General features: G+C 37.8%; 2 protein-coding genes across 2 annotated transcripts; one reads left to right on the top strand and one right to left on the bottom strand.

Annotated features, from left to right (window-relative positions):
* Positions 1 to 5,665: 5,665 nt before the first annotated feature.
* On the bottom strand, positions 5,666 to 22,119 carry LOC139716848 (fibroblast growth factor receptor 3-like). The gene is made up of 11 exons (XM_071628381.1): positions 21,853 to 22,119; positions 20,452 to 20,585; positions 14,204 to 14,416; positions 12,851 to 13,055; positions 11,470 to 11,592; positions 10,610 to 10,782; positions 9,811 to 9,942; positions 8,861 to 8,928; positions 8,035 to 8,075; positions 7,385 to 7,581; positions 5,666 to 6,057 (listed from the first exon to the last, which is right to left on the bottom strand). The coding sequence occupies exons 1-11, from the start codon at positions 22,082 to 22,084 to the stop codon at positions 5,962 to 5,964; spliced, it is 1,614 nt and encodes a 537-aa protein (XP_071484482.1). The 5' UTR covers positions 22,085 to 22,119; the 3' UTR covers positions 5,666 to 5,961.
* Positions 22,120 to 30,807: 8,688 nt separating this feature from the next.
* LOC139716806 (dehydrogenase/reductase SDR family member 11-like) lies at positions 30,808 to 58,773 on the top strand. The gene is made up of 8 exons (XM_071628337.1): positions 30,808 to 30,826; positions 37,919 to 38,052; positions 38,466 to 38,675; positions 41,387 to 41,481; positions 46,883 to 47,003; positions 47,845 to 47,934; positions 48,750 to 48,815; positions 58,672 to 58,773. Exons 1-8 carry the CDS (start codon positions 30,808 to 30,810, stop codon positions 58,771 to 58,773), a joined length of 837 nt encoding a protein of 278 aa, XP_071484438.1.
* The last annotated feature ends 2,175 nt before the right edge of the window (positions 58,774 to 60,948 follow it).

Consider the following 60,948-nt stretch of genomic DNA (forward strand, 5'->3'; position numbering starts at 1 on the left):
TCTTCAGCCATGCAGCAGCTGCTGTAATGGAATTGTCCTCATTTTTGGGGTCCTGGGCTTTTAATTATTTTTTTTCCAACTAATGTCAGTTATGTCATTATGTGATGGACGGTTCTTCATGTATCTTGCTATGTACAATGTGATTGTTACAGGTATAGTTATCCCTATTTATTGACATTCAGCATCTTGTCTGGTAGGTGAATGTTGCAAAATACTGTTGTCATGCTGACAACGCGCGACGGCAGAGTGACACGAACAACATAAAGTTATCTGAATGTGTTCGGTGTAGCAGTCTTTGTGCATTTGCGACTGTCTGTTATATTATCTATCGTATATACAAGTGGTCAAATATACTCATGATATACATGTATATTACTATATGAGGAAGAGATTGTGGAAAAGACAAGGGTCATACTTTATAAAATGTAAATGACAATCAATAACTGTAGTCAACATCTTATCCTTATATTTTTCACCATTTTCATTACCACCCTCATGATTGCGATCACATAAAAACATAGCAAAACGCTAGCAACAGTCATAACATACCAACAATACTGTATAGATCAGACAATAAGACCAACAGACATTCAAACAGACTTCGCGTATACATACCCAACCAGGATATAGCTACTATGTTTATTTAACAACATCATGGAATGAACACCATCAGTGACGACACACTGTGTAAACAAAGTATACGATCTAAACATCGGAGCGACATTCCGACTTATACAAGTACATGTTACATGTCCTCTACAATATGTACTGAACAATCCCACTAACACTGAATGAGTATAGGTCTCGATTTAAAAGTACTGTTTCTTTGCAGTATAGCTTACATCTACACGTATTAATGACCACCAAAATAGGGTAATGACAATGTTGTTTTTATACGACAACAGTATGATATACTCCATCTCAATCTTTTATGCAGTAAGTGCATGGCTGAATACATAACATGAAACCGTCCCCACTCCTGATATTCGATACAACACTATTTAGATACGCGGACCCAGATTCAACATTAGTAAGACATGATTATACTCTAGACGATAATCTACAAGACTATGTACGGCTAAAATGACACCGACATTCTTGTTGAGTTTTACACTGACTTGCTTGTTCCTATATGTTGGTATATTCAAGCTCACTGAGAAAACCTAACTATAAGAAGTCATATTCTACCGCAAACGTCCACAGTGCTCAGATTTCTTCTTCTTCCTCTTTTTTTTTTTTTTGGGGGGGGGGGGGTTGTTTGTCACCACAGAGAAATTGCATCATCAAGAGTCAAACGCAAGTATGTGAAGTTGCACAAATACGAGATCATGGGGAAATCCCCGTTTGTACATTCAGAGTACAATGATATCATTCCAAACGCCTGTCGTTTATTGTGACTTCGGTGGCGTGATGTTGAACAGGCCACTCTACGACCAGACAAAACCCGCTCTCCTGTCATAACGAATGGAATGCCTAATCGACAATCACGTGAAATTCTTCGTGGATTATCATGTCGACCACAAATAGAATTGTAATGGCACTTACTTGCCAATTCGAAAGTAGTAGAACGCATGGCACTATACATGATTGTGTTTTACCATGGAGGTAGAAAAGAACTGCATGTACTCTCTTTTCTACCTCCATGGTTTTACATTTGTTTTCATGCGCACTGAGCGTCAGAAAGCCCCGGTCCTTAATCGGTACAACAATAATTTCAGAGACAGAGGATAATGGACCTAAGCCAGTGGATTAATTTTATAGACTCCAATGTTGATTAGATCCCTATCGCACGGTATCAACAACGATGGCTAGAAAAGGCACTCTGATTAATCAGTATATCTATGTTGATAGTTTTGCCGGACGCTGCAAGCCAACTAATACAATGTAACAGCGGGAAAAAAGTCATTTATCAACGGGAAGAAAGGGGGAGTCTACTGCTTCGGTAGCTAAGTCATCAAAGCTTTAATAATTGGTGTGCATTGTATATAACTGGCGTGAATACATGACAACATACATCGTGGAACGTTGTGGTGGTAAACGCATCAAAGACTAATTTTGAAAATAATACAGTCATGTAGATTTGACATGTTTGCTTGTGTAAAAGAAAAATGGAAGCTTGGTATATCAAATGTTTGAAAAACCCTGTTGCTGTCTCTTTTTACTTCACATTTACTAAAAAATGAACATACATTATGGGGTTTCTTGAAATTTGTACATTGTACCGTATGTCCCCCCCCCCCCCGAAAAAAAAACAAAAACAACGGGACCCCACGCAATGGTATCTTTAAAAATATTGAATCAATCTAAATTCAGGGTATGAAACTATAACTCATTGCCCACATCTTACAGAAAACCCCATTCGATTTGCTTCAGTGGTCAAAGAGTAATGAGGAATTTTGTAGGGGATGTCAGGAATCTCTTCCCTCCAAGTTTTGTCTACTGTATTCACACACAAAATCATCGAAGTGCTAAACTTGGAAGAATCAGACTCATGACATGCTTTACAACAATCCACATTTCTCTGTGACCGCTTCACCAAATCGAATAGGGTTTTCTGCAAAATAGAGCTAAAATGTTATATTTTAAGACCCTGAAGTAGCGTTTAGACAATGTAATCATATTGGGTGTTATCAATGTGAAAATCTGATTGTAATTTTTTTGGGGACATACTGTATATATGGTGAGGAGAATAGTTCATCATGGAATACCATCAACAAGAGATCGTGACGTTGCATGCACATGCACATTATTCATAGAACATTGTTAGCTGTTCACAGTATTTTGGGAATCCCACATGATTGAAAGACATCAATATTAACATCATTTTAGAAAACATTGAAACATGACAACAAGTAATGCTTACGAAAAGACATATAGAAAGACAATTTTTTTTTTCATTAAGAGCAGACAAAGTATTACATCAGATTGAGTTGCAAGAAGATATATTGTAATGTAAAGTCTTAAAATTCATACACCTGAGTCACATGGAAGAATGATCACAAATTAAAGGCACATCGATTGTTTCAAAGACAGTAATTTGTTGGAAGACTTCACTTAGTAAGATGACATTTCTGTCAGAAGACATTATTTTGTCAAGGCACTGCTCAGTGAGAAGACATTTTGTCAGAGGATATAATTTTGTACGAAGACAAATGATTTGTCAGAGGTCACATTTTTTTTTGTCTGTCAGATAACATTCCCTTTCATCACCAGACATTATGTCAAAATATGTCTCTCAGGGCTGCCAACATTGTACATCAAAATCAAAGAGATATCAAAGAGTAATCAGGAAGACACTTATTGTCTCTTACTTGCACCTCAGAAGGTGCAATGACTCTAAAATCAAAGAGAGCTATATACTCTCTGGCCAGAACATGAAGAAATAATCAAGATTTCAGGAAGCCCACTACAGAATCAGCCACACTTATTGACAGCTCTGTATATATATATATATATTTTTTTTTTTTTTTTTTCTAAAGGAGAAATGAATGGAGTGGAAGTTGTTTTGTCAGAAGACATTATTTTGACAGAAGATATTGTTTTGTCTGAAGACGTCTACCTCATTGTGCAATGATATTATCTTTGACAACAGACGTTTGTGAAAAGCCACATGGGTTTATTATCATAACCACATGAGAGCATTTACAAACAGGACGACTCTAGATCAGTAAATCACCTTACCCTGATTGCTTTCTTATCAGTTCATCAGTACAGTCACTTGCACTTATTTTCACCAAATGATTGCGCAGACTGTAACTGCCAGGACAGTTCTTGCTGCATGTAACTGCATACATGTATCAAAGGGATTGTACAGTTTTGGTTGAGACCTAATTTCAGGTTTCTAACAGTGAGGGAACACATTAAAAACAATGCAAATTGTTAGAGTTCAGACAAATTTCAACTCTGAGTGATGTAGATGTTAAGAAGATCTACACTGATTTCATTTTGTACACACTATAAATGTCACCACTTTTCATTTTCCTCAAATATTTGAGCAAACAGAACTCATCACTGAGGATGCAAAAAACATAAGTCTCATCATGATATACCAAGAACAGGTCTGTAGAAAATTCTTCTCTGGAGAAAAATTACAACTGGTAAACTTTTGTTTACACTCTCAATGGAGAGCAACTCAATACCTGTGTAATGTAGAGCTGCCAATTTGTCTGACTCTTTTTAAAACTTTTACAGTTCATCATTTCTTGGTGCATCTGAATTGTACCTCCAAAGATTCCCTCATGTTCTTCTCTGATTTTTTTTGTTGCTGTTTTCATGCAAAGAAACTGAATTCAGGATGGAATCTTCCTTAAGATCAGCAGGGAATACCATCAGTCATGGGGAAGAGTTTATAACGTTGTGCCACTCCTAAATTCTCTCTCTCTAGGAGCGGACATCAAATTGAATGTTTTTTTTTCTTTAATATCATGAGAATAATTGCACTGATGATATAGGACTTATCTGTCAAAGATATATAAATTCAATAAAAAAAAAAACTTCCTTTCTTCTTGAATAATATAATGATGATGTTAACTTCAAGAGTAGCAGCTCTTTGTCACTGTGAAAACATTCATATCTATGAGTTGTTGATTATACATGATGTATGATAATAGTCTTACATACTCAAAAAGCTGCATCACTTTAGTGATCCCTCGTATTTATCCCCAAGGTGAATTATCCTTCGAGTTTATGTCAGGTTTAAATGTGTACACACACAAACACACTGCTATAGCTTCCAACCATTTGAACATTGAGAATTAAAGGTTTCTGGGACGAACACTGTACTAGGGCTTTTTACAGCTCAGTCGGTAGAGCACCGGGCTAGCATCCGGAGGTCTCGGGTTCGAATCCCGATGGAATCCCATTTTCTTTGCTCATTTTTACTAATAATAGTCTACATTGTGACTTTCTAACTTACATTTACAGAAAAGATTCAATAATCTGTGAAAAAGACTTCCATTGGATTCTTTTACCCTTTGAGGTATTAAACCTGCATAGGCTGGTATCTAAATATAATCGACGCAACAGTAGCCTTCTTTTCAATCCCTCCTTTTTGCACTTCACAGCCAATACACATTTTTCTTGCATCATGCAATTCTTATGAAATCAGGTCAAACCAGGAGAATTCCACGTTGGTGCAACTCCTATGTGGACAAATGAAGCACTTTGAAAGCTCAGATATATTTAAATCATCCCCCTTTCCCTGTCTCTAATGAGTTTTCCGCTTGGAATTTTGCAGCTATTACATTCTTTCTTCTCACATATATTCTGGATCATTATAACAGGGATATGCAATAAGCACAGTTTGATACAATTTGATTAACCCAATACCGCATACCCTGATAAAAAAAAAAATGATTACACTACAACCTTGAGAATGTAGTTACTGACAATGAAAATGAAAGGGATACACAAATTAACCAATACCTCAATATAAAACCCTGGTAGATATTCTATTGTGTGTATTTTTTTTTTAATTAACTTTACCTGTTCTTTTTGAGCCTTTTATTTGAATGCATATAAAAGTGCATATATGGGTAATAGCTCATTGAACTCAATCCCTTAAATAAGTCAAAATATGACATATAAATCACCATAAACTACTGAGTAAATTACAGTTGAGTTGTTATCCTTCAAATGCAGACCACACCCTAATACCTAGCTCCTTTCTGCCAAGAGGGGGCGCTGTTGGGTGTAATCAGCAAGAAACAAGGGTGTGTTAAGTATGATATCATTCACTATGAATTATAATTCAATAGTTTTACCTTGTTGGCAAATGTACAAATATTGATAAGCAAACTTCTGGCATATCAAAAAAAAAAGAAAAATAAGAAGAATACGAGAAAGGCAAATAAGAGGGCAAATTAATAAAGTTGATATCACATAAGTATCAAAAGTTTACCCAAAGTTTGAGTTACAGTAATGACCCTCTGGCATTCCGAGGAAAGGAGGGAGGGGGGAGGTTTACACAAATGAGTCTGTGAGGCCAGAGCTAGGCTGGAGCTGTAGTCGGATGGGTGCGTACATCTGGAACGGGTATTCCTTCAGGTTGATGTGGGGCTGTCAGTGAAAACAGGGTGCACAGATAAGTCAAGTGAACGATAAGTGTCTGTGTCTCAGAGAGAAAAATGCTGCATTGTATCTTTTTCTCCCCTCATTGTACATATAAAAAGTCTGATCACAAAACAGGTTAAACACTATTACTAAACACCAATGCTCACTCATTAATATAGATTCTATTTGAAGCAGTTAAAAAATGCAATTTCCTTTCTTCCTAATACGGAAAATTTCTATCGATTTGGGACAGATATATCACAGCAATGTTTAAGCTTCAATCAACCTTTATATCTAACTGGCTTGCTCTCTAGCCGAGTGATTCTTGTCACACCTCTGTCATCTGTCATGGGATGCTCTGGGATCACTGGAGCATAGATAGGTGACAATGTCCCTATTAAGAGCAGGATTATGGGTCGTCTTCCTGATCCCATGCTCCTACACTCCAGTGATCTCAAACCATCACCAGATAGGCAGCAAAGCTGAGAAGGAATCGTTTACCCTTGAGAAAGTCCACAATAGTCATAAGCGGGTCCAAAAGGGGGTGCCTCCCCCCCCCCAGCACCCCCTATTTCTTTATCTTAAAACAAAAGAAATAAAAAAATGAAAGGGGGCGTGGGCGCACCCTTTAATTTTTGAAGAAACCATCTTTGTCAGCCAATAATAATGGCAGCAGAAAATTACTCCGAGGTCTTTTTTTTTTTTGCTTGTCGGCCGATGAAACCTGGAAGTAGCACCAGAAATACTTTTGGTGCCGCCCCAACCCCCCCCCCCCCCCCCCCCCTCTTTTCGGAATTCCTAAATCCACCCCTGATAGTGGACGAAGGCTAGCCAGTCAGATATACAGGCTGGTTAAAGTTAGATTTGTTATTTTCATGTTTTCCATCTGTTTGAGATCCCAACCACTGAATGGCATTTTACTAGTATACTTATCCACTGCATACAGCTAATGAGTGTGTCTTGTATTGAATCTATGAGCATTTACTGTAAAACCAGAAATTTCCACTTGCATGAAACTCTCATGAATTTCGTGAGGAGCCAAAATTCGAGAAAGTAAACTGCATGTGAAAGTTTTTGTCTACACAATGCACTGAATGCCATTACAATTCTGGTAAATACTAGTATACACAATTTCTCCTAATATTTTGATATTGATGATGAGGTCTTTTAAGTCTCCTGGTGAAAAAAAAAATTGGATTGCTTTACCGAACACATGAATGCTAGAAGGGGATTAAACTAAGGAAGATTTGAACTCATTAATCATCACTGTGCTGAAGAAAAGAAAATGCTATGCTGATCTCATGATTCCGAATGCATGAGCCCGCAAACTCACCACTCCACTTTTCTTCAGGGCCTTCATGTCCTTGAAGATGCGGTCAAAGGTCGGTCTGCTCTCTGGCCGCCGGTGCCAGCAGCGCAGCATGATGTCGTAGAGCTCCGGGGAGCAATGCTTGGGCCACTCCAAACGATTGTGGTCCCGCAGTTCCTGGATTACGTCAACCTCTCGCTTGTTGGAGTACGGCACGCCCCCTATAGACAAAACACACACAGACAGTGACTGCGAATTTCGTAAACAGCTATGATGACGACTGCATTAATTATAATGATAACAGTACTTTTAAGTTTCATATTTGTTCTCTATATGTACTCATGTTAAAAGCTGCCTTGGCTCGTGACTTTCTTTTAGAGAAAATCTCATGCATCATGAATATTGAAGACAAGGGAGTTATTGAGAGTGCCTTTTAAATGTATAATCTTTTCAGCATTACAATGCTGTAATTGAACATTTAACTTGCTTACTTTTTAGCTGAAGTTATTAAAAGCAAAAGACCCTTTACAAACCCAGCCTCAGATGCTAAAGTCAACTGGACACTTTGGAAAGTACTAAAGAGGAAGGGAGTATGTCTATATAAATGAAGCAATGAATGAAAGAATCAATTTGAAATCACTCGCAAGTACAAAAACCTGCACAACAGCACTTACCCAATGTAACAATTTCCCAGAGAACAACTCCATATGACCATCTGTGGGCAGAAAAATAATACAGGAAAGAAACTGCTCTAAAGACACCTGTTACCAAAAAGATACATGTTAAAGACACCTGTTGAGGTGATACGTCTCCCCAGTTTCAATACCTTGGTCAGGAAACAACAAGTGTATTGTACAGGCCAAGGAGCTAAGGGCACAAACTGGGACAAGTAGAGATTATTACCTCCGCCAAAGAGGTTATGTTTTTGTTGGTAGTGGTTTGTTTGTTTGTTTGTTTGTCTGTTATCAAAAAGTTGTGAAAGGATTTGGATGAAACTTACAGGGAAAGTTGATAATACCACAAGGAACAGATGATTAAATTTTGGTAGTGATCCAGACCACAGTCTGAATCGAGGAATGTTTTTAAAAACTTTTTTGAAGGTTTCTCATAGGCAAATGGGGCCAACAAACAATGGAGTTTAAGCTGCACGTATTTGAGGTGCATGCATACGCACACTGAGTGCATGCTCAAGGCGCAGTGTGCAGCAAGCTGATGAGGTCGCACAATGTGTGTGCTTCTATACTCCTTTGTAGTATACACGTCATTGGGAAATATTGGTACATTGGACAACTTTCAGCATGCGTGTATGGGTGGAAATGAGCTGCATGGCTGAGGTCTGTGCTCTCCGAGTGCTTTTCTAGTTTTTTAGATACTCCATTTATCACAAATTCTACTAATATTTCTGCATTCACACCCTGAAATATGTTTGGGCAATCCTTCCTTTCAGCAAGACTAAGCTAAAATGGAGGGGGGGGGGGGGGGTAAGGGGTGGATACTCACATGTCACTTTTCATTGAGTACTGGCCTTCAATCAAGGCTTCATAGGCCATCCATCTCTTAAGGCCTCTCTGTAAAGAGAAGCAGAGCATAAAGCGTGTGCAACAATAGATCACACAAGTCTTGTCATTGAAAACATTCTCTTTGTGGGATTTAGTGCAGACTTATCTCTCTGACTGCAGAAAGATCACAAGCTCTACCTCAAATCATTTTCATTCTAATGCAACAATGGCTTGTTAACCTTGTCATTTTCCACCAACAATGTGATTGCACAAATGCACATTTTGAGATTTGGGTAGTAGGAGGATTGGTATTTTAAGAGTTTTATCTAGAATGAGCTAACTCCAACTTTGTCAAGTTGAGATATTTGCATTTAGAGCTGCTAAAAACAAAGAATATAATAAGAAAATATGGGCCATTCTTAATCATGACTTGAAGAATTTTCCTTGTTATGTTACAAGTGAGGTATCACTGGAAAGGTTTTATTTTGCTCTATCTGATGATGGACTTATTTTATGTTTGGAAATCGATTGCAATAAATCTCTTTATTTGTCCAAATGTGAATAGTTTTTTTCTTCTTACAATATCTTTGTTGTATTTCATTAATTCATCCCATGCATTTCTTGTCATGATAAAGGACAAAGAAAGCAAAACAACAGGAGAGGTACACAAATGCCCCACATAAAAAATACACAACGAAGTCAAGCACAACTTGATTTGTAGCACGTCATAGAATTTCTGAACAGAGTTTCCTAGGCAGGAATTTACTGTTACTCTGCATTTATTGTTGGTTGCTACGCAGGGCAAGCCTCTTGCAGGCTTTGCGATCATTGTGGCAATCTTTTGTGAACAAAGCCTGCATAGAAATTGAATACACTACAGAAATGGTCTATTTCAACATATGGATGTCATACGGACAAAATTTAATGAATGAAATGGATGTGAAAACTCACGTTTCTGGGTTCCTGGAATGGAATGACAACATGGGGCTTGTGAACCTCTGTGGCCATGCTGAAGTCACACAGCTTTGCCTTGTTGTTGAAGGTGATGAGGACATTCTTGGCACATAGGTTCATGTAGATGTACTGAGTATCAAAAGTGAGACAGATAGTATGGTTTTAAACACACACACATGCAAACTTGAGAAGAAAATGGTATTACACATACATCAGCAACAAATTCTCAATTCCTTTTTTTAAAATAATTGAAACTGAGAGGAAATGTCCGCTTTTCAAACTCTTAACCCATTGAGGACGGACTGATTTTGCTACAACACGCATTTTCCATAGACACCTGCGCAAGTATACTCGGGACTCATCCTCAACAGGTTAATAATTTTTCTGAGGAAAGAAAATCAAGTTTAATTATGTGAGTTTTCATAAGGAAGAAAAATTTCAAAGTCTTGTTCTACTGGTTGGGCTTCCAAAAGTGTTTCTTGCTTGAAGTTAACAATCACCACTGATTCATCCTGGCCCCTGGTCGATCTGACAATTTGTAAGAGTTTACTTGAAATTTGAGTTAACTCTATTCTTGTGAACTTTAGATATTGGCAGTTACAGCTGCTAAAGAACATAGAAAATGATTAGAAAATATGGCATATCTTTAGTCATAAATTAAAGAATATTTCTTGTTATGTAACAAGTGAAATATCCCTGGAAATGTTTTACTCTGCTCTATCTGATGATGGGTTTACTTTGAAATGTTTACAAATGACGCTTAACCCATTTTGCCATCAAACTCTTCACCACTTACCCTGAGAGCTGCAATGTGCCTCATCCCCTGAGCAATGTCACAGGCGAAGCTGAGGAGCTCCTCCTGGGGTAAGGGGTCCACGGGGGCCTGGTCTCTCTTCTTGCTCCGACAGCGCCGGAGAATCCTCAGCATGTCGCCCCTGGCAATGTACTCCGTAACCAGGCACGTTTGGACTTTTTTTTAGAAAAGATTGTATCAATAGATTGATGATAATGACCATTATTCAAGAACTGCAGAGAACAATGATTTCTTTAAATGAGGATGGATTTCAAACTTTTTGTAAAATTTTGTTGTATATTCCCCACCCGGTCAGCCCAATGTGAACAACTGATTCTGTCTCAGATGAATAATACTACCTTTCTGATTCTTTAGAACACATAAAAACAAACAGTTGCAAAATACCTGATGAATATCTATAAATTGTCCATGCATACGATTTAATGATAATAATAATCTTTCTCTCACACTTCTGTTTTCAAACCAATCAAGCCATCCTGTATTTCTGGTATTGGGCTGGAATACTAGGTGAAATCAAGCAAATCACATACCTTGTAACCATCATTATCAAAAAAATATATATTATCATTCAGTTATATGATTCACTTACATAATTGAGTTGTATTTATCTCTGAATTTCAGTACATTGTGCCAGATGTATGAAGCTAAACTTCTTTTTCTCTCTACATATGCTGTAGATTTTGAGCTCTGCGACCAGTTATCCAAAAAAAGCCTAGAACCTCTCCCCCCCCCCACACCTCCCCCCCCCCCCCAAAAAAAAAAAAAATATATATATATATATATACCAAAGAGATAGAAGAGAGAGAGAGAGAGAAAGAGAATGCTGATCTTTATAAACTGACCTGTTTGTTCCAGGACACGGTTGCACTGGCCCAGGAGTGTCATGATGTTTGGATGCTTGCCCAAGTTGGCCATGACCTGGAACTCGTTCCGTAGCTCAGTGAGGGATTCATGGTCCTTTTCATCTGAGAAAATATGAGCAGATGAAATCTATTCAAATTTATAAAATGGCTTCAAGAATGTACCCAATCAGAAGTGCTAAAATAAGTCACGCGTCCACTCCTTATTCTTACTAACATGCACGGGCGTGCAACGAAAAAGCATAACAGCACGGCGTGTTATCCTATGGCACATTACCAAAAAAGCATAACGTTGACCTCACAATGCATACTTTAGCATTGCACACCCCATCAGTTATTATGTATGATATGGATAATCGAACTCTCATAATCACCGACTGTATTTCTGTAAATGACTTCTAATTCATGTAATGGTGTTTGGAACGAACATAATCAGATATCTTGGCTTTTGAGCAAGTTCTACATGTAGCTGACTGGTATTGACCCATAAAGGTACATGAAAACTTCATTCTCTTATTTTTACCCATTTGAAAAAAGAAAAAGAAAAATAATGCACAGGTTTAAATTTGGGACGTTAGTGGAGATGCAGCTCACTCTCAGGTATTTACAATGTTGTGTAACATGCACTCGGCTTCGCTTCGTGCACGTGTCACCATTGTAAATACCCACGAGTGCACTGCATCTCCACTAATGTACTTTCATCTGTGCATTATTTATATGACATCAAGGACATGAAGCAGTGGTCTCTCTTTGCAAGCCCTTTGTTTTCTAAATGCACAGTGACTGTGACAAGACTAGCATGTGATGCAGGCTGCCGTACACCCTGGGTACCATCATACTCCCGGTTTCGGCAACGTGTAGTGCCATCGCGTGTTTGTAAGATATACAGTTACATCCCAAATCATATTTTAGAGGTCAAGCTAAACACAAGAGACAATTCTTTTTTTCACTAGAATTCATTTCTGCTTTAGAATTTCAGGAATGATAACCTTCGACAAAACATATTGCAGTATTTTGGTGCCTCAAGGATATATTTTTTGTGTGAAAAAAAAAGAGTATTTTTTTCTTTTCTAGCAATAGACATTATGCAGTCACACAATTTGGGAAAAACAGTATTTTTCATGAAACCTGTAGCATTTTTTAGGAAAAAAAAAACAGTACCAAACACTGCAAAACACAAACCAGCACGCATACAATTTTGTATCTGAATTTGAATTTGTAATTGTGATTTGAATGTGTAAATTTGGTTTGGTTACAAATGTCCAAATAAATCATTATTGAAATGACTTTTTCTCACCACAACGATCATTCAAGTGAATAATTTCATCTCCAAGTGTGACCCCTTGGTGACAGGAAGACCCACCTTTGAGGAGCTTGACAGCGACCCTCTTCTTCCCGAGGTCATCCCCCTCATCCAGCTCTCCCTCGCAGACGTAGGCAAACTCGCCGCTGTAGAGGAGCTTGCCCAGCTCTAGCTGGTCCTCCTTGATGATCCACTTCTCATCCAGGTGGCTGACCCGGTCCTTGGTCTGTCCGTTGGAGATCAGGTAGATCTTGGATGCCTTCCTCTGTCGACATTAAATTAACGCAATATGCAGGATAAGCTGATAACCTAGTTGAGAGACTGCGTCAGCAACTTGCCATCAAAGTGAAAAGAGATCTTCTGCCTAAATCCTCAAGCCTAATGTAGACACATATTCTCTTACAAATTCATTTTTCAGATCTCTTTTAACAAGGTGTACAATGTATCTATAGATCTTGATATAAAGAGTTTGATTTCAAAATGGGCTAAGTGCCATTTTTAAACATTTCAAAGTAAGTCCATCATCAGATAGAGCAAAATAAACTTTTCCAGTGATACCTCACATGTAACATAACAAGGAATATTCTTGAAGGCATGAGTAAAAATATCCTGTATTTTCTTACCATTCTCTTTGTGCTTTACCAGCTTCAATCCCAAATATCTTGACTTAACATGAATGGAAATACTGCATAATAATTCAAGGGCCAAAGACAAGTTCTTATGTTCACATCTTCAGAGACTCCAACTCTCCCGCTGAAAACCCATTTTTGCAAAATCTCCCATTCTCCCGCTGGAGATTTGATTTCTCCCGCCCTGGCTCTGTGTCTCCCGGTGGAAAGGATTTCTTACTTATTGCTATTGTATGTTAAAAAAATAAGCCTTAGATAGCACCAGAAAACATCTAGGCCCCTAGGAACTTTGTGCTTCGCACACATCAACTTGGAGTCTCCCATTTGCTAGGGGTTTCGGGCGGGAAAATCTCCAGATCAGAAGGTGCTTGGGGTTGGAGTCTCTGCATCTTTTTATAATTAGATACAATTTGTAAGGTGAGTGGCATATACCAGTATTGTATCTATAGATTGTGCGACACAGATATTTGCTCACATTGCAGAAGCCCTACTACTACTACTACTACTACTACTACTACTACTACTACTACTACTACTACTACTACTACTACTACTACTACTACTACTACTACACACAAACACAAACCATTAACAAACAGTGAACAAACACTCTCTTGACACATGTTTACATTATAATGAAATACAGCACAGTAGTAGTAAACCTAAAATTTGCCAATCCTGCACAAACGATTCATGGAATTGACACATGTTCCCAAAGTTTCACATCTCATTAAACAAGGCATATGATCTATCTATAGATTGTCAAATGTAGATATTCACTCACGTTGTAGAAGTCGTAGTACACGTCCCCATTCCCCTGCTTGAACTTCCCTCTGAACTCATTTGCAGATGAGGAGGAGAAGGAGCAGATGGGCTCCTTGTGGATATGTCGCCAGGTAGTCCACCAGAGTAGGAGGCAGGTGAACCCTAGGAAGACCAGCGGGATCACGCTCACGCAGGCGATGGCTATCACCGTGCCCATTGACAATGGTTTGGGCTGCATGAGAAGAAGAGAACAGAAAGAGGCATGATTTTAGATGAGAGAGAAGGAGAGAGAGAGAGAGAGAGAGAGATGGAAATATACATACATTAATAAATACATACGCATAAATATGTACAAAGATAGTTGTGAAATTGTTAGATAGATTGAGGGACCAATAAATAGACAGAGAGAAAGACAGACAGGAAGGGAGAGATGGAGACGACAGATGAAGAGAGGGGATGGATGGATAGATGGAGAAAGAGAAAAGAAGAAATAGACAGATATAGGTATATGGGTATATATAGATGGAATGAGTGAGAGAGGGGAAAAAGAGAGATATGAATAGATAGCAAGTTGGATAAGAGACAGATAGATTAAATGATTGATAGAAAGATAGTAAGAGAGAAGGACAGATGGCAGGGAGAGATGGAGATGATAGAGAGAGAGAAAAGAAGAGATAGAAATATATGTATAGGTATATCAGCATAGATAGATGGATTGAGTGACGGAGGGAGAGAGAGAGAGAGAGTGGTATGAATAAAGAGTGAGTTTGGTAAGAGACAGATAGATGAATGGATTGATAGAAAGATAGTAAGAGAGAAAGACAGATGACAGGGAGAGAAAAATAGATGGAGATAGAGAAATGATGAGATAGAAAGATATAGGTATATGGGTACAGATAGATGGATAAGTGAGAGAGGAAGAGAGAGAGAGATGTGAATAAAGAGTTAGTTGGGCAAGAGATTGATAGAAAGATAGTAAGAGAGAAAGACAGATGGCAGGGAGAGATGGAGATGAGAGAGAGAGAGGGAAGAGATAGATAGATGGAGAAAGAGAAGGGAAGAGATAGACATGTAGATAGATGGATAAAGAGATTGAGAAGAAATATGTAAATAGATAGTTGGTAAATACATGTATATGAATACAAATGGATGGATAGAAGGATAGAGAAGAGAGATACATAGGGAGACAGATGGAGAAAGACAAAAGGAGAGACAGACAGATTTAGGTAGATAGAAGATGTAGAGAGATAGATGACAAACATAAAATATCAATAACAGAAAGATGGGAAGAGTTACAGGAAGGCAGTTCAAGGGAAGAAGGAGACAGACATATTGAAATAGAAGAGAAAAATATGAGAGAGAGAGATACATTTGTTGTATATAATTGGCAAGGTGTGAGTCAAATATATGATACTTTCAAGAGTACAGATATTAGCAAATTTATACAAATTCATCACTGTAAAATTACAAAATGTCAAAAGGGATTTCCCCTAAAGTGGAAGGTGTGAATCAAATAACTCTAAAAGTGGAACCAGAAAATCACATCCTCCAGCACAGTCAGACATGCATCCACTGAGCAACCTCTCATACATTAACCCTTTGAGGATGGGCTGATTTTGCTTCCACACCGATTTCCAATAGACATGTGCCCGAGTATACTCCGGACTTGTCCTCAACATCACACCAGCAGAAAACCTCAAAAATACTTCTGTGATCACATAATGATGTCATGTACATGCAAATCAACGCTTCTCGTGGGCACTTAACGGACAAACTTGCAATGCCTTTTCTCAGACAAAAATATCCATCAAACTCTGTGTCGTGGCCCTTTATTTTCTCAGATATACATGTCCTAAACAGGGAAGTATCTTAAAATGTTCATATTAAATAAGTGGTTTTAAATGCGAGTCTGTGTTTGCCACTGAACTACAATGTACCCTAAGGGATATGTTAACTCTTTATGTGCCACGTTCGCACGTCCGACTCAGTCGACGGCGTGCCAACTTCGCATATTCTGCTCAACAAACAAAGCCGCCGAAACCAATCGACAAATCGCTAATCCCCCGGTACAATGAAAGCGTTTCTCGCGCCTTTGTTCTTCTCACTTACGGCTTGCAGTCTATGTGGTGGTTAACTATCAAGCGGTATTCCTAACTAGATTTGCGTTTACATTCTAAGTTTCTGTCATGGTTTTATGTGCAAAATTCATGCCTTCACAGTAATGTAGCAACTGGTCATTTAAAAGAAATATTGAAAATAGATTTGTCATACAATGTATAATCGAAGCAAAGTTTGGCATTCCTCTAACACTTTGCTCATTATTATGTACAGCTTAACAGAAATTTGTAGAAGTTATACAAATTGGAAACACAGAATTCTTTCTGAAAGCATGACTACCTTCGTGTCTCAGAATAACGGGGCACACAGGGGGTTTCCACCATGGCACACAAAGAGTTAACAGTGTCACATGAAAATCTTAAAGCTACCTGTTATGAAATCTCAACATCCTCGTGCAACACTTTTTCCAGCTTTTATTCACTTCTGTACGAGTTCACTATTTAAATCTGTACAAAAGGAATACTATGGCCAGGCATCTGAGGCATTCTGTCATACGGAATATTCCCTAACTCAGGTCCATCATGACTATACACAAATGCTAACATGCAAAGCTCTATTTTGTGACACAGTAGCATTTCATGAAAATATAAACATTAATGTTTGATCAAATAGGATACACTATTGTTATAATATTCATGCATGTATACACCACTGCACAGGCATACATAGAATATAAGCACATATAAATGTACACAGAAAAAAAGCACAAAATGAATTGCATTTCTATGGTGCGTCATATTGGCTTTTCTAAGCGCACTGGTGCTATTCATACAAAAAGACTAGAAAACACAGTAACATTAACAAAACCAGCATATTAACAGTACCAAAAGAAGAAGAAGAAAGAAAATACATATATGATACAGTGATACAATAATACTTAATAACTGACTGTGTGCACCTCCGGGAAAAAAAAAAAATTACAACTGATTAAACAGGTGAGTTTTGAGAAGAATATGATACATACATACAGATCACGTATTGCACAGCAGACACACACACATGTAATGCAGTGATGCAAATTATGATTCAAGAGTGCTTATGAAGCATCCTTTGTTCACTATTAAATGAAGCTCAGGAAAAGAAAACACTAACATATGGTCAATGCTAATTTCCTGATACAGATGTATCAAAAAATATGATCACTTGATATGCTGTATACAGATTTGGTAATCCATTCCTAATGATTTATGACATATTTTCTTCATTCCCATTAAAAATTCATATTGATCCTCTTTTTGAATCAGCTAATCACTAAGAAATCTCATAAAATAATTAATCCTACAAAAAAAATAGGATTAACAAGCTTACCATGATGATAACAGTATAAAATGCCAGTCCAAAACAGTCAAATTTCCAAAATCCAGTTAAGCAGCGGTACAAGAACTCATCAATCAAATATACTCGTAATGAGGATGTGACGATTGCAAAATGGCCTGGTTTAGTTTGATGAATCTCATTAATACCATCACTACTGATATGATGACAATAACACAATTCCTGCTGTGTATTGAATACCATACATCATCATACACAAACTCTTGTACATGATGCACTGTGTGTGTTCTCTGTTTGACACACTCCGCTTTTTATGATACAAAAGGACCTCGGACACTGCTAACACACTTGCAATTGTGTTTTCCTTTTGAAAAGATACATACACACACACACGACATCAAACAAAAACACACTGTATGAAGGAAAGATGGAGGAACGATTGGACAATTCACTTCCCTGCAAGCAAACATGGCTACATAAAAGATTATCTCTTGGCTTAAAGAATAGAAGACATTTAAGGTAAGTCAACATTTGTTACGATGGGCTTGCTTAGCCTTTCTATTAAACTACAATAGCAAGGTATCTGGCAATACAATTTTTTTTTACCACTTGATGAGTTGGCCTAAAAGTGATTTGTATATGTTTGTGCTCAAATGAAATTAGTATTTTTTTTTACCCATGTTTAGAAGATCATGAACAATAAGAAGCATGTCCATGAAAGTAACTAAAATTAATATGAACTCGACATGTCAACAACAAATGCATTTTTCCTGATTAGAAATTGTTTTCTAAGTCAGAACATGCTTGGATGTTGAATATAACGTAAAACAAACATGTGAAGAGGGTACAATTTCTCATTTATATGTAAGTTTCCATCATTTGTGCAAATGTGCAAGAGAAACTCTGAGTCTAAAAAACTAAATTGAAGTGCATCTTATTTTACATCCAGAGATGACAAGCTTACATACTTTTTTCTTATGTGTCTAGGGGACTTTAGGTGTCAATAAATCTTTATTTATATTTATATTTATCTCTATCTTTATTGTATTTTGAAAGAGAATTGTATTTGTAGTATATGTATATATGTAATGAGGCTCAATTTTTTGGATAGACTGTTTAATGTGAATGATTATTGTATCGTACTGTTTTGTTTCGTTTGTATATTTACATCAAGAACACACAATTCAGCCTCTGGGCTGCAATGTATTTTCCTTTTGATAAAATAAACCAATATCTATCTATCTATCTATCTATCTATCTATCTATCCATCCATCTATCTATCTATCTATCTATCTTATGCCATGACATCAACCACTGAAGACTAGTCATGAGTATACTTGCGCAGATATCTATGGGCAATGTGAGCAAAATCAATTTGTTCGAGATGGGTTAATGATATTAACCCATCCAAAACAAGCTGATTTTGTATGCATCCACACTGACAATAAATATGTCGCCAGTTAGATAATGGCAAAAGAAAGGATAATGACTACTTATACTGCCTGTCCTGATTGAAAAGATAATGCTATTACTCTGTTTATTTATCCATCATGAAGCTAGCAACATCTTACTGGAGGAATAATCTGCCTTGGAGTCTCAAGAGTCAACAGAATTGTGACAATCTGAATCACACATGCAGCTAAATCCTCTAAAGTCCACAATGTATTATTTACACCAAGGTTATACATTGTATTGTATGCCTTCTTTTGAGGTGTCACAGGATCATGCAAGAAAAAAGCACAACATTTCATTGCAATGCGCACATTAAGTATCATTTCATTACTTTTAACATCTTTTTTTATTTTTGATGGGAGAGGGCAAGAACATTTTGATGCTCATGGACAAGCAAACTTTGGATGTAGAGATTAGAGCCACTCAACCAAACAACTGAAACAGTTAGCCCCCCCCCCCCACCTCTTCCCTCCCCCTCCCCCACCCCCATATTGCATGGCACTGTAGGTAAAACATTTGAACAGAGCAAAGAACACTTTGCTCCCCAGAAGAGTCCTTTGTTTTCCAGCCTACAGCATCATAAACTAAAGGGAAGCGGATCAGCTTCACAACATTAAAGGACAAGTTCACCTTCATAAACATAAGGATTGAGAGAATGCAGCAATATTAGTAGAACACATCAGTGAAAGTTTGAGGAAAATTGGACATTCGATGCAAAAGTTATGAATTTTTACAAATTTTTGTGTTGGCACCGCTGGATGAGGAGACTACTATAGCTTATGAGTCATATGCATACAACAGTATAAAGAAAATGTAAAGAAAATTCAACATATTTTCACTTTTTTCACATGATACAAGAGCACTTGACTTGCCTCTTTCTAAGGGCAGGGGGAATAATATTACCCATAACATATGTCGGTAACGAGTCAAGGGAATGTGTACTTTTTTCAAAAGATTAAATTTTGTGAAATTCTCTTTATATTTTCCTTATATTGTTGTACGCATGTGACATCTAAGTTATTCATACACTGCAGTAGTCTTCTCATCCAGCGGTTACTGCAGAAAAACTTCAAAAATTCATAACTTTTGAACGGATTGTCCGATTTTCCTCAAACTTTCAATGATGCGTTCTACTAATATTGCTACATTCTCTCAATCCTTATGTTTATGAAGGTGAACTTGTCCTTTAACCCTGGTATTCTATCACAGACAATTAATGACAAATAACTGTTTAAACTCGACTGATCAGAAGTGAGATTGACTCAATTACAACAAGACACTTAACTTATGAAATATAGAGAATAACCACCGGAGTTTATAGCATGATGCACAGTCATCTTTTTTTACCCCATCAACTGGAGTGGGTCAAGCATGGGGAGCACTGTTTCAAAAAGCGGTGCAAACACTAATGTGTTACTCACCGGTGGTGGGGGAGCGGGTGTGGTCACATTGAAGACCGTGCAGTTGAACTGGTTCCCCACCAGAGGGGTACAGATTTCATTCTCCTGGCAGGGGTTCGTCAGGCAGGGATCCATGTAGGTCTGGCAGCGTGAGCCTGCAAGTGTGGATGTCGAATGTTGTTGAGCAACGAGAAAAAGAGATGGGACTCTATCAGGTAGACGTTCTCTATTAAATCCCTAAGATCACATGACTCCTCAACAACAAAGGGTTTCACACAAAGATCTTCTTTCATGAGGAGATTTCTTCTCATGAGAAGCAAACCATCATCAATGGATTGTCATTGTGTGATTACAAGTCTCAAATCACTGAATACAAAGCTTCCTCTCATGTGTACCCTACATCTATTCTAAAACCTTTTTTCCCCTATAATGTTCTGAAATCTTCTCAGCCTTATGACAGGATCTACAGGGTTCCACTAATCAATGCATCAAGATGGCACACAAAACTGCATTTGTATTCATGCCACCTCTGAAGCAACAAGGGTGCATTTATCAGAGCTTGTGATAATACTTGCCAGTTCTCGGCATCATCTTGGAAAAGGACAATTGGAAAACATCCACCAGGAAAAATAATTTTCCCTATTTTTTTCATTCCCCACTTATGCCCTTCCAGGAGACAAAAACTAGTGCCAAAACCCAGGATACACTTAAAGACAGTGTACTTACAGATGTATGAGTTGGAAATGTATCAAAAGGTTTGGTCATGCATCAAAAAGTATCTCACACATGTGATAAAAACAGAAATAAACCTTGCAACTCCCCTTATCCTCCCCCCTTCTCTAAGACTGACCTCTGATGGTAGGTCAACCATCCCCCCATTAAAAAAACAACAACAGCAAAATCTTTGAATTCTGTCCATCCCATTAAGAAGACAGCATATACAATGGGAAAAATGTAGGGCTAGCTCAACCCAATTACAATAGTTGGTCAAATACCATTCCTTTGGTGGACAGTTAAGTCTGTTCCTAAAGGAGAATATTGTTACCAGATTCCCTAAAGTAAAATACATGTATGTATGTATGTAGAGATGCCAGAAATTTAAAGCACCCACACATATACAAAATGTACTGGAATCAAGCATCCCTCCACTGCAATTCAAGTGTTCAGCAGAAAAAAAACCACAATGTTCTCACTCATCACAAATTCAAAATTGTCTCATTACACAGTCTGCCAAACCATTACCTTAACGTAAAGAATGAAATTGCTACGTACATGTAGGATTACTAGGATTCTAAGATTTTCTAGGAGCCCTAGACACCAGTAGACTATTGTCCAAAGCGGTGAAGGAAATACACATTGTACTTGCTAACACCACTACCTACTCCTGATCAAAAATAAATGATTAATGATCAACATCCTTACCACTATAGCCTCCTAGACAATCACATTCAAAACCCAGGGCAGTATCGCGCAGTATGCAGTCGCCGTTCCCGTTGCAGGGGTCGTACAAGCATGCCCTCAAGTCGGCATCCGCATCGCCCGCATTGCCCGCCTCCTGCGTGATACGCAAAAGTGCTCCGTCCGTGGTGTTCGCCCAAGTCGCCTCTGTCCCGTTGTCGTAGATTGTCACCACTTCCGTTATCATTTCCATCATGGCAGCAGTGGTAAGCACCGAGGAAGCATTTTCAGCAGATGCTGTGGGGGCAAAAAATATAATTGGACAAAGAATTCAAGTGACAAGAATCTCACCTCGGTCACACTTCACAGTGAAAACTAGCCATCTTTTTTTTTTTCTCAATACCTTGAATGGTGTAAAAGCTCAGAAACTATGTATGTGTTAAAACATTGCTAATTTGCATAGCTAATCTATCAACCAAACAAGTCTCCATTTTGTGGTTTGACCTTGTTGTCCTCATTATCTTGTTTGTTTTTTTTTTACTTTTCTTTGCCAGTATTTGATATGGTAGCATTGAAAAAAAATCTCTTTAAATTTAAGGTCTTTGTTGTTCACACATATCATTTGTTGTTGTTTGGAAAAATTTCCCAAACCCTCTTAAATGCTAAATATGTATCTAATTCATAAATCTGGCAACACATTTCAGATCAATTTAAGTTTCCATTTCTCTCTCATATTGACAAATGTTGGTATTTTTTTCTGTTCTGTTCAAATTCCAGATTTTCATGAAATAACTTATGCTATGAAATTCAGAGGACTTACAGGTTTAAAAGACAAACTGTGCACTACAGCTAATTATTCAGTCAGTCTATAATGAATAAACACCTAACAAACCAAATTCATTCTATGCTGAAGAATAGTGTATATGTATCTTCTCCATGAACACACAGTCTGATGGAGATACACAATAGTATTATGAGACAAATTTTTGACACTTCATGCCTGGCTGATGGAATGCATATTGAAGGGAACTTACTTTGCCATTCCTTTTGGTTTTATTCAGGTTCTCCTTTTTATATTTTCACAGAAATATTAATACATTAATCATGTTGCCTTTGTACTGTGTTGTAAAATGTAGACATACTTTTGTATTGCTCTATCAGAAAATGAGATCGAATTTAAATTAAATTGAATTGAAATGAATTGAAAGAGGTAATTAACACAAACCAACATACACATACACATGTGCACACACACCACAAAACATATTAAACATCCAAACACACAAATTTAAGTAACTTCAAAATGGCATATAACATCAATACACAAAATTTTGACGACAAAATACTCTGAATATACATACATGTACATGTATATAATATAAAATCTGTAAGGACTTTTGCAAGCAGAATATCACCATCAAATCTATGGTGCTTGGGGTTAACCTCTTCAACACCAAATGAAAGTCTATGACAGATGATCATTATGATATATTCAGGAAAAGGTAATGAAAGATTTAATCAATTCGGTTTCCGAAAGCAAACATTCAGGTAATAAGAAGTGTAAATCCATTCTTGCGGGGACAAGTATATTGATTGATAACAGATGGTACCATAGGAATTTTACCTCGAAAAGGTCAGACAAAATGACAAACAATGCTGTATATTGACACTCCCTGTGTGTGTGGAGTAGCCCATATATTGTACAAGGCAAATATGTAAACAGTTCACATTATGAAATGAAAAAGCACCTGGTACACCAATGCTATCTTGGCATGTGACCAGTTATAGCAATCAACTGTTTTCTGTCTTAACATATCTTTGAATGATTTTGGCAAATGCTTGCGAGTGTGTTTCTGCCTTTAAACGAATCTGAATTTTGTCATTTGAAAATGAAAATGAAAATGAAAAATTTGGTATGAGACCAGCTAATCGGCCTATCAAATGATAAAGTACGGTACCATTTTTACTCTTAAGAACTGAGATGAACAATCATGTTTAAGCCAACATGCTGTATGATTTTCTGACTACTTTGGAAATATTCTGATTAAAGGGATGGTATGGCCTATAGTTTTGGTGGAAATGGGGGATTCAGATTTTAAATTTTTTCCAAGATGATTAGAAACTACTTATGAAATATCAAAGAGCAAACAATTCCAAGAGGAATTCCAACTTCATTTGATATAAATTGGTTTTGAAATGGGAGAGATATCCAAAAACAAAGTAAAACAAAGTGGTCCTATTTAAAGGTGGGTCCCACCATTTATTAGGACGTCTTTGCTTTTGGATAATCTCAGCCATTTTAAAAACAATTTTTATCACATAAACTTTGAATTCCTCTTACAATTGTACAGCTGTATGCTTTTTCATACTTCATAAGAGGTTTCTCATTACCTCACGAAAAAAAAAGCTGGAAATCAATTGTTCAAATTCTGTTTTTATGATCAACGCTGTATAATAAGTGCTGCACACCTTTCTCTATGTAGCAGAGTGAATGACAACCACAAAATTAGAAATAATGTAAAAAGTGTGGCATAGTACTGTACATGTATATGTTGTACATGTATGTACACTTGGAATTTTTTTATTTTTGAACAAGAACAGATAAGCAACTTAAAACAAGAAATTCAGCTTAATTTGACCATTCCATGGTGATTATAGTAAGCAGTATGTCTAATGAAATATTATCCAATACTTGTCTCATTATCGATTTTCAGACACTGTATATTGAAGCATGCAAGATAGTATTACAGTTTCTATCATGAAAAATCACACATCATTGCCATACATGTATATCCAGAATACAATGCATTCTAAACTGAAACCCATCATATCTTTCCTCACAGCTAAACACAACTTGATCAATAACATACTTTCAGAGAAGTTTGAACTTCGAACTTTTATTGAAAAATCTACTTTTTTGTGACCCTGTATATATATCATGTACAGTGTAAGTTGCTATATTTTTCTTAAAATATTCAACCAATAGTCAAATCAGGGAATAATTTTCAAACTCAGATTTGATTAGCAATTTTAGCTGATGAAAAATATCTTCAATGATATCCTGTACACTTGTATGTAAGAAAACTGTTACACAAAAGTGAGTTTGTGTAGCAGTGGTGTAAAAATGCATAGCAAATTGAGATGCGATACCAGGAAAATTATTCCCTGGTCAAATGCATAAACTATACCACTATGTTCTTCTCAGTAGGAATACCTCGATCACCAGTTGTACTGATCAATGATAAACAATAAAATTCAAGTGGTCTTTCATGACTTTTCAGAGGTTTGAAATCTCTAAATGTCCAACATTTACTAAGGTGTGTAATACTCTCTTGGACACTGTTTGCGCATAACTACATTGTACATTGTCCACAAAGCAATGACTATACAGGATATACACGTACAGTATATATATGTACAGAGTATCTTTGTGCCCTCTAATAACAACATTCATAAAGATTGGCCAAAATAGCTGAATATCACAATAATCCCTGTTTGAAAAGTGATTATCCAGGCTATGAAATTTCATCGCACGTTATCATTTTTACAACTAAGGTTCATAATCTCATTCTTGTACTGTGCAGTTCATTCACTTGGTGTCGTATTTCATTTCATGTACAATGTGTATCTTGTGTATAAAAATGGCTAAATATTTTTGCAAAACTGCATACCACCATAGGTCATTCACACTGAAGTTGTTTTATCCTGCCATATTAATGTGTAGTCAAACCTGTTCTTCACACAGTTCTAATGTCCTCATCGAAATTTCATATCTAGGCCTACTGCAGGGGTGGATCCAGGACTTCCATAAAGAGGGGGCACCCTTACAAAATTAAAGGGGGGCACCCCCCCCCCCCCATTTGATTTTTTATTTCTTTTGTTTTAACAAAAAAAATAATAATATAGGGGCCATGCACTCGGTTGTCCCCGCCTGAATTTGCCACTGCACTAGGTTTTGAGAGTCAATGGATTCATGTTTCATCCGATGTCACCTATGTTGTATATTCTCCCATGATAAAATAGAAAACTAGAAAAGCACTCTGAGAGTGCAGACCTCTGCCAAGCAGATACTTTCCACCCATGATCTTGCTCTTCCAAAAAGAGATTTTTTTTTTTCTCCTCTCTACCACTGGGGAAAAGCTCTTTGGGCTCCTCCATAGAGATTAGTGATTTCCATCTATAGGACCTACAACATGTGTAAACACATGCTGAAAAATTGCCCGATTTCCCAATATAGAAGCCTTTGTTACATCATAAACCCTCAGCTGTATGGCGCACCTCGCCCCAGCAGAAACTAGAGCATGCACTTTAGTGCGCGCAGGCAAACCTCAAATACGCGCAGCCTGAACTCCCAAGTTCATTGACCCTACAGGCGTACCTGCCAAATTTTATATAAAAAATCCTTTATAAATTCCCCCAAAATTATCGGATCATTACCAAAAGTTCATCATTTGTTACTTGTGTCATTCTAAACCTTTCCTGCAAGTTTCATTCCAATCCGTTCACTACTTTTTGAGTTATTTTGCACACGGACAAACAAATGAACTAACTAACAAACGAACACACAAACCAACGGTAACGAAACATAACCTCCTCCCTTGGCGGAAGTAATGAATATCACATTCACGAGGCACAGTATACCACAAAAGACTCATTCTGTCGTGGTCTGTAATCAAAACTACACCTTACTCATTCAGTCAAGACAAAAAGACATGTAGACTTACAAGGAGGAACTTCTGAAAGGGCAATGACCAGAATGCAATCTCTTTTAACCCTTTAAAATGTGGTGCATTAATTTTCTGTCCAACCATATTTGTGTGAAAAGTCTGCACATTTGACTCACTTGCACTGTAGACAGTGTCTATGCAATCCCACATCTACAATTTTGCAGTTGATACAAGAGTTTAGACTGTGTGAGAAACAAACAAATTCATCAACCATCTACAACCAGCCACTTCCGTTAATCAGTTTAAGATTTTGCTTAATGAAAGACTTATCTTTTTAGTAGATACAGTAGTTCTTTGGAATAGTCCAGTTGTGGGTCGGTCGATGGAGGTGCACACTGATTTTGATTTTCATTATTTATCATAATTATACACTGTATCTATTTTTTTTGTTGGTATGTTTGTACTTGTATTTTGGTATTTTTGTATTATTCTGGTATAGATATTAATTTTTCCGGTAAACTGTGCACCTAGAAACATCGGTATTAAGCGCCTTATAAATGTATTGTATTAACGTATTATTATTATTATTACAATGTAAGATATATATACTCACATTATATTCAGGTTCAAGGATAGATAAGATAAGGGCAATGTCATCTATTCATGTTTCTTTAATACTACCCAGCATAATTAGCTCAGAGCAGAATTGTACTGGCACATGTATACAGTATAGTGCCAACACTTCCGCTGCTATACCTTGACAAAATAACATTAAAAAGTGCTGAAAGTACATTGTACCAGCAGGGATAAGGACACACATTGTAATATTGCAGGTGGTCACATGAAGTAAGATTTACTCAAGAGGTAATTTTGTGTTTGAGATGCCACAGAAAAGCACACGCGTGTATGTAGACTTGGATCCCAGAACATAATAATCATCAATATAAATGTTAATTTCTACCATTTCTACCATTATCTAAGCTTGTATCCCATTGCACAGACTATTAGCAGCACGCTCTTAAAATTCCCTAGTATTAAAGTGTGCAAGTATATATTTTTTATTTTGTACATGTTCAGAACTTGTGTCTGGTGGAATTAAGTATGCACACAATCTAATAATATAATCTAAATTGTCATCAAGAAAAAAATTTAATGTGAAATCTGTGTCCTAAAGGTCAGTGAATACTAGTGAATTATAATCGAATCAATACCACAAAGTAATGTTTTGTAAATGTTCACCAAACACCAAAAAGTAATAATCTAAGTAAGTAACATATCACTTTTAGGGCCTACCTGTATGAACATTTAAAGGACAAGTCCACCTTCATAGACATGTGGGTTGAGTGAATGCAGCAATATTAGTAGAACACATCAGTGAGAGTTTGAGCAAAATCGCACAATCTGTCAAAAAGTTATGAATATTTGAAGTCTCTGCTCAGTCACGGCTGGATGAAAAGACTACTATAGCTTGTGATGTCACATGAGTACAACGACATAAAGAAGGAATAAAGAAAATTCAACATATTTCCATTTTTCTCGCATAACAAAAGAACACTCCACTTCTCTCTTTCAGAAGGCAGGGGGAATAATATTACACTTAACATACGTCAGTAGCAATTCGAAGAAATGTGCACTTTATTCAAAAAGTAAAGTTTTGTGAAATTCTCTTTTTATTTTCCTTATATAGTTGTACGCATATGACATCATACACTGTAGTAGTCTTCTCTTCCAGCAGTGACTGCGCAGATACTTAAAATATTCGTAACTTTTGAACGGATTGTCCAATTTTCCTCAAACTCTTACTGATGTGTTCTACTAATATTGCTGCATTCTCTCAATCCTTATGTATATGAAGGTGGACTTGTCCTTTAATTCATGCCCAATATTTTTGAAGCAAAATAGGGCCTACATCACAGTCAAACTGTCACAGTCACAGGTAACCAACTGCTGCATATGGCCATATATCATAATGACCATTAAAAAAAATCCCCCAGCAGAGAGTAAAGACATGTTTTCTAGACCCTGCCTATGGCAACCATCTGTCTATAGCCAATTAGCCATTCTTTATTTCCCTTGGGTAGCCACCAAAGACAGGTTTGACTTACTATTACAATGTATTATTAAACAATTATTCAAGATTTATTGAATATGCTTCAAGATTATAATTGATTTGATGATGATGGTGATAATAATAATAATAATAATGATAATTATGAGAATGATAATAATACCATATATATATATAAATATATATATATATAATATTTTACTAATATTACAGTATGTTATGAGGGCATATGTACTGTAAAAGTTTTATCAACTCTAGCTGTCCAAATGATATTTGGTTGTGTACTATTATTTTAAAAAAGGCATTCTGACAAATGCCCTTCTAATCTTAAAGGTAGGGAATCCCATTTGCATGCCTTAAATGAAGAGTTGTATAAACACAGTGGTATGTTGAAGAGAGTATCATTTTAGAAACTCCCATGAAGTATTGAAAGTGGAAGGTAACATTTAGTACATTTTTATTGACCGTTAAATTTTGAATTGAATTCTTTTCGGGGCTCACCGTAAATTCCAGTACATTGCTAGGCTACCTTTGCAGACCCATGCACTGCATGTGTGTCCATCATGTATATTTTGTGAATAAAGTTCATCAAAATTTACAAACATTTCTATATACATTCTTGCCACACACTCTATATGTTATTACATCAGTTCTTATACTTTTAGATTTGTGTTTATAGATAAAAAATACAGAAGACTGCAACAAAAGGGCTTAAGTGTGGCTGACACACAGAACTACTGAGTAGTTGAGTTTTGTGCATTATTCAAATTGTAGATAACTGTTGACTTCCAAATTTCTAAGCAGTGGCCAAAACAAGTCCCCTGAGGTTCATATTTAATGTTTTGCTGCATTTTGGGAGTTCTGTAAAAGGTATCCCCTACCTTTAAAGGATCCCAACTTTCTTCTTGCTACTCTTTTTTACACATTAAGAATTCATATCACTTACCCCTACCTCTTCCAACCATGACTTTATCAAAAGCACATTATAATGTCTCACACACACACACACACACACACACACAAAACAGGTTCCTCGTTCACATTGTGTTTGCTACAACTTTTGTAAACATTTTTCCAATAACATGTTTCAAAAGACAGGTCATACAAATGGAAGAAAAATGAGCATAAAGTCATTTATGATGAAGCTTAAACAACTTCTGTTAGTGAAGAAATATTTTGATAGAGTGTTCCCATAAGATATGACATTTAAATGTAATGAAGTATAGTCAGTTCACACTGTAGGCCTATGTATACAGCATAGGCCCACCCCATCATATTTCAGTGGTGGATCCAGAGGGGGGAGCACCGGGCATGCACCCTCTTTATTTTTTATTTTTCAAACAAAAGAAAAAAAATATAGGGGGCACATGCACCTCTTTCATTTTGTAAAGGTGCCTCCCCTTTTATATGGAATTCATGGATCTACCTGTATTTGACTATAAACATTGATAAACAACACATCTACAGGAATGAATGTATGGCAGCTAAAATACACTAGCCACAACATTAACTGTACTGTGTCTGATTTCTCACCAATCTCAGCTAGTGAATGAATGGTTCACAAAAACATGACTAAAACCAGGGAGGTGGGTTCTTCCACCTCCCTGCTAAATCTTGCAAAATTTAGACAAGCATTTAACTCCAACACTATAGGAATGTATGTACAAGGAGTTTTCATTGGCAGAATATTATAGAGTATTCACTAAGTAAGAAAGTATACGGACCACTTTAAAGCTATGTGAGGTGAACTTATACAGTTTAGCCTTTAGACAATCGTGGAGTAAGACGAATTGTGATTAAACTTTTCTATTAGTTTGGGTACTTACACAAAATCGGGACGGTGCACACAACTGCTATCAGCAGTAAAAACTGCCAGGAAAGAGAACGTCTCGAAGTCATCGTCATAAAACTTGGGACATCCGCAGCATTTCGATAGTTTGTCGACCGGTTTCCGTTCCGTTCTACGCAGTGTTTGTTTCCTCTAACACCCGTGAAGACGGATTTCTGTGAAATACCATGCAATCGAAGAAATGAAAAACAGAATCTTCACGCAAAACACAACACTACCATTGCCCTCTACTGCAGTGTATCCCTCAGCATATAAAACTGTCACTTGCGAACTGCTGTGCAAGTTCCTGTGCCGTACATAAACAAACGACCCTACGGCACGTTCGTGTAACAGGTGCTATGCACAGCAAAGGGGAAAACTTTTCTCTCGGTTGCAGTGCCGAATTCTCCGCCCCAATGCACTCAGGTGACTTGTGTGCAAAGAATAAGGTGTACCAAACCGACGGCTCGTGGCATAGGGGCAGATCAATAATACGTTTGCCCGTTTGAAAACATATGAACAGATGACTACAGAAAAGGAGTATATAGCTTTTTGTAGAACATGTGTTACAACGTCTACACTGTTTGTAGATAAGAAACAAAGAAACGAGAAGACAGGGGCGTCACCAGCTTTTTTTCAAGGGGGGTGCGTTTTGACACTAAATGTTTACGAGATTTTTTGGACAGACATTTGGAATATAGGAAGCTCTCAATCCCTAGACTTTTACTGTTTTTTGAGGGAAACCAAGCGGGGAAAGGGCACCGGCGTAGCTAGGATTTCATCTTGGGGGGGGGGGGGGGGGGGGGGGTTAGTATGCGAGGGAGCGAGCAAGGGTAGGGGGAGGGTATGGAAGTGCCGGAGGGGGTTGTACCCCCTATAAATGGATTATGGAATGACGGCGTGAAACGACAAATTACTGGCAGCGATATCAGGAGAATGGCATAACGACTACATGCGAGCGAGGGGAGCGAGCGAGCTTGAAAATTTTGACATTTTACAGTCCCAAAACTGCCGATTGTAGCCATATTTTTTTTTTTTTTTGCTTTGTAAATTAAAGGGGGGGCGCACCGGGCGCAACTGCTGGCAATAACTGGCAGCAACATCAGGTGAATTGCATAATAATTAAATGCGAGCGAGCAAAGAGAGCGAGTTTGGAAATTTTGACATTTTACAGTCCCAAAACTGCCATTTGGAGCCATATTTTTTGCTTTGGAAATAAAGGAGGGGTGGGGGGCGCAACGGGCGCATCTGCCGGTAATTACTGGTAGCAACATCAGGAGAATTGCACAACAATTCAATGCGAGCGAGCGAGCGAGCGAGCGAGCTTGAAAATTTTGATATTTTAATGTCCCAAAACTGCCGTTTGTAGCCATATTTGTTTGCTTTGGAAATTAAGGGGGGGCGCACCGGGCGCAACTGCTGGCAATTACTGGCAGCAACATCAGGTGAATGGCATAGCAATTAAATGCGAGCGAGCGAAGAGAGCGAGCTTGAAAATTTTGACATTTTACAGTCCAAAAACTGCTATTTGGAGCCATATTTTTTCTCTTTGGAAATAAAGGAGGGGGGGGGGGGCGCACCGGGCGCAACTGCCGGCAATTACTGGCAGCAACATCAGGAGAATCGCGTAACAACTAAATGCGAGCGAGCGAGCGAGCGAGCTTGAATATTTTTGACATTTTACAGTAAAAAACAAACAAACTGCCGTTTGTAGCATATTTCTTCGCTTTAGAATTTAAGGGGCGCATCGGGCGCAACTGCTGGCAAATACTGGCAGCAATATCAGGAGAGCATAATGATTATATTCGAGCGAGGGGAGCGAGCGAGCTTGAAAATTTTGACATTTTACAGTCCCAAAACTGCCGATTGTAGCCATATTTTTTTTTTTTATTGCTTTGTAAATTAAAGGGGGGCGCACCGGGCGCAACTGCTGGCAATTACTGGCAGCAACATCAGGTGAATTGCATAACAATTAAATGCGAGCGAGCGAAGAGAGCGAGCTTGAAAATTTTGCCATTTTACAGTCCCCAAACTGCCGTTCTTAGTCATGTTTTTTCGCTTTGGAAACTATATTGGGGGGGGGGGGGGGGCGCACCAGGCGCAACTGCCGGCAATTACTGGCAGCAACTTCAGGAGAATGGCATTACCACTAAATGCAAGCGAGAGGAGCGTTTGCAGCTATTTTATTTCTTTTTTTTTTCGCTTTGGAAATTAAAGGGGGGACGCCCGGTGCGCCCCTCTCCTGGATCCGCCACTGGTAGTCAAGGGTGTGGGTTTATGTTCATGACTGGGGGAGGTATGACCAGCGAGGTGGCGTCGAAGTGACCAAGCGGGGAAAGGATGTCCAAAATCTGCACTTTAGAGCATCCCCTTAACTAATTGTGCGTGTTTGTTTGTGTGTGTGTATTATATACATGGTACAAGTTAGGAATTAGCCCAGGTCAAGTCTTTTTATTGGCAATGCAAGACATTTTTATAAAGACTAGTATGTACAGCAACACTGCAAAATCAATTATCTAGCTTTGATATAACGAAGCGTAAGGTACAAAGGTGTACATTCTACATCACATTGCGCAACATTGTAGCGACTCTTCGTTCGGATGTACTGAGTACACTGCGCACATCCTGCTTGTTATGCAGAATGCCAACCAGGAATCACAATCTTTTGTCGGGTCCGGGCTTTTTGAACAATGTTTCACACCATATACCTATTTAATTATGGCTAAAAGAAATCATAGAAAAATATCTTATTTCTGGATCATCCTTTCATTCAGAAGCAGTTTACTAACACTTGAACTGCTATTTCGGTAAATCTTTTTTTTTCTTTTACCAGCGGATTGGGAGGGGGGCGCACCCCCCCCCCCCCCATAGTTACGCCACTGCTTTTGGGTGAAATAATTGGACAGATTTCTTGAATTCTAACAAAAAAGCAAGAAAATCTTTTCATCGCAGGAATTATGATTATGTGGGGTGGGACAAATGGTGCGCTTGCCTTCCGATATTTTTATGGGGGCAACTACTTTTGTTTTCTTTCAAAAGCAAGAAAATCTTCTCATTTCGGGAATTATTAATTATGGGGGGGGGGGGCAAAACTAAAATATGCTTGCCTCTCCATTTTTTTGAATATTTTTTTTAATGAGGCTAAGGCTCGCTCTTGGGCTGGCAATATGGATTGGTCAGAAGTAACGTACATAGACCCTACATACTTGTAAGTAGCACACGTACATGCAAACATGTATAAGTGCTCCGTATCGTATGGATGTACAGTACGGTCGAGAAATATAAACACTAATAGATATGTATAAAATCAGTGCTGCCAGAACCAGGGGTGCGAATTGTTTTTGCTGACGATTTCATTTGTGTGTGTGTGTGTGTGTGTGTGTGTGTGTGTGTGTGTGTGTCCCTGGTGCAAAACATTTAAAAAAATAGAAAAGAATGATTATTTAGCGTCCGGCGTTGAGGTCGCTCGCAGACTGATTTTTTTTTTTTTTTTTAAGGATCTGAAGGGGGGTGCGTTCGCACCCAACGCACCCCCCCTGGTGACGCCCATGGAAGATGAGGTTAACGTTGAAGTAGGGTACGGACGTCGAAGATGGCACCCATTACCGGCGGCGGCGCCGCGCGAAGCGGCCGGTCCTACATCACCCAGCTGTTGGGCATTCCATAGAGGATAGCAAATTATAGGTATGATAATTAGGAACCCATTAAGACGAATACAAGAAATGGCTTACGACTTTAGTTTGGATAAACTTTTGCATAGGCCATTTTTCCTGTAGGCGATCGTATTGTTCATTTTTATGACTGATATCGATGTCGAAGTGTTGTCAGAGTAAATGACGGTTTCGTCGGTTTTTATAAAAGGGAAATACAAACAGTATGAAGTAATGGGCAAAAGAGAAAAAAATCCTTTATAGAGGTCGATTATTTTGATGTTGTATGAACTAATTAGATAGAATGTGACAAGAACAACGAGCAGGTTTTTTTCAGTTTAATTGACATTTCATTCGTTAAAAAAAAAAAAAAAATCGGTAACAAAATAAAAGTGCTTTACACAATGATTATTTTATCATTTTGTAGAACATAATAAAAGCATCATGAAGTATAATAACCTAAAGAAATTCTACCATAAGAAAAAAAAAACCAACACCACCTGTATTCGATTTGGGATAAAGGTTAAAAACAATTCTGAGTGTCTCTTTTGCAATAAAGACATGTATTCAAATAACTGAAGACATTTGAATAATATTTCCTTGTTAAACTTTAAAACAAAGAAGAGTGAAAATGTTCACTCTTTTCTGTTATTCACTCCTTCAAGAGTGAACATTTTCACTCTTCTTTTTTAGAGAGTAGATATACTTTGCACAATTCTGGTACAATGTACATAGCTTTGTACAATGTACATAGCTTTAGTCTCCAAGACGTCTTCTCTGATGTCAAATGGTTGTGGAGACGTCTCAGCGAGGTCTTTGCATTGGTAGGTATAACCATGGTGCTCCGCAAGATCACGAAGACGTCTCGAGACGTTTTTGCAACTAAGAAGATGTCGCGGAAACGTCTCCGAAACCAGCTTGAGACTGAAAAAAAAAATCGAAAAAAAATCGTTCTACCACGACTTCTTGGAGACCCTGAGAGTCTCCAGTGGAGAGTCTCCATTAGAGAGGCGGAAACGGGTGCACGTCAAGAGTCCGACACACATACATCTCAGGTGCTGGACACTCGGTGAATAAGGCCTACGAGCTCGACATAAAGTAAAATGTGTCCAAGAGTTAAACAATCCACCAGCTCGACCCTACGCCCATGATCTCTATCGAAACTATGGGCAAACAAGGCAAGGCCCACGACTCAGATATTATGAAAAAAAAAAAGCCCACGAAACAAACCTGCGTACAAAGTAAGGTGGACTTTTGGACCTTGTTTGCCGAGTGTATGGCTCATGGGCCTTATTTGCCTATAAAGTATCGAGCTCACGGGCCTTATCTACCTGAAATCGAGCTGGTGACCCTTGTTTGCGTAGTTTCGAGTTCTTTTTTTCAAGTCATCAGTTTGTTCGTGTAGAACTTTACCTGTATAGGGCCGTCACTGTATGTTGATTACAATGGAAGGATTTCGTAAGCAAGAAATAACAAGAATTCCAAGTTTTGTAAGCTGAAATACAAAAATTTTCGGCTCGCTTTCTGCGCTCGCTCGCCAAAATTTATCAAAAAAAACAAAAAAAAAAACAAGAACAAACGTGATGATGACGCGGACAAAATGACAATGTATATTGTGTTCAATTCTCAATTCTCTTTGTATTTAGCAGGCAAAATGTTAGACGGAGCAGCGGCTGCAATTTCTTTCGTTCGGAAGCGATCGCCGATTGGATCGAAAGAGGGCGCCAACGGTTTCGAACATGGGGGGGGGGGGGGGGGGGACGCAATGCAAAAAAAAAAATCAAACAAGATAAGAACAAAACATAATGATGACGCGGAAATATACATATTTCGGCTCACTAGCTTGTACTAATTTAGAGTATTTTTTCAAGTCCTCAGTTTGTTGGTATAAATCGTTATCTGTAGGGCCGCCACTTTATCTTGCTCAGAATAATTTATTGTAAGATTAATAACCAAAGAAATGACAAGAATTCCATGTTTTGTTAGCTTAAATACAAAACATTTCGGCTCGCTCGCTGCGCTCGCTTGCCAAAGTTTAGCACATTTGAATCCCCCTCAAAAGACCCCTTTTAAGTGCTTGACAAAGCATAATCATGTGGATTTTTTTTAAAGTCCCTACCGGGATGGGGTTGGGGTTGAACACTTTTTTTTCAGAAATTAGGGGCGCAATTTTCGCGCTTGCCCCGGGCGCCGTTTTCCCTAGATACGCCACTGATGGAAGTACACAGGTGTACCATTTTACTTCATCTTGTCAAGTCGACTTGATATTCATATCATGTCGATATGTCAGGATATGATTGTCACTCGCACCATGTTGACTCATCAACTTTAACAACTTGACATGCCGACATACATTATCTCGCCAAGTCTACGTAAACAAGTATAGGCCCTACATGTCGACATGGCTACATAGATTATCTTTGCCAAGTCAGCTTCCCCAATTAAAAGTGTAGAGGTTATCGACATAAAGCGATTGTACATTCCTGGGCCTGCGGACGCCATATAGTAAAGTGTCATTCGACTAGACATCATTAAACTTATGTGTCGCCATGTCGACATACACTTCGTGAGATACTTGGTAAGACTGTTTGTCTTTCAGGCTCCAGATGTAGGCTTATTTTGAGAGCTGGATCTCATTTTTTAATTTTTCATTCTAAATCTATTCAACATGGTTCCTGTATCTGTCTTTGAATGTACCCCGTGAGTCCGTATTTTCCACGTTGTCATGCCAAACGGTTGCCTTATATACACAAGAATTGTTTCCATGCATCTTCCTCTCAGCGCTAGCGGGCATTGGTCTTTTTGACGGCAGTTGAATTTGGGTTTTGGTTCCGTGTCACATGGCTGGATTGACTGGTAACTCTTTGAATGTGGGATTTCAAGACTACAACCATGTTTTTCATCCAGCGGTAACTCATTTTTACCGTGTTCCCAATGAATACTGGGTTCAATTTGTGTCCTTTGGGGGCAGTGTTTGCTGATGAGCTTCAGAGATCTACCCCACATTATGTCTTGGTCGCTGCATTGTATGGTGGGTTAAACCACGTGATATTTCTACTCCTGTTTTTTCTGCCTCGATGAGAGGGTCATTATCATTCCGAAACAAAAACGTGCTCAACAAAAGACCCGAACTTCTATCAAAATGTAGACACAGGAACAGGCAAACCATCCATGTGTCAAGCCGATCCACCGAGCCACATAAACACAGACAGTCGACAGAAGAACATCACTTGGAAAATCAGTCTGCCTGAAGATCGCCACAGCGTGAAACCGCCGCAACGGTAGCGGACAAGACGCCAAAGCACAGGTACGCCTATGCTCTGCTTTACAGCATCGAGCACTTTTCAACAATCCTCAACAAACTATAATATTCCCGACGGACATATATCCAACAGATATATATATATATATATATATATATATATATATATATATATATATATATATATATATATATATATATATATATATATATATATATATATATATATACATAGAGAGAGAGAGAGAGAGAGAGAGAGAGAGAGAGAGAGACGGGGATGGGGAGGGAGAGCGAGTCATAAGTATTATGGTATTATGCCTGTGTATGTATGTAGGCGTACTCCCATAAGAAGCCATTATCATGTACAAGGGCGGATCTAGGAATTCCGTAAAGAGGGGGGCGTCTTTACAAAATTAAAGGGGACGCACGCAACCCATTTTTTCTGTTTCTTTCTTTCGTTTTTACAAAAAATAATAAAAAGGGGGGGGGGGCCGAAGCGCTCCCCCTGGATCAGCCACTGATGTAGATGTGATTTGTGTTAACATCCTACTTTAACTGCCCTGGCAGGTCCCTGTGAAGTAAAGTCCCACAACACTCTTTTAAAAGTCATCACAGCCATGGAGAGATGGGTGGGAAAAGTCGCCTTGGTGACAGGTGCTTCAGTGGGCATCGGAGCAGCAACAGCTAGAGCTCTTGTCAGGCAGGGTATGACAGTCGTTGGATGTGCCCGCAATGTGGAGAAGATCAAGGTTTGACATTTGATCTTGAATATAGCTAATCACCTCAACAACCATAAATCCATCAGCAGCAACAACAACAACAACAACAACAACAACAGCAGCAGCAGCAACATCAATAAGAATTTGATACCAGAACATCGTTGGACATTATATATTTGGTTGAATCTGACCTCCACAAATTTGTTAAAAGTTCTAACTTAAAGATGATTCGTAAAGATGGGAAGATCCTCATTATCAAAGTAAAATACTCGGTACGTGATAGAAACGAATACAAAAGAGGAAAAAATCCCTGCAGAACAGTGCAAAAATTATCAAAATCGGTAAGAAATAAGAAAATTATGACAACGCGTGAGAAAATGAAGACAATTAAAAAGGTGATGAAAGTCGAACAGGCAACACTGTTATTGTTTTGATATAAACAGGCGATCCAGACAGAACTGAAGACGGAGTCAGCCACAGGCCGGCTGCATGCTATCCAATGTGACCTCACCAAGAGGGATCAGATCTCTGCCATGTTTAGGGAGATCAGGCGGGAACACAAGCTTGTTCATGTTTGCATCAACAACGCTGGTCTGAGTTTTGATGGCTCACTCATCAATGGAAATCCCGCGGATTGGCAGAACATGATGGATGTATGTATATCTCTCCTGATGGGTGCACGTCACGAGACCGACACCCACGAGTCATACAGCCTACGAGCTATACAGCCCACGAGTCATACAGCCCATGAGTTCGACACTAAAGCAAACAAAGCCCACGAGACCGACACATTAAACCCCGTGTTGTATCTGTCGAACTCGTGGGCTGTTTTTATACCTAGTGTCGGTCTCATTGGCTTTATTTGCCTAGTGTCGAACTAATGGGCCGTAGGACTCATGGGCTGTATGACTCACGAACCTGTTTTCAATGTCGAACTCGTGGAATGTATGACTCGTGGGGGTCGGTCTTGTGGGATGACCCCCTCCTAATGACCCCCAGTGCTCTGCTGTTTCTATTGCTGTTTTATGTGCTCTCTAGTTGTTTGTCTATTTCCTTTTAATCCAAAGTAAACTTTGCATTTATTTATTCTTTTTAGGAATGTAGACCCATTTCTACAAATCTGCTTCAAAACATCTAATCTCTATATTGTATACCCAACATATTGTTCTTATTTTTAGAGGTGGCATGTATCCTAACTTCAAGAGCTATCAGCAAAATCAATCCCACAAGTTAGTGAAGTATAGCATGCAGGATGATTTTGAATTTTCCTAGGGGGTATAGATGATTTTTATACAAAATGTATCTTTGCATGCTTTTAAATGAGCATGAATAAACGAGGGGGGTTGGAATATTGAGACCATTGCTTTATTGATATGTCCAGCGCTTAAATTAACAGCAACAAAAATGTCTTCGTTCAGTCTGTCATAATTGTAAAGTATTGCTACATTTTCACCTTCTGTATGTAATCAATCAGAGATCAAAATAAGAGACATTTCCTTTCTGGCTGCTGCCTACCATACCATTTCTTTTTACATTGCTTAAAGGCACAATTTTACCATTTGCAGATGAAAGAAAAACCCAGCATCTGCGCTTCAAAATATTTAAAAAATGTGAGTTCGGGATAAAAACAATCGATGTAAAAAATTAACCAGTATTATCGATGTTAATAATGGAAGTCTGTCGGGTTCAACAATAGACGTCAGTGACGCTGGAGGTGGGAGCGGAGCCCAAAGGCGGACGCGCAGACGCGGCCACATGTTGGGCACACAACAGCAGAAGTAGGGTCAGGCCGTGTCACACCTTTCCAGGCAAGCCTTGCGTGCGACTTGCGAAGAAAAATTCTTACTACCCGCAGATGACCCGGACATGATAGTACCTAGCACGTATCTCACCCATAATCGCCCGGAGGTGCGCACGCAAATCTTTTTACCCGCAACCATGTTAAGGCCCTGTCACACCTTTCCGGGCAAGCTACGCGGGCTTGTTGCATGAGGGGATTTGCCAGCATGTAGGACAATTCCCGAGGGCGAACAATTTAATCATTTGGGCGAGTTTTGCATGATTCTTACTTGCTGGACGCGTACGTGTTACTTAAGTTCAACATGGGGGTAATCTGTGTGATCTGCTTGTCAGGTGCGTTGGGGGGCTGACAACTCAGTGGAGGAATTCTTCTGAAGGAGTATTTATTTAATCCTGGCCGCAGCCGGCTCTCAACCAACCCGCAGAAAGGCAGTAACTGACCCTCAACATGCACGCGGCTTAACTGCCTAGGTGACTTGCGGCAGTTAGGGGCCTCCTCTTATACTCTGGTCTGCGTGGACCTCTGCTGGCAATCCCCGCGAGTAACCCAGAAAAAGTTTTGAGCATGCTCAAAACTTGGCTGCGCGTAAATCAGACTTGCGTGCGCAAATACGGGAGACTACGTGCTAGGTACTGTCATTGTGCAGGCCATCTGCGGGGACCTCCGGGTAGCAAAAATTTTTCCCCGCAAGTCACAAGCAAGGCTTGCCAAAAAAGGTATGACGGGCCGTTGAGCATGCTCAAACATGTTCCGGGTGAGTCGCGGGGATTGCCCGTAGATGTCCACGCAGAACACCAGTAGAAGGGCCGTAGAGGTCACATCTCGCAGGCAACTCCCACGCAACTAGCCCGTAACTAGAACGCGAGTAGAACGTAAGTAGCACACGTCCAGCAGGTAAGACGCACGCGAAACTTGCGCAAATCCTTGTCCGCCCGCAGAAAATTACCCTGCGTGCTTGAAAATCCATGCACGCAACAAGCCCGCGGAGCTTGCCCGGAAAGGTGTGACAGGACCTTAACGCTTGCGTGGGTTTGTGTTTGCCCATTGAAATGAAACCAGAATGGAGCATTGTAGGTACTATGGATGTTCTGTTTACCCATTCACTTTATTTGAAGTGTCACAGTTAAAGGCAATGAGGATTGAGTGAAAGCAGCACCATTAGTAGAACACATCAGTGGAAGTTTGAGGAAAATCGGACAATCGATGCAAAAGTTATATGGATTCCACGAAATTCATTTTTCATGCAAAATTACACATTACATCAACTTGATACTGAGTTAGGGGTAGCAATTATCCCCCTGCTGTCTGAAAGCGGTTCGTCAAATGCTCTTTCATTATGCTAGAAATGTGAATTTGTGTGGAATTTTCTGTATTATTTTCTTTATATTGTTGTCCACACATACGTCATAATCTCTAGCAGTCTCCTCATCCAGTGGTTCCAACACCAAAACTTTAAAAATTCATAACTATTAAATGTTGCTGCTTTCACTCAATCCACAATGCTATTTGGGTTTGGGTTTCCTGTAATCCAACCCTGATTGTTCTTATACCACATTCATTCAGGTCAACGTCATGGCTCTCTGCATCTGTACTCAAGAATCAATAAAGATGATGAAAACTAACGGGTTCGATGATGGGCACATAATACACATTAGCAGGTAAAAGTCTTGCTTCGTATTGTCAACAATTGAACTTTTTTTTTTGTGGTGATCTTGATGAAAACAGACAAATATAAAATATATACTTTAGTCGATTTAAGAGAATAGAAAGTACTTAATGTGCTAACCTGAGAAACATCAGCTATGTTAGTTCTTGTTATTTAAAATCTATTAAGAGATAATATGTATCTAATCTAGTACAATTATAGTAATGGTTAAAAAAGATGATAGATTACATACATTATGCTCAGCCTTCACCCTTAGTTTTTTTTTCTATTAACTTTTTTATGCGCCAAGCTGGCAACCCCCAGTGTGTCACATTGTTCTGAGACTGCAGCGCAGACATGGGCTGGGAAAACATTATTTTTCATTTCCATATAACTTTTCATATTTCGTTTTGTTTTGATTGACATGCAATGGGCAAATAACGCTGTGGGGGAAAATTCCGAGCGTTGCTTTGATGTAGAATAACTGTTGGCGATTACTAGTAAACGTCTCTGTCTATTTTAAAGATAATTGAGAAAAAAAAACATTCATCAGTTGATTCAAGACAGCATATGATTTACTCTTAAGAAACAGAAATGAATCTGTGCTGGATCACTTACTAAAAGAAGACATGTATCTAATCTGTTCCTTTACTTTTAGTAACGATTTGAAAAGTAGTAGAGTATACCTCACACAAGATGTTGCACGTTACACTTTACACCATTGCTTTTATTTTCTAATAATCTAATCTCCACAAGTTTACGAACAATACATGAGTACAAAAGAAACATGAACTAACCTAGTTTTCAGAGACACATAAACTATTTTAACATTCTTGTTCGGCACTCAATAAGTTGAAAACAAACACGGTCTTTCTTGACGTCATTTCTATGAAATTATACATATTTACACTATAGATTAAATCATACATATTCTATATTTTCCTCAGTATACATGATTATAAAACAGATATCACATAATTTTCCCCTAATTAAATCCACATTAACACAGTGGAAAAATGGGATATAATCTCTAAAATCCCGAACTGATCGTCATCAATAACTGTAACTAATATCCTACAAGACTAGAACCTTATGAAAGAATTGAAATATATAATATAATCTATATATGGAGATATATATATATATATATATATATATATATATGGGTCAGAATTTTGAACGATGTACAATTGAGCCAAAACAAGGCAAAATTTAAAAAGTAGGAAATTTTCCAAATTATTCATCTTACCTGAAAGAGTATAACTCAAGCTTTAATATGAACCCAATTATACTAGGATTTTCCCAGAGGAACAAGTTTTTATTCACCGCTGAAGTTTACCATGTCCAGAGCAGCGAACGTCCGTGAGGAATAGTACAGCACATACACTTGAATACCATTTAACATAGTTTGCAAAGATCTGATTCAGTTCAAAATCCTAACAAAATATCTTAAGGGACATGTGTACGTGCTTGCAGAATATTAAGCTTGTACTTTTAACCTGTACGTAATGGTAGACAACTGATGATTTAAGTAAATTCGTCGTTTCTGTTGAAATATTGCTCTTCCGCTAAACACTTTCTCCACTTTGCGCACATTTTACAGAAACTCAATATTTTGACCTCTTATTTCACTATCCCATACTTCAATCCCCACTCCCAAATGATAACATACCTTTTTAAGATGTATCTGATCTTGGCAGTCTCTATAACCCAACGAACATAGCATAGTTTTCATCACGGAGGTTCGCATGTAGCTCACGGACGTTCGGAACAAACAAGATGCAGCTCTCTTGAGTTGGAAACGCATTCTACTCACAACAAACAGCAATTTCATGTCGAGAACAAACTCCTCTGCAAAATCCTGAACAGATATTACCAATTCTCAATTATATAAGCTTGTTTATCTTCTCATACTGAGGAATCAAAGAAAACAATTTTTCCATCTCTCGTAAATGAACGTACAAACGTACGTGTAATCTCAGTGACGTAGTCCATCCTTGAGAACGAATATATTTATCAAAATTTCGTTATCATGAAGTAAAGATTCAGGTCCTAAATGTGTTATCTAAAGTCTACAATACACAATTTGCTTATAACGAACATAGTCACAGCTAAAATTATGACAAAGAATTAACATAGAAAGACAAAAGAAATGTGCTCCGTTATAGAAATACGAAGTTTGGCTGGGGAGGGCAAACGAAGACGTTGGGAAGAAATCCCTCTATGTTTGCTCCTTGTGTTACACACAGTTACCGAGGAGAATTTGTATTATCATATTAGTCAGAAATGATAATAGGTTCGATACTGCGAAGTTTCGTCATAACAAGACACAATAAGTCCATATTACTTGGATGGATGTTTGTGACTTCGATATTATACAATATGTTTTTTTATAACAAACATTTTGTAGCGCGTCATTTCGGAGGCTCGTTGTTCATACAGTTTGTCAATACGAAAATTGATAGAGCTCGAATAATTATGAAGCTTTTTTATTAGGTAAATGATAGGAATCTCCGAAGGTTAATCGAAAGGTTTATTAATTGGAACATGAAAAATCATGTTCGCTTATCCAAATGTGGAGAAACAAGTTAACAACTAAAATCCTCCAAATTTCAAAACCTCATAATAACCGTTTTCACCTAAACGAATATCAGGCCCTTTCCACTTTTAGAAGAACGGACCTAAGATAATGATCCTTAATATTTATTTTTCGGAATAACAAACTTTCGGAATAAGAAAATTTTTAATAACAAACCTCCTTAATTAACTACAAACCTTTTTTTTTCATTTTCGGAATAACAAACCTTTGGACATTGGAGTAACGAATCTTAGGAAGAGCGAACGTATCAAAGTGCAACCTTAAACCTATTCTTAATCATTACTTTTTTTAACATGTGTTTTCAAAGTAAGCACAAAAGCACAAACAAATTGACGATCTCTCTGTCTCTTAGATGTAAAATGAAAAAAAAAATCTTGGAAAGAATTACAAATGAACATTGCTTTTCATTGAAGAGTATAAAACAACACCATGTGATGATAAGCGGAGAATTTGTTCGTTTTCATCAGACAATAATTGTATACTGCATTATTTTTGTTCGCTTGTGACGGCATTTCGATGAATGAAAAACATAAACAAACAAACAAACAAAAACTTCTCCAGAGGAATTTGGTACAACGGGAGTGCACTGGCAATTCTTTTCTCTGTGTGTTGGAGCTCGATCCCTTCTCTGTTTCTCAGTCATTTTTATTCAACTGCTTCCACGTCCTTTTGAAACTTTTCCATTTTTTATTCAACACATGCCCATTACAGACTTCTTCCGTCATTATCCTGCATGTGATTACGTAGCACTTTTCGGATTTGTTTTGCTTTGTTTTGTTTTGTTTCTGTTTTCTGTTTGGTTGCAGCATGTCCAGGCTACTGAGGGAATGAGAGAAAAATCGTCATGAAGAGAAAAATAAGAATGAATTAAGGCATTTAATATCATGACAATTACAGCGAACGTCCGTTATGGAGGCCAAAACTGGATGTGTTCTGTTTGAGACGGCAGCTACCATACTCAAAAGATAAACACTTGGCGCACCTGTCACTAAGAAGTGGCACTGTTCTTCTTTCTCCTACTATGTAATCCATTGACTTATTCTACCAACGAACATCCGTGACCAAAACGTTTTCCTTTTGTTATTACAAGTAAATTGAGTGCTGAACATTATTCACTTTTGGGTATGAGCGGCTCGGTGATTTGGTAATATTTTCAACTAACATCAACTTTATGTGCAGTGATATATTTGTAATTATCAGCAATTTCCTTTCTCGGACAGAACGTCCGTGAGTGAAACTTTCAGAACCTGTAACAGTACAAATTGTCTCCAGATCCCCATTAGAAAGAAATTTAAATGCACAGAAATTACAGATTACGCAAAATTCCATTTTCCTATAACTTTGTTTTCAGTGTTTAGCTGTTTTTGTATAATTAGAGGGAAAACAAGCGTAAAATTGTGAGTAAATTTTCAACTGTTTCTTCATCATGATCACATAACGCCTTAAAAATTCTGAAACTACTGCCCTAAACTCATTGTTTACTTCGTAAAACTTTATTTGTGGCTATTGGAGCTAAAAGTTTTAAAGAATACAGGACACTTTCGGGACAAGTTATCCCTATCGAAGGGATTGCATACGTCACGGACGTTCGCTGGAATTGTCACGGACGTTCGTTCTACTGATAGGGTCATGTTCCCCGACGGATAACTAATCGGCAGAGAGTACCTAGCCTTCCTAACTCTTTCAAAAATTTGAAATGGTATTGTCAATGCAAATTATAAGAAACTTGACATCCTTACAACATATGTATTGCTCAGAGGGGGATCAGGAGGTGAATTTTCAGAGAAAATATTAATTATTTGCTTGGTTTTCGGTGAATTGCATGGTCCAAAAACTGCGGACAAGCCTCAGTCCGCTCCAAAAATAACATACAGCTCCTCGGCTAGAGAGCCAAAGGTAAAATGCACCTTCGTCATCAAAGTAGGATGGTGTCCCACTCGAAAACGTTTTAATCATCACGGACGTTCTTTTTTTCTCGGAGGTTCGTCTAAAAAGATAATTTCGGTTCCTATTTGACAAAGGATGGACAGAAACTCAAAACAAACATATTATCGTGTGGCTAGATCTTAGTTGATTACGACTCAGAACAATATCACCAATAGCGTTTAATGGGATACGATCTTTATTAGAAAATAGCGGAAGCACGTCCGTGACGAAAACTGAGTATAATTTTGCATAAAAGAATATTACGTCCCATGTACAGCCAGCAGACGTACATTTTTTGCAGGATATGTTCATTAGGTGGAACACCAAATTTTCGTATACATTACAGTTGGGACAACAAAGTAGAATTTGCAGCAGCGATAGAAATAAAAGCACCACGGACGTTCGTCTGTTTAGGACTTTGATATTTCAATTGTTCTCTGTGATTTTATACGTGCTCATAAAGTTCTTATAATTTTGTGGTTCATACCCATGATATGTCAGATCCAGAACATGGTCAGATATTAGATGCCACGTACGCTTAAAAATGCACATCATTAGTTTGAAAAACAAAAATTATTGTGAAAATAGCGTTTTTACCGTATTTTTACGCTTTAAGTCCTTGTCAAATGAAAAATATCATGCAAAAGTCAACCAAACCATATATTTCCTGAAAGGAAATTTACCAATCTTTGAGATGACATGAAAAAATCTGGTTTCTTAGATCACCCTGGCGTGTTCTAAGGGAAAGAATGTCATAAGGTGCGAAAATTGGCAATTGTACATCGTTCAAAATTCTCACCCATATATATATATATATATATCTATAACGTATGGAATTGACCAAACGTTTGTTTAGGACCTACCACTCTCTCTTCTGGGTTTTACTCAGTATGTCAGGTCACAGAGTGTCCGGCCATCGATTCTACTCTGGCACCAAGTTCATGGTGAGGGCGTTGACGGAAGCCCTTCGAAGAGATCTGCGAGAAATGAACAGCAACATTCGTGTCACTGTAAGTCGTTGCATGCATCTTGTGTGCCTCTGCAGAGCTATACATTGTATCCCCATTATTACTAAAGACTTTTTTTCTTGATGAAAGGATTCCGGCTCATGGACAATTTCAGTGGCTTTGTGAAATGGGGATTTAGAGACGGTTAAACATACATTGTACTTGTTGTTACGTGATGTCATTTTTTTTTATGCCTCCGCCACGAAGTGTCGCCGGAGGTATTATGTTTTCGCGTTGTCCGTCCTTCCGTCCGTAATCAATTTTGTGGACAGCGCAACTAAAAAATCGTTCGAGGTATCCTAATGAAACTTGGCATGCATATGTATGAGTGGGCGAAGTTGTGCCTATCAACTTTTGGGTGCACATGCACATGACTTTCAATCATTAAAGAACGATGCTGGCACCTTGTTATTTGTATGTGGCAAGATACTTGTGCCTCAAATTGATGCCTTTGTTATTAGAAATGGTGAATATTCCTAAAATTAGAGTGTAAGGCAGATAGAAACGGTGAAGTATATTATAAGTCTCAAGTTGTTGCAGACTGCCTTCAAACATTAAGAACTACACAGTACTTTTGATTATAATTGATTTTGGCTTATCATGTAAGCAAAGGACACACTTCTTTTTTTTATTTAGCCATACAGTGAGATCACGGTCTGCTACTTTGTGAAATTTTGATTTCCAATGTGAACCCCGAGCTTAATTAATCTGGCATGCCATTATTTCAACATTTCTGGTTTGTTTTGAAGTCAGTGTCAACACTGTAGAATGTCAAATGTATTTCTGTATGTCTGTAAGCTGTAATTGTCATGTGATGTCTTGTTTCTTTTTTCCTTTCATACAGGAGATTTCACCAGGTGTTGTGGAAACCGAATTCCAGCAACGACTCATGAGAGAAGACTCCGCAACCCATGACTTCTATAAGAAGAATCCGGTAAATGCTTTATGTTCTTTCTCCATATCCGAAGTGTCCAAAAATATCCGAAATAGTTATATTCTCTGCCGGCAGCAGCGAATACATTATTCATGTCAATGTAATTACAGTACAATATACATTAGCATTATTCTTTAACTCTGAAAAAAAAAAACCCAACTAAATCCAGTTAGATTGTTCTTCGGTATCAGGGGGCATTTTATGAAGCGTTTTTTCCGACAAATTTGTCACGTTTGTCGGACAAATTTTCTCTTGGCCAATCAGTTGATTTCAGAAGCTTGCAACGGTTTGTCAGAAAAAATATCTGCCAAATGCCTCATGAAATGCCCCCCCCCCCCCGATTAGAAACGTTTGTTTGTTTGTTTGTTTGTTTGTTTGTTTGCAGGCTTGTTTATTTGTATGTTTTTACCCGAATTATGTGTTAATGTAGATGATAAAGTTCACAACATCAGAATATTTCTGCTGTCCTCCACATGAGTGTGTGCGCGTGTCAGTGTGAGAGAGGGTCGTCCGAACAGGAGAGGCTCTTAATTCTGAGAGGGCATAAAATGTTATACATATTCAGTTCAGATATGATTATAATTGTCAAAGAGAACGGAACCAAAATAACAGAGTATATAGGTCACTGCAAACCAGTGGAAACTTTCAAATTTGAAACAGTTTGTGCATTAAAGATAGGTCCTTCAACTTCCTACACTTTGATAATGGTTTGGGGGGGTTTACACAGTCGACTCCCGTTATAACGAAGTCTTCGGGACAAAGTTGAACTGTGATCTTCCACAGGGCACGTAATTTTTTGTTTGCGTCCTTTTCAGACGATGCAAGCTGAGGACATTGCCGACGAAGTGATTCACGTCTTGCAGCGACCTCCCAATGTGGAGGTTAGTGATACCAAGGATAGAATTCCTCTTGAATTCACTGATGTGTTTGCAAATTTTCTTCCCTCTATGTTCAATTTGGTTATAACAAATTGTGGTAAGATTGACCAAACATGACTTCGAAAGTTTTAGATAACGATGAGGGAGGAAATATAAAAAGGTATCTGACTTATCAGAGAAGAGAGAAATTAGCTTCACAGATTGCAAAAAAAGTATAAGACTCAGTTTGAATTTCTTTTCTCCACTTGTACAAAACAAATCATTAAGATAATAAATGAACAACAGGGCTCTCATCAAAATGTAAGAGTAATGGCAAGGTCGAAAAAATTATAATGAGTATATGTAAAAGTATATTATAATAAATAAGATAATAATAAATATATGTAAAAGTATATTATAATAAATAAAATGATAATAAAATTAAACCTACGTGGATATCAGAACATGTTTAGTATTTTGAATGACAATACCTTTCAATCACATACATTCAGATAAGGGGATGATGTTCATCACCTCATTACCATTATTCCCCTATTCACTTATCTCCCCCCCCCCCTTAAAAAAAAAAAAAAAAATCGTCATTTTCTTTTAACATGAATTCATGAAGAAAACAACATATATACGTTTATCAGACCAGGGCCCCATTTACTAAAAGTTGATATGATAGCAACTCTCCCTGGAATGACAATTGTCATGGCAACAACAAGAATCCAGCTTCCTGACTGGCTGTTGCTATTGGAAGTTGTCATTCCAGCAAGAGTTGCCATTCTAACATCCTTTATGAAACGGGGCCCAGGTGTCTTAGAAATGATTACTCTCGGAATGGAAGGGGCATAAATAGTCAAATAGTTGTCGGAAAGAATGATTTTACAAAAGGTTTAGGATGTATGAATCAGTGGTTGCCAAGTGATGTTCTCCCTTGTGTGTATAATACAAATTGGTAACTTTCCTGAAACATTTGGTGACACGACATTAGCTCCTGCGACAATTGCTCCAGTCTTATATTCTCCAAGGACTTAAGGTTTGGGTTAGGGTCGTGATAGGGTTTTAGGTGTAGTTTGATTTGAGGATTAGAATTAGGTTAAGGATTGTGAGTATAATTTATGTTTGTTTGTTTGTTTGTTTGGGTGGGTGGTTATATTTCTGCATTTTTCATCATGTCGATTCAAAATAAAATCATAAATAGTATTTTTCAAAACATTTTCAGTACAAAATAACATCAATAACATTTTTTCAACATTACGGACGAGAGAATATGCAGTGCAAACGTAACTTACAAATCTGTTATCAACGATGATAAACGACGCCAGACATGCCAGATAAAAGGGAATGTTTATAAGGAGAAAAATGCTTCAGACCGCATATCGTAAGTGTGTGCTTGAAATGATAGTGGCCTGAGAAAGTGGTAGTAGGAGACAAAAGGAATCGAGTGAGGGTGGGCGTGTTGTGCCTGAATTTGTGCAAGGTTTGGCTTCGCTAGCAGATATTTTATGGGAGCAATTATTGTTGCAGGACCAAATATATATCATAAAACCGAAACATTCACTGATCTGTGGGCATGACCCCATTCTTCTCATTCAAGCGTACTCGGTTGTAGATTGGAGTTTCACCGCTGGTAACTCTTTACACTTTATAAACACAGCTCCCAAGCACATTTGTATACTTTCAAAAAGGAGTACTTTTCAGCAATCTTGATGTCTGTCAACCATGGCGCTCTGCTGTCAGGACAATAGAACTGCAAGATGATAATAAATGCCGACACGGAAAAGGCATTGAACACAAAGGTCAGAGGAAAGTGCAGTCATTGCAGAAGCCGCTTTAATTATATGATCGAGTGTCTTTGTATGTGGTCGCTTTATATTCAGTCAGAGGACACAGCTCATCGGATTGTTGATTTTATGGACGACAGGAAGCTAAAAAATGTGGCTAATTTTTATACTTTTATTTTTTTTCTTTTTACACTGTGTGAACTTTGTTGAATTCATTGTGTCTGAGTTTCAGGCGCAGAGGTATCCTTGTCTTTCAAATCCAACAAAAAGTTTACTGACGAGACTTACGGCAAGAGGTCATGATTTTGAAAGACGATATCTCGTCAAGAGGCCAGATTTTGAATGACGAGATCTCGTCGTTCAAAATTTGATTTCTGCCATAGACGACTCTCAGGGTTTGATTAATGTACCGCATCAAACTTTGGTGTTCCTGTATGATAGCCCACCACAATCACAATGATGAAATAAAATGATAGAAAATCAAACGCTAGAGAAAAATGGTTGTTGAAGTTAAGATTCTATTTAGTTGCACTGATCCACTCTTTATTGTGTCAGGAACTAAAAGAACATTTAAAACATCGTGTGAACGCTGATGAAAGAATTATCACGTCGTCCAAGACATGGCACTTAAATACCATTCTATCCATGATTTTTATCGAATCGTCAAAGCTGTAATATTGTGTTTCAATTTACTTGGACCGCTTTACATTCATTTGTGTGAACTTGACCGTAACGGCTGAATATTGTTAAAATCTCTGTAAGCTTTCCAGGCACACGGGCACATACACAGGTTTGGGTTTTAAACAAATACAAATACATTCCAAAGATTACTATATATATTGCACAGTAGAGATGTGATTGATTCAAAACATCAGGGTGGGTTAATGGGGAAGTGATCTCTAATGTCAGAAAAAAATCTAACGGTTTCAAAGGGTGATTAGCAATTTGAGAACATGATTGTTATCATTTGAAGTAAAGGGTTTACTAGTGTGTCTTGTTGGTTTCTTGTCAATGGGAGAAAGGACTATGAGGACATGAAATCTGAGAAATCGTAAACTAAGATGCTAAATCATGTTGTACTCCTGAAACCAATGATAGCTCGGTCACAGTAATGGTTCACATTTTAGTATTTTTTTTTCTTATTTGGCACCATTACATCATCTGGTCTTATCTTCTATTCGTTCTCCGCTTCTTTTTCACAAACACTGATTACTCGGGGCTTACAGCTAAACAAGCTTGCTTTCATGTAGGTCCCGCCATACTTTTCTTTCATCAACCCTATGTCGATTTCGATTTTGACCAGTTATCATTACATATAATTACTGTGTTATCACCATGTATATTGTTTGTGTTTTGCACATTGTTTACAAGGTGAAAGAACTTGTTTGATTTCTGTTATAATGTCCATAAATGAGAAGTATGGAAATAAATGAATTGAATTGAATTGAATTGAATTTGCACAGTAGGGGTCAAGGCTTTTACGCTATATTATGATAAAGCATTTCCAGTTAATGAAATAAACCATGATAAATAAAAAAAAAACACCTTTCTTTCCTTAAGTTCTAAATTTCATTAGATATCTTGCACGTGAATCAGCACTAAAAGAATAAGGGGATATGAAGTACTCCTATATTACGATATACCTAGGATCTTGAATTGATTTCACCGGCAAAGGATTGTAAGGAACGTAATGCTATATGCTAATAGATCACACATACACATTATGTTGGTATTTTTGAGAGATATATGTCCTGCACCCCTCTTCGCCTAAGAATGATAACAACAGGGTGATGATACATAATTAAGGCTTTGCATTATCATTATTGCAACTATTATAATTATATAGAAAGCTAGGTACTATACCCTACCTTTTCCTTGTTTTTCCAGGTTCTATAAAATCAAACTTGGGTATAAAGTCGGAGTGTGAGTAAGCCATACATCTGTTAAGCTGAATACTGGACAATATGATTTACATCTTTTTTTCCCAAGAAGAGTGATAATGTACACAATTTTTTTATGCTTCTTTATACATTAATCATGTTTACAAAATATATATATGTATATGATTACAAGTCTAATCTAAGCTCAGCAAAAAAAAGAAGAAGAAGAAAGTAAACACTTTTTCGAGTTAATCTTTCTCATAGACTATTTGGCGAATAATGGTGTTTTATATATACCATATTAAAGATAATTTAATTTGCTATGAACCCAGTAGGTCAATAAAAAGGGAAACTTTACGCATGAGTGAATACATTCATTGATTCATTTTTCTCTTCCAAGACACAAAAGTTAACATTGCAAAAATGGACAAGTTGTTATTCAAACGTGTATGCTCTTCCACATAATCACGAGAATAAAAGACAACTTCTACACAATGAAAATGCAAATTAATTTGCAACAAATCAACCTATGATCTCTACAATGTCTCTGTAACCCTCCAAAGATAAAGAAAGGCAAAAAATAATGGATGAAACTGAAGAATCTTCTGTCAAATCCATAGTCAAAAGATATAAGAGAAAAAGCAATGGTAACAAAAAAGGTTAAATTTAAAACATTATTCCAAATTAAGAAAATTTGAAATGATATTTGGTTCTTAAATTTGTCTCATGCATTCATAAATTCCTTAATCGAAAGGTAAAATGAAGAAATTCTGTCGATTTTATCACCTTTGCGGCTTACTCCCTATGTCTTTTTAAAGTTTGAATTGATAGAAAGATAATTCTTATGTTCCACATTCAGTTTCCCAACTATGTTCTTATTTTCGAATATAAAGAGAAAAGAGGGAACAGAAATTTATTTCTGCCATTTCATTCATGTCTCTCATTGCGTTAAATTGGTCTTTTGTTATCATTGCTATCTTGGAGGGCATTTGCAAATGAATTTCAATATGTCAATTTTGCAACTTATACCTTTTTGCCTTGGAGGACAAAAATGAATGTGTTCACTTATGCGTAAAGTTTCCATTTGTATAAACCTACTAGGTTAATAGCCAATTAAATAATCTTTAAAATTTTATATGACACAAGAATTTTTATCAAAATCTTCTATGAAAAATATTAACCGGAAAAGGTGTTTACTTTCTCTTTTTGCTGCGTGTATTTGATTTCCCGTATTATAGGAAAGAGAACCTGAAAATGAGATTATATCCTGTAAAGAAATGGTCGTCCATGTCTTGAGTAGTCTTGTCAGTTGAGCTATCACACAGTTTTTGTCGAGCCCACCGGAGGTGAGGGGAGACTAAGGGATCGCCTGCGGCGTCCGTCCGTCCGTCGTCTGTCCATAACGCTACAAAAACTTCAATAACTCTTTACTCTGGGCTTCAATTGCAATCAAACTTCGAGGGAAGAGGGGTCATACAAAGTTTCACATTGGTTCAAGGTCAAAGCGCACGGGCAGGGGTCAATGAACTTTAGGACCCAATGTTAAGTTTTTATGGCGCGTTTCTATTATGGGTCATAGCTTTTGATCCATAACTCCATTTGTGACCAAACTTGGATGGTAGATGTCCCTTGGGGAGTGGATGATCGCCACGAGGTCAAAGGTCACAAGCAGGGGTCAACGAACTTTTAGAGCCCAATGTTAAGTTTTTATGGCGCGTTTCTATTATGGGTCATAACTTTTGATCCGTAGGTCCGTTTGTGAATAAACTTGGATGGTAGATGTCCCTTGGGGAGTGGATGATCACCAAAGGTCAAAGGTCACAAACAGGGGTCAACGAACTTTTAGAGCCCAATGTTAAGTTTTTATGGCGCGTTTCTATCATGGGTCATAACTTTTGATCCATAACTCCATTTGTGACTAAACTTGGATGGTAGATGTCCCTTGGGGAGTGGATGATCACCAAAGGTCAAAGGTCACAAACAGGGGTCAACGAACTTTTAGAGCCCAATGTTATGTTTTTATGGCGCGTTTCTATTGTGGGTCATAACTTTTGATCCATAGGTCCGTTTGAGACCAAACTTGAATGGTAGATGTCCATGGGGAGTGGATAGTCACCACAAGGGCGAGACACAATTTGGCACTTGCCTTGTTCTCGTAAGCAAGCTAAAGGAATTTCGGTCAGTGACTTACAAAACAAGAATCAAAACTAACTAGAAATGTCGCTAAGGCGACTGGTATGCCTCCGCCATAATGCATGATTCTCCTAATAGGTCTATATTACATGTGGACAATGGTGATTACATTTTCACAAAACTGGTAAAATATTAAAATGACAAGTTAGTCACAAATGTGTTGAATGTTCACCTTCCTTGACCTAGGTTTAATTGGATGAATAAGAGAGCGTGTATTTGGGGATTTAAGGACTTTAACTTGACTTTGCCCATTCATAACTTTATGCATTGAGTAATTTTCAAGGTATGGAGAAAAAGTGCAATTTCTGTATTTTCGTCTGGCCTTTGACCCTAAAATTCATAGGATAATCACTATTAGGCAGATTATGCATAAATATGTAGAAAGTATCAAGATAACTTGCGCCACTTTTGAGATATGGAGGAAAAAGTTAGTTCGGCACTTTCCCTTGATCTTTGACCTTTTGACCTCTGTGGCAAAAAAAAAAAAGTTTCCAGAGAATCTCTATTAGGTTATACATGCATACACCAAGTGTAAAAAAAAATCCTGCTGGCATTGCATAAATATGAGGGAAATAATAACATGTTGAAGTGTTGCCCTTGACCTTTGACCCCATGAACCCTACATTCTCTAGATAATCACTGCCAGTCAGAACACGTATATATACTATGTTCCATGAAGATACCTTGAACAATTTCCAAGTTACGGAGAAAAAAGTGAAGTTTTAATATTGTTACTTGACCTTTTGACCTTTGACCTTTGACCTCATGACCCCAAACTTTCACCAGAGAATCTTAATTGGGTAATACATGTATACACTACGTTTTAAGAGAATATCTTCATAGCATAGATATGGTGGAAATAGTGAAATTATAAGTATTTGACCTTGACCTTTTGACCTTTGACCTTGAGCATGTGCAATCAAAAGTTGATAGGCACAACTTCACCCCCTAATACACGTACATGCCAAGTTTCATTACGATACCTCAAAAGGTTTTTTAGTTACGCTGTCCACAAAATTCATTACGGACGGAAGGACGGACGGAAGGACGGACGGAAGGACGGACGGAAGGACGGACGGACGGACAACCCGAAAACGTAATGCCTCCGGCATCACTTCGTGGCGGAGGCATAAAAACATGAAAGGGAAGTAACAAAATACATCGTTTAACCAATGTTAGTTATTCCGAGACACACCCAATCCATATCCCTATGGATGTTCGTCAATCCAAAATGATGTAATGTCCGTTATATTCCGAAGGATTGTTAATCCGGAAATGAAAAGACGGTGGCTACTAACTAACCGTCGGAATTACGAATTCCTTTTCGGATTAACGGAATGTAAAATCTTAAGCTCTCTAAAGTGTGTCAAGAAGAGTTGATATGGATGGAGGAGAGATTGCGTGGAATAAAACTGGAATTCAAACCTTTTTCATGGTTACTATGCGTAAATTTTTGGTTGCATTTATGCCATCAGTTTCCGCGCTCGAAGTTCAATTGTCTGGTTTGCATCAAGCTTTGACTCTGTCATTAATCTCATAACTATGCCTCAACACACACACACACACACACACACACACACACACACACACACACACAAACACACACACGCACACAAATAATGATAAAATATTTAACAATAACAATAATGACAATGATGACATTGATATTGATGATGATAAAAATAATGATAATGATAACGATAACGATAATGATAATGATAATGATAACGATAATGATAATAATAATGATAACGATAATGATAATGATAACTAACAGATTTTAATTCCCTCTCCCCTCTCTCACTATCTCTTTTTTTTTTTTCTTGTTTTATGCTTAGATTCATGATATCCTGATGCGTCCCACCATGCAGGATAATTAACTTAACTGAGGAGAAACACAAAAAGCACGTTATTAACCGCCACAGTTTCCACTCGAAACACAGCTCCGTCAATGCTTCTCGGATGATTGCCATGAAACAAAAGGAAGAAGTTGCAAAGGACAGTGTGATGCCAAGATAATCAGAATCCTATATCTAACATAAACGTATTGTATTTCCGAAGTTGTGCAAGACGAATACATATCTATCACAACTGAGTGGAAGTGCATTTCTAACTAAAAGGGAATGAAATATGTTAAGGGTTTCTGGCATGAGGCAGTATAGCTCAGTTACACCGCAGTCCTTTTTGTTGCTGCTATTCACTGCTCTTTCCTTACTTCGTGGCATTTTGGTTTTCAATCTAACTGCTACTGGTAATCATATTTCACAACAGGTAAGTAATCACACCTGCCTATATTATATACAGCATCATTTAAGATGAAATTGTATGTCAATTATTAAGTTGGTTGAAGGAGGTGCTCTGCGGTGCGTATGGACGGGGGGTTCCGGGCCTATTCGTGAAAGTTTGAGACTTGGTCATGACATCGGGTTTTTTCACAGTTTATTACATTTAAACTGAGATTTAAAAAATGATTAAATTACTATTATGTTGGACAAGTTTGAACCCTTTTTTATCATAATATGCCTTTTTCAATTTACATGAATGCTACAATCCACTTCATTAATAACTTGTATTTCTATGTTTGTTTATGCCTCTGTTGGTTTATTTATGTTTTGTAGTTTATGTTTTCATTGTTATATTGTCGCTTGTCATGCTTGTACTTACTGTATGTTCTCATTCAGCCGTTGTCTCCACCCGTTTATCGCGTCCCGCTCTGCGTTATAATAAATGGCAATCCCATACGGTAGATGGTGCTCCATGTTTAACAGCCAGGTAGTTAACTGGGACCTCTTCCGTTCATTACGTTCATAAATGCCTTAAAATGCTTCCAACAAGTCCAATAGTCTATCTTTTCTATGTTGTGCGAACGAATCAAACCAAACGCCTAATTAAGGTGTGTATGATTTAATGTTATTAACCATGTCTTCATGCATTACAACATTTTGCTGGTATATAAAAGAATGTAATACAGATTCATCAATATAGGGAATAGGATGTAGTATAGGAATAGGTGGTAGGACATTAGGAACAGATTAGGATAGGATTATATAGGATTAGGATTGGGGTACAATAATCCCATATTGTGCCTGTATGATCTTATAACTAGGCCTATATATATTTTTTAAATACCAAATACAAAATAAACATTAGACGTCCTTAAAAGGTTTTTTGGACGTTCTAGACGGATATGAAAGGTTCTCTAAACGTTCTGGAACGGGTCATAAGACTTTTTTCTACGTTCTTAAAACGTTTTTTTTTTAACGTTCGAGACAGTTTTCAAAGGTTTTCTGGACGTCCGCAGAACGTCCACAGAACGTTTTGAATGTTCTTAAAAGGTCTTACTGACGTCTATAACGTCCAAAAGGTTTTCTGCAGGTCCTTAAAAATGAAAGGTTTTTTATTGGTTTTAAAAAATATTCTTATAACGTCTATTTGAAACGTTTTAAATACGTCGAAAACCTTCCACAAAAAGGTGTTCTGAAAATGTTTTGACAAAACGTCCAAATAATGAACTTGGAAAGTTTTCTTTTCTCACGAATGTTTTATCCTCCGAAAACGGATTGTTATCCTCATCATCTTGGCCAAATCATGTACAAACTCAGCAATTACTCATAACCTATACCATTTTCACTAGCATGCTTGCGAGAAACTGCTCCTTCCTAAAGGCTGTGTCACACCCCACTCGGGCTTGTTGCGAGGAGAGATTTTCCAGCACGCAGGAGAATATTTCCCCGGGCGGACAAGGATGGTACCTGACAGTACCTCATATCTAGCGCGTATCTTGCCTGTAGTTACCCGGAGGTGCTCACGCAGTCCCATTTAACCGAAGCCAGGTTTTGGGCATGACCAAAACTTTTTCCGGGTGAGTCACGGGGATGCCCGGAGAGGTCCGCGCAGAATGCCAGTAGGAGGCCCTTAGCGGCAGCACCTCGCAAGCAACTCCCGTGCAGGTACCTCGCAGTCCCCGTATGCAGTCAAGATAATGACTTTCTGTGGGACTTCTGGCCATTCCTTCAGAGGAATTCCTTCACTGAGTTGTCAGCACCCACCGTCGACTGGTTCACAGGTCACACAATATACCCGAAAGTAGGATTTAAGCAGAACGCGTCCAGTAAGTAAGGCACATGCTCTGACTCGCCCAAATCCTTGTCCGTCCTCTAAATATTGTCCGGTATGCTGGAAAATACACACACACAACAAGCCCGCGTTCCATAGCACGCCCGGAAAGGTGTTAGTGACAGGGCCTTAATATGGTTGCGGGTAAAAAGATTTGCATGCGCACCTCCGGGTGACTACGAGTGAGATACGTGCTAGCAACTGTCATCTGCGGGTCATCTGCGGGGACTTCCGGGTAGTAAAAATTGTTCTTCACAATCGCACGCAAGGCTTGCTGCCCGGAAAGGTGTGACACGGCCTTTAGATGCCCAACTCGCGCGTCACGTTAACGGTTAATGACTTTCATTTGCCCGTAACTATAGAACTATAAATGATTCACTCAATCTAAGTTGTAATTTGTAATTTGTTGTAATTGTTGTAATTTTTTTTAAGTTGTATTTTTTTTTCTCCTGGAGGCGCACACAGTTATCAATTATTGTACCATTGTATCACATGTATTTTTCTTTTCTTTTCTTTTCTTTCTTCTTCTTTTGTTACTGTTAATGCTGATTTTGTTAATGTTATTGTGTTTTCTAATCTATTTGTATGAGTAGCAAAGTGCGCTTAGAAACGTCAGTATGAAGCGCCATATAAATGCAGTTATTATTATTATTATTATTATTATTATTATCTAACTATGGTTAAGTTATCTGTGATAGTTTAAAAGCGGATCCATGTCTAACTCCTTTCAAAATCAATTTGAAGAAGATTACCTACAGAAATTCATTTGAATCACATCATTAAAGATAACATTTTATACATCAACATTATGAAATCGTTAAGCTGTTAAGTGTTGCTGATTCTTTATTGGTTGCATGAGAATGGGAACATCAAACTTTTTTGTTTTTAAATCAAGCAATTGTTCAGCGGCTCCGACCCATTCTTGCCTCGTTATAGTCATCTACCTTTTAACTTCACTCGGCATGATAAGTCTCTCTCTTTCTATTCCTTCTTTTCTGCATGACAGCGACTTATATAGTGTAGGGATTTGTCCAGGGTGTTTGTTTAAAGGCTATAGTTAATTTGCCATCTTGGTTAGTTCATGTAATGGAGGTCAGTTTTATGTATAACAGTCATGACAGTATATTAGCCATGTAATTTGTGTTATCCCCTTTTAGGGAAGGCATCTTACAAGTATTGCTTTATAAGTATTCCTCCCACTTTTAAGCATTTTTAATATTATACTCAGATTGTTTTGCAAACATTGTATAAATGTTGTTTATTGTACAATTTAATGGTAATCTATGCGCTCAATTTCTGTAGCGTATGCTTCTGTGGAAATGGGAAAAAATAAATGAATGAATTATATGATTTTTAAAATGGAATGTTGGTCATTGTTTAAGGTCTTGTACAAACTTTTGCAACTCTGATACAAATGTATATCATCTCTTAACCCTAAAAGGGCCAGGCTTTTTTGGCTATGCTCAGACCGGGGGGGGGGGGGGGGGATGGATTCTGCCCCCCCCCCCCAGATCTCGGCCATCGGTGGTGCGATCGCGATGAAATTTTGCATGCGTGAGACCCACGTCATAATCTACAAGATTGTGTCATATGATTTTTTGAAACAATCAATTTCTAATCTTAAATAATTAACTATGCAAATTAAGCTCAAGATAATATTTTAGCCTAATTAAAAGCAATGAGAGTCTAATTTTTGACCTGTAAATCTGTTTTAGCATATTCAACAATTGTACATCACAAAAACTTTCAAAACTCATATCAATTCTTATGTATTTTATTGTTTTCAGAATGTCTTATATATTTCTCTGTTTTTCAACTATTGTTTTTTCTTTGTTTTTTCATTGGAAATTGTCACTGACCACTTTTCTACCATAGTTAGCACAAAATTAATCAATGAAAGTGATTAATTGTAAAAATAATCAGGTTTTTATGACTTTCATGACAGAGCACTGTTTCCCATAGGAAATGTGCACGAAATCACAAAATTGTGCCCGTTTTGGGGCGACATCCCGTTACAAAAATGGGCATGGCTTCGAAAAAGTATGCGCGGACGGTGGATTCCGCCCCCCCCCCCCCCGCCCTTTTAAGGTTAAAGTGATATTCTTGGAGAACACGATTAGATGTTCTTCAGACATAATCTTGCATAATTATGTGCTGTCACTAGTTCTGTGTTAACGA

The sequence above is a fragment of the Diadema antillarum genome, unplaced genomic scaffold (assembly GCF_040938485.1).
Source record: "Diadema antillarum isolate AM-2024a unplaced genomic scaffold, OU_Dant_1.0 scf00000070, whole genome shotgun sequence".
NCBI classification, from domain to species: domain Eukaryota; kingdom Metazoa; phylum Echinodermata; class Echinoidea; order Diadematoida; family Diadematidae; genus Diadema; species Diadema antillarum.

Excerpts from the sequence above, each read along its gene's own strand:
- LOC139716848 (XM_071628381.1), bottom strand. The coding sequence starts at position 22,084 with ATGATGGAAATGATAACGGAAGTGGTGACAATCTACGACAACGGGACA. Across the intron at positions 9,943-10,609 it reads GGCACATTGCAGCTCTCAGG|TACATCTACATGAACCTATG; the intron begins GTAAGTGGTGAA and ends TTTGATACTCAG. Across the intron at positions 8,076-8,860 it reads TACTCAATGAAAAGTGACAT|ATGGTCATATGGAGTTGTTC; the intron begins GTGAGTATCCAC and ends TTCTGCCCACAG.
- LOC139716806 (XM_071628337.1), top strand. Across the intron at positions 41,482-46,882 it reads CACATAATACACATTAGCAG|TATGTCAGGTCACAGAGTGT; the intron begins GTAAAAGTCTTG and ends GGTTTTACTCAG. Across the intron at positions 48,816-58,671 it reads AGCGACCTCCCAATGTGGAG|AGGAATTCCTTCACTGAGTT; the intron begins GTTAGTGATACC and ends CCATTCCTTCAG.